The following is a 72,089-nucleotide window of genomic DNA, read 5'->3' on the forward strand; positions in this document are numbered from 1 at the left end:
TTACCCCTAAACTATCCCCAAAATATTAATTAGACTCCTAAGTAAAATAAAATTTGGGGGTGTAATTGATATTTTAGAGATAGTTTGAGGGACAAAATAAAATTTCAAACAAAATTCAGTGCAACGTTAGTAACTTTCATTTGATTATAAACGATAAATAATGATAGAAGTAAAATTAATTCAAAATCAAATAATTTAGGTGTAAAATTGATATTATTAAAAGAACAAAGGTTGAATTGATTTTTGAATAATAGTTTGGGAGGCAAAATGATATTTCTTGCAATAAAGATAAACTATTATTTTCTTGTTTTGAAAAAAATATTAAATAATTTAAATACTTTTAATTACCATTTGAATTTTAAACGTTAATAAAATTCAATGATAAAATAAATACAATCTTTTAACAAGCCTTAGAAAGTAGTATATATATTGTCTTTTATAATTTTTCTACTTTATTTTACGATTAGAATATACTAAGTGGGAACAAAGTCACAGTCCAATCAAATTTTGTGGACTGAATATTTTTTTTAAACTCTAAAAATATCAAATTGGGATGGGTGAGCCATTGGCCACATAGCCTTCCTTCAGTAAAAATCCCAAACACTATCGACATTTGATAAAAATACATAAATATTTTTTCGGCATTTTTAATATATCACAGACAACCTTAGTGTGTAGAAGCTATATTATAAATAAGGCTGTAAATGAATAGAGCCGTTCGTGAATAGATTCGAACTCAGCTCAGTAAGGCCTTATTTGAACTCGATACGTTAAATTTTTATAGCATTCAAATTTGAACTTGTTAAAATCCTAATAAACAAGTCGAAACATAGTAAAGTCTGGCATATTAACTCGGCACGTTTAATATTTATTTAAATAATATAAAAATACCTCTAAAAAAATAGGATAAATATGTTATTTATAAATTTAAATAATATAAATGTAAATAATAACTAAATTTATTTATATGTAAATAATAGCTAACTATAAATAATACATTTATATAATAGTGGTAGTAGATATTATTATTTTAGTAAGATATTGACTTTTCTTTTAATATGTTTAAACATATTGTATATATAATTGTATAATTAAAATTTCAATTATAATTTTAGTCTCATATGTAAATATGAATTTATAATTTCTTTTACTCGTTAAGGTTCGTGAATAGACTCGAGTTCGAGTCAAGTTTAAACCAACTCGGCTCAAGTTCGATTTGTTAAATTTTTAATACTCATTATAATCGTAATAAACAAGTCAAAATATACTAAAGGCTTAACTTGTTTGTAGCTCTAATCACAAACATCCAGCTAAACAAAATAGAAACCTTAATTTATACAAAATAACAATAATAATAATAATAGGCAAATACTAGCAAGTGATATTTCATTTAATCAACGTTATTAGAACATATAGTTCACATTTTTTACTCTACCTACGAATTTATCCATCGAAAGATTTGACATAAAGCTAAAATAGTTGTATTTTAAGGGGAAAAAATTTTGCTTTTAGTATTTTTTTTATTTATTTGTGTAATGTTTTTTCTTACTTTTTTTGGTCCATCTAGTGTAAAAGAATAAAAAATAAAAAATAAAAAAAGGTTTTAAAAAGACAAAAGGCAAAAAAATTTGTCTTCAGTGAACATTTTTTCTTTTTTAAAAAATAAAAATAAAAAAATTGGTGCATCTAATTTAGTAGAGCCTAAAAAAAATAATAATAAAAAAAATTAAAATTAAATAAATTTCATTGAAGAATAAAAAAAATTATTAAAAAAATCAATCCCAAACAACAATATTTGCCATTTTTTAAAAATGTATTTCATAAAATTTAAAAAAGTGTTATATGAAATTCCACCTGACATTTAAGTTTCAGCTAATTTAGTATGATTTTTTGATTAATTTAATCTGGCTAAATTAGCTTCGTTTAGGAAGTACTTTTGATTATTATTTTATTTTATTTTTTTTGGTTTGGATGTCATGCTTGTGAGAAAAAAAAATGAAATGATTATATTTTGGATATGACATTTTATCTTATTAATTTATTCAGCCTATTTTGCTTTTTTATACTTATTTAGATCCCCAAAAAAAAAAAAAATTTGTTGCCAAACAGCAACTTAGTGGCCAAATTGTTGCCAATATAAGCAAGTAAATTTGTGCATAATAGGGCTAAGCATAGTGTCATCCGACTTGCGAAAACCGTCCAATCTTATTCGATCTGCGCATGTACGGCGGTTTCGAACTTGTAGAAGGGTCGGATGCAATTTGAAATATTTTTATGTTTCGAGTTGCAAGTTTCGCTTGCACCTGCACACACCTGCCCGCACTTATACTTTTTTTTTCCCTATAAAATTCAAGACACTTTTTTTTTCCCATAAAATTCAAGACAATCTTAACCTTCCATATTAGTAGATATATATACACACATTATTATACTCACAGTTACTGTGTATACATATATACACATACATAATATATAATATATATTTCTAGTAAATTGAACTTCTCTTATTTATATACGTAAATAGAACTATTTTTTTTTTAAAGTATGATTATCAATTTCTAAATCTCTGAAATTAAAATATTATGAATAAAAAATGATTAAAAAATAATGATTTTATGATAAGAAATATGTGATTTTATGGCCTAAAATAATATTTAGAAAATGAGAAGAAAATGCCCAAAATAAATATTTAGAAAATGGGAAAAAAAAAATTAAAGGAAAAAGTTTAATCTGCAAACCGCCCAATCACCCGAATATTCACAAACTCTATCTACACAACTGGCAATCCGCACTGCGAACGGTTGCGATTTCAATTTTTCCCAAACCGCAGACATGCGGACGGGTCAAAACCGCAAACTGAACCGTTAAAAACTAATTTGCGAGCACTCCTAGTACATATATTTTCCTCTCAATTGCAGTGACCAACTCCAATTGAACCCAGCTTGTCCAACCACTCCATCTCTACTAGCCCAGCCCTAAATTGCCTTTGACAATCCTTTTAGGCTCTGTTTAATAAAGAAATTTGAGAAGGGATTTGAAAAAAAAATAAAAAATGAAAAAGTAAGTGAAATATGAATAAAATATATTTATATTTCATTTTGTTTCACACACCGTTCTTCTTCTTTTTTTTTTTTTTAAAAAAAAAAAAAATCTATTTCCAAATCTTTCAACCAAACACAACTTTAGTGTTATTTTTGAAGTTATTTGCCAAACATTGAAGAGAGTTTATAGGTCAAGGCCCAGATGTCGAATAGGGCTATAAATAAGTAGCAATGAAACACGCCTATTTGAAAGTGGAGTGAGGCTGAATGGACCAGGTTGCTTGCGAATTTAGCCCAACAGATAATTAGCATTGATAAACACCAAGTTGGCCCAATGTCTCACGAACATCTTCTTGGGAGATGAAACTCGACAATATGAAAAGTATTTTTTCATAGCACATGTGACAATGTCACAAATAAATTTAAATAATCCATTTATTCACTTGAGCTCCACATAAATGGACGGCCCTAATTTGTATGTGGCATATATTGGTTGAGGTTTTGTTTTGGTAATAAAATAAAAAAAAATCATTTTACCTCTTTATATAAATAGGTTAGATATTTTATCTTTTATCTTTTAAAAATAATCAATTAATTCTAATGTAAATTTAGACTTAATTGTAACACTAATTCCGTTAATATCAGTGGAAAAATGGTAGTAATACCTTTTATGTTCATCCTTAGTGAAGCAAAAAAATTTAAAATGAATTATTAATTAAGAAATTTTTTCCTAATTTTTTTTTTACCAATTTCTAACTTTTTAATTTCATTTCTAATTTAATCACATTAAATTTATACATATAACCAGGGGTCATGTTGTGCCCTAGAAGGGTATGTACCATATAAAAGTTATGATATTTGTGAGATTGATTATCAAAAATGTCATAACTGAATCCTTTTCAGTCATAACTAAAAAATAAGTTATAATTAAACAGTACATAAGGTATAACTAAAGACCTTTTAGACCATAACTAAAATAATGTCATAAGTAATATCACAATAAGTTATAATTAATGCTGCAATGTGTACAACCATATCATAACTAACACCACAACATATCATAAGTAAAGATTACAAACGTTATAATTGGAACATATGATACACATATCATGGAATTTTCCTTTTGATATATTAATTTGTAAAATGTCATTTTGAATTTGATTAATTTTGAGGGTCCTAACAAATAAACATTTTCATCATTAAAATGAGATTTTAAATCTAAATTGAAAAAAGTCTAACCCATCTAATATGTACAAATCTCTCATCTTATTATTTCACTTTTAATGAGCATTATGAGATATCAAAGTTTGTCCAGGCCCATAGGTTCATCATGGGACTTGTTTTAATGATTTGAATAGTTTATTTTGTTGGACGCTTTATTTATATTATTGGACTTTTAATCCATTCAATTTATCACGTTTGTTAAAAAAAAAAAAATGAATAGTCTATTTTAAAAAATACAATTGTCATTTTTTTTTCATTTTTGTAGCCAATGCAATAAATTGAATAAGTTATAATTATCGTATCGATTTAATTTTTTGCATAGATGATATATATAAAGTGCCTAATAAAATAAATAGGAATTTTTTTAAAGGTTCTTGATATTAAGATTTTATAAGATAAATGACATACAATATTTTCATAGTAGTTAAGGTCCCTCAACATTTTTACAGAAAAAATTCGACTCAGAGAAATTTTGCCCGACTCAGATAAATTTTAATTCACACAGAGAAATTTCAAAATTTCTCTGTAAAAATTGAAATTTCTCTAAGTCGGAGCCAAAATTTTTCTGAGTTGAGCGAAATTTCTTTGAGTCGAGTAAAATTTCTCTAAGTCAAATTTTCTTTGTGAAAATGTTGAGGGACCTTAGCTAATAAGAAAAAATATCTTGAACTTCTCTTACTACACAAAATTAGAGGGGAATATTTTACTATTTTTTTTAAAAATAAATAGGTCAAATAATCAAAATTGACTTGTAAATTCATGAGCTCAGAAGAAAATTTATATGAGTCAATTGGTCCAACCTTTGTCCAGACACACAGCTTTGGACCAGCCCAACTAAAGGCATTTTTATGAAACGTTAGAGTTCAGAGCAATTCACCAATTATTGTCTCTCGCATTGCTGATCTCACATTGCTGATATAAAGCAGATGCTTTTCCTTTGCTAGCATAACATATATATGCATTTAAATAAATAATAAAAAATGAATTTTGAAACTAAACAATGATAAAAAAAATTATTTAAAGTATATAAGAAAAAATAATAATTTAGAATTATTTAAATTTTAGCCATATTCATCAAAGTTACACAAAGGCAAGTTTTTATGTTATTTTGTCATTAATTGTGTGTTTTACATTCTTAATAAAAAATACGTGTCATAGTTTAATTACCATAAATAAAGAAAGATAGGCTAAATTACAAAATCTATATTTGCAACAAAATCTAAATAAATTTTGTCGTATAATAAAAAAAAAAGTTCATAAAATTTGTGCTGGGTCCCACAAAAGTTCATAAAATTTGTGCTGGTCCCACAAATCCAAGCATAACAGTAAGGTTTAGATTCTGAATTTTAGAGAATCCTAATCCTTTGTGATAGATTCTTGTAGTATATAATTTAAATTGGAGGGTGTTGTTCGAGTCAACTAGAGTCATCATGGGCTCATTTTGATCTTTCAAATCATTTATTTCGTCAGCCACTTTGTGTATACCATTCATAAAAAAAATTAGGTCTATCCAATAATCATAATTTATTCAATTTATTATATTTGTTACCAAAAAAAAAAATGGATGATAATTGTTTAAAAAAAAAAAAATAGATATCTGTTTTTTTTAATGACAAACATGATAAATTAAATATATTATGATTATCGGATCAACTTAATTTTGTGTGTGAATGATATATACAAATTTTTTTTATAAAATAAACAATTCAGATTATCAAAATGAGACTCAGTTCTATAGATCGGAACAACACCCTCCACTCCGCACCATATAGATGATCAGAAGGAGCCCAGTCCTCCTTGAATTACGCGTAGTAATCACTTTACTTCAATTATGAAGAGTGGTGGACACGTGATACTGCATAAGGTTTTGATTGGTGGAGAGGCGAAACGGCTTACAATTTATGTTGGGGATGGAGAAATAACATGCCGCTAAGTAATTAATGATTGGCTTGGAGTATGACTACATGGTGCTCTGAGAGTATTGCATAATTTCCCAATTATGAAAGCTATGGTTAGTTGATAGAACCAATAGGACTATTACTATCAGCCGAGAAGGATTATAATTTTTTTTTTTAATATTGACAATGGAGCTAAAAGGATTATATTGATCCTTTTTTCCTTGTAAATTACTAAGACGTTAACGATTATAATATTTTTACTTAACTATCATCTTGAGTAATTTTTAATATTGTTGAACATCAAAGCCTAAGCTTTAGTGGTCGATTTTTAAATGAGAAGTAAATCATATTAGTTTTCTATTTGTTAACTCAAAAACAAATTTTGATTGACTGGAAATGGTATTAACAATTTCACCTGGTCAATGATCATTAGTGATCATCCATGAATCCTCTTTGTTAGACACATATACCTTGATCGTTTAGCTAAACAACTAATGCTATAAAGCCATTTCTTCTAATTTCTTGGTTTAGCTCTAAAGAGAAAATGGATGAGAGATTGATAGGTGTTGCTCAAACTGGTGATGTAGAAACTCTGTACAACTTCTTAATTCAAGGAGACCCTTTTGTTCTTGATAAGATTGATCAAGTTCCCTTTGTGGGCACTCCTTTACATGTTGCTATATCAGCCAACCAAACCCATTTTGCAAAAGAGATTGCAAGCCTCAAACCATCATTTGTAGTCAAGCTAAATTAGTATGGGTATAGCCCGATTCACTTGGCTTCAATGGTTGGACAAGCAGAGATTGTGAAAGAGCTCTCACAATAGATCCCAAACTCCGCCTTCTAAAGGGACAAGAGAAGACTACTCTGCTTCATTGCGCTGCCATGGTTGGCCACACTGATGTCATCAATCTCTTGCTTGATGGTTGTCCACAGTCACTTGTGGAGTTGACAATTTGGAATGAGACTGCACTTCACTTGGCGGTGAAGAGTAACCAATTGGAAGCATTTAAATTGTTGTTTGAGTGGCTGCAAAAGCTTCAAGACATCGAGGTTGGTGCCTCTGCCTTTTTGCTTGCATTGGAAAGTGCCAAATTACAACGGTTAGGAACACAGTTAAAATGGCATGGTTTCTCGATAAGTAGGAGGTGGAGAGGTTGTGGTGTTCCTTTGCTTGCAGTAAGAGGGCAGTGGAAGACTTCAAGATAATAAAGGATGGGCTCGAGAAAATCAGGAGGGAAGAGGTGTTGAATGTTGGGATCTGGGATCCCGCCCAAGACCTTATAGAAATCATTGCAAGCAGAAAAACACACCCACACACAAGGAGACACAATATTTTACGTGGTTCGGCCCAATGCCTACGTCCACGGGAGAGTAACCGGTTATCACTATACCAATGAGGAGATTACAGAAAGATTACAATAGAGGAGGAGCTCACACTCTCCTCACTCAGCCACTCACCCGTCTCCCTCGCTCACACCGAGGGAGACGGTCTCTCCGCCTCACATCTCTCGCACTCTTTGGTTCACGGTTTTCTTCCTCACTTACACCCTCTATTTGGCCTCTCCTCTCACCCTCCCTTTATACACATTGGAGTAGGTGGGAGTGCCTTTGGGTAGCCTCCATTCTTGACCCTTGACATGGTTGGTGGCGACCAAGCTTGACTTGGTTGGTTGCCTTCCATTGTTGACCAACCAACTTGGATGATCACCTCTTTCACACATGGGTGAATTCAACAAATCACCCCCTCAACCCATGTGAGGTGATCCACTGCACATACTGCTGCTAATCTTGTCACGCCTAAATTCAACATAGTCTGCATCTCTTCACTGAGACGCTGCATCCCCTGAAGCTAGAGATAAAACACCAGAGATACAAGAGGAGGAGGGAATCCTACATCCTCAACTCAACTCACACCACTCTCTGATTTGGAGAGAGCCACTGCTCCTATCTCCCACAGATCTCTTCCATGCTTCCTGTCTCGGATGTCTATACCTGCTATGCTTGAACTTGCGCAACCAAGATATCCGACACCCCCTGATTGGATGTCCTGCACCCCCTGCTGGAATGCCCTTGACTGTCATGCATTACCTCGCAGGACTAGTCATTGGAGCAATAGAAAACTCGTTGTTTATCTCATCAACGTCCTCTGTCTTCTTTGCTCGGAGCTTTTCCTCTGAACTTTCAGCCTTTGCCCTCTGCACTTCTACACAACCTCCTGGCGTTTCCACATACGCTTGTTGTCTGTGCCTTTGCAATCCCTGATTTGCTGTCCAGTAGATTGATGGTTGACAGTAGCTCCATCTGTCAAAGCATCGTCAGCTATGCAATTCCTTGCATAGTGCTCGTACCCATGGCTTCTGGTCTCCTTGCGTCGAGCTCGCCTGAGAGATCCGCATCAACTCTATCATCTGCTGCCATGGAACTAAAGAAACCACCATAGAGAAATAAGACTTGCCACTCCTTGGCACGCACTCTTGCGTTTTACCTGTCTCAATTTCTCTGTCTGGAAGTTCCTGTGAACTGTCAACAACCCGCTGCTGCACACTCTTCTCGCGCCTCTGTACGACACTCTAGCGTACCCTTGCACTGTTGCACGTCTGCAATTGTACTTCTGCGCTTAGTATGCTCCTCTGCAACTATTGTTCTACATGTCCACATACCATTAGTACCTTCTCGTATACAGTAGCTCCAACAGCCACAGTATTTCCCTGAGCCTGTACTGGTTGCCAAATCATCTATCCGTCGACGAATGGTCTTCTCTTTTGATTGAACCAGATCCTCCAATCACCTCAACAACCAGGAAAGTTCCCAGGAAAGACTGGTGGGGTCACAACCGGTCCCACTTAAGAACCAGTCTCCTTAGACAGTGTCTTTTTGACAGAACTTTCCTAGACCTTTGATCTTGAGATAATCATATCTGCAATCCTCTGATCGCCCCTGACCAATCCTGATCTCCCTCGATCTGCCATTTGATCAAGCCTGATCTCCTCTGGTCTTCAATGATCTATTTCAATCTGTATCTGGTTGTCCAATCGGGTCAGAATCTGCCCATTCTAACCTCTTCAGTGAATCCGCAGCGTTCCACAATATCCGGCAACCTTCCTTCGAGTATTGAAGATGACAAACACCCATGTTTTGACAATCTTTCCAAACCGTTCAGAATTTCACTATTCTGTCCTCGCGGTTGCGTCCGGAGCGGTCCGTTTAGCTAGGACCAACCTTCGCTGCACTTCCAAGGACCTCACTAAAAACTATCCCCGAAAGCTGGGCCACACCACAATTTTCTGAAAATGTTGGGCCAAATTAAAATTTTCAGAAGTTCAGGGAATATTCCGTGTTCCAACAGAATATTCCGTCCACTGCCCCTGACGCCGTCTGCCACTTTAATCTGCCTTCTTTTTACAGAAACTCCATCTCCAAAATCTGACCGTACAGATGTGTCCGGAATACTCCAAATAGTCGGAAACCACTATTGGATCACCAAAAACGGACTCCAAATGGCTTCGATCTAGCCAAAACATTTTGTACGCCTCAGATCTGCGGCTGTACCTTCGCCGCGAAACACAGGATTCTTCCTCCTGCGGATGACGTGGCAGCTGACGTGGCTACTGACGTGGCACGCGCGTGCCATACACGCGCCTCCCCCCACTCGTCTTCTTCCTTCATCCGCGCGTGGGGCGCGTGTCTGAGACTGGGCCGACGCGCCGGCTGCCTTCACGGCGCGTGGCGGCGCGTGCCGAGACTGGGCCTCACGCGCCTTATTCAGGCGGCGCGTGGGGGCGCGTGCCAACTCCTCTGGGTGTCTGCTTTATATGGTTGGACTCCTCTTCTCGAGCCCTTGCTCCTGGTATGCTCAAAACCTGATTTCGAGCAACTTGATTTCTGGGCAGTTTCAAACAACACGCTGTTTTTGTTCCGAAACGCCACCGACGAGGCTCTGATACCACTTGTTGGGATCTGGGATCCCGCCCAAGACCTTATAGAAATCATTGCAAGCAGAAAAACACACCCACACACAAGGAGACACAATATTTTACGTGGTTCGGCCCAATGCCTACGTCCACGGGAGAGTAACCGGTTATCACTATACCAATGAGGAGATTACAGAAAGATTACAATAGAGAAGGAGCTCACACTCTCCTCACTCAGCCACTCACCCGTCTCCCTCGCTCACACCGAGGGAGACGGTCTCTCCGCCTCACATCTCTCGCACTCTTTGGTTCACGGTTTTCTTCCTCACTTACACCCTCTATTTGGCCTCTCCTCTCACCCTCTCTTTATACACATTGGAGTAGGTGGGAGTGCCTTTGGGTAGCCTCCATTCTTGACCCTTGACATGGTTGGTGGCCACCAAGCTTGACTTGGTTGGTTGCCTTCCATTGTTGACCAACCAACTTGGATGATCACCTCTTTCACACCTGGGTGAATTCAACATTGAACTAGAAGGACAAAGAAGGCAACACTGTTCTGCACCTTGCAACATCCACTAAGCAATATGAGGTAAATCATCATACCCCATCACGCCCGTCCAGTTTTAGATTTTCTTACTGTTCTATACTTTTTTCTTTTGACTTGCTCATTCAAGAATATTTTATAGAGTATTTTTTGTTTCAAACATGACATATATTTGAAGATAATTTGAGAAGTTTCTTCTTTAACATATACAGAACAAGGAGATTATCCAAGAATTGGAAAATTTACATAGCTAAAAGTTCGTTGATGTTTTTTTTTTTTTATAATTAGAACAGGGAAATTGGTTTTGCTTAATTAATTGCCCTGCTTCGTTACAACTTGGAAATGACCTACTAATAGTTTGGTATAGAATTAAAACTGCCAATACATCATCTTGGTGAAGGAAAGCAATCAAACAGTACTTATTGAGCCTCAACTCCCTAAAGTTATAGGGTGGTACATTTAGATTAATTGGGAAAATGTTTTCCATTTTTTTAAATGAAAAACATTTTCTGGCAAAATAAATTTCTTTTTTGTTGATCACAAAAAAATGTTTCCATTAACTTTTGGTTTTTGTTATATGAAATGCCAGAAAATACCAAAAATTCTTTCTAGAAAATATCATGGACTGAAACAAAAAAAGCATAAAGCTACATCCTCCGTTCCACCTTGACTTAAAAGACATTGATGGCTGTTTTGGATTTAGTAATTGACTCCATTTTTGCATGATTTTCTTAACAAAAATGCTTTCCATATTTACAGATAATTAAGATATTACTTAGCAAGAATCCAGCACCCGGAACTCAGTTGGATGTCAATGCTGTCAATGGAAATAATCAGACCACTCTCGACATCTTATTCCAGCTTCAAAGAGAGAAAGAAGACAAAGAAATTGAAACTATCCTTTGTCAAGCAGACGCAGTGACTGCTGGACAGATAATCACCCCACCACCATCCACCGCTGCAACGACACCACCGAAAACCTTCAAACTAAAAGGCCATCCCCCTCCAATCAACTCTAACAACATTATGATTATTGCATCCATTTTGCTTGCAATAACATGCTTTTTAACCGGAGTCTACCCTCCTGGCCGTATCTGGCAATATGATTACAATTACAAGTCAAGTTTCAACACTACTACAACAACAGAATACAAAGCTGGAACCGCAATAATGGCTGCATCGACTATATCTGTATTTTTCATGTTCTTTAATTTGTAAGGGTTTTTTGCTTCTCTGCTTATAATCTGTGTCCTCATTAAGGGCTCTCCTTTGCGCTGGTTGTTCGTTGGAGCGGTAGCAGCATTTTCAACAGCATATTTGCTTGCATTAGCTCTTATAACCCCTGATGAAAAGTTGCCCGCAACTCTAAACATCTTTTTTTCTACATCGGCCATGTTTATCTTCCCTCTTGCCATAGAAGCTTGGATTCATTGCAAGAAGCGTAAAGGGTCACAGGTGACAAATGGTGAAGTTAGAGTGAAAGGGTCTCTCGTTGGAAGCAGTTTTTAGAAACAATATGAACCCTAGCAACATCAATAATTAAGGAACATACTTGTGGCAGGATGTATAAATAACGGAGCTGCTAGGTTTGTTATTGTAAAGTATGGGTATTTCTGTGTATGAAGTTTGAAATATTACCATATGATATAACATCATAATTCGTGGTTTATCGCTACGCGATCTAGTTTCTTCTTTTCCATTCTCCTCCAATTAATTGTGTATCTTATGTTATGTATGAATTCTCATTTTGTATGTTAAATGTAGTTTTGTTTATATAAATTCATTACCATTAGAATTCTGTAACTTCATGGAAAGAAAAGAAAATTATACCAATGGTTCCATACTTTACCTTTAATGTCAATTTATTACATGTAATTTCAATTTCGTTAATTTTTTGCTTGAATTGAATGTCTATAATTAGTTCAACTGTTAAATGAATAAAAATCAGAGTGTGCATAGTGATTCAATGCTTTTGCTTAATTAATTTTAATCTCAAGTAATTAGGAAAGGAGTTGGTGAATGATCATTTTCATTGAGCCAGAGCCAGTTTATTGGTAGACTTTTGTAGAAAGTAAGAAATACTACAGAAGTTCACTTGCCTCGGTAGATCATTCTATTTTAGTTATTACCTATTTGCGCCTTATGAGGTAATAAGATCATTCATTATGAATTTATTGGGACAAATAACAAAGTCCTTGTCATGACCCGAACCCGTCCCTATGGGTTAAGGACATAACCGGCCAGTAATCCTGAGATTACCTACGGCCTCAACTGAAACAAACGTAACTCAACAGAGTAAAGGGGCCAAACGGAAGCACAAATTTAAAACTTTGTCCATAGAGCCGTGCTTATATACACATCAAAACAAACCACTTACTTATACGTTAATAACCCACATCAAAAGTACAATACCATAAAATTCTTTACAGACAGGATCATCCAAACTGAGTCAACCCCTATCAAAAATATATACAGATATACATAAAGTCCTTGCCAACAAGACAAAATGTAAATACATAACAAAATGGCAAGGATGGGTCTCGTGCGTGAGACACAAGGCTGACTCTTCAAAACTCATGTTGTTCCTGGCAGACTTCACTAGGGCTGGGTTTGGACTTCTCTTGGCTCACCTACAAACACATGAATGAGCGTGAGCGATAGCCCAGTGAATAATATCAGGTACAGAGGTTACATATCAATATGTAGAACAACATGCTCCAAACGGCCTTGGGCCCAATTCATACTTCTATTTAACAGATATATATACTTACACAAAATTTAGATCAAGCAACTGTAGTTTCAACATGCTGGCCTTTGTCCCATTCAGATTTCCATTCATGTCAAAACGGCCTTCGGCCCATTCATTTATGTCGAAACGGCCTTCTGCCCATTCATTTCTGTCAAAATGGCCTTTGGCCCATTCATTTACGTCAAAACGGCCTTTGGCCCATACATTCGTGTCATAATGGCCTTCGGCCCACTCATTCATGTCAAAACGACCTTCGGTCCATTCATATAGGTCAAAACGACCTTCGGTCCGTTCATTTCTATCAAAACGACCTTCGGTCCATTCATTTCTATCAAAACGACCTTCGGTCCATTCATTCATTCATGTCAGACTTTTGTCCACAATCCCAATTAGCAACTCATAAAGCTTATAAGGGAATAAACAATTGGACATTGACAAGCTTTCGAATATTGATATTACTCACAGTGATTGGCTTGTTGATTCGCCCTGGAGCTTGACCCTACACATTCCATGAACACAAAAGGGTCATTAACAATTCAATCCGTTCCTTAATTCACATATTCCTCTTTAGGCTTTATTCTTATCTCATTAACTCATTTACAATGCTTAACATATGCCTAAGAGTGCTTACAAGTGAAAGAGAACGGAAAATGAAACACAGAACGCATGAACAAAATTTCAGAAAACAGGGTCCTCGCTCGAGCGTGTACTTCACCGCTCGAGCGGACCCAAGAGGCCTACAAAAGTACTAGTTACCTCAAAATTACGCTCGAGCGTGAATTATGGCGCTCGAGCGGAAGGCCTGTCTACAAAAGCTCCCCGCTCGAGCGTGACATATCCCGCTAGAACGAACATCCAACTCTGCAAAAAGTGCTGGGAGCACGAAATTTACGCTCGAGCAGAGGTTCTACCGCTCGAGCGGACCTGAAAATTCTGGAAAACCCAGAATGTGTTCTTGAGCTCGAATTCAGTTTCCAGCCAACATATCTTGCATGCAATGGCTCAAATCTCAAATATAATTATACTAACATGAGGTAAACCCCAAATCACAACCCAATGGAGCTCAGTTCACAAATAATTCACATGCATTGCCCCAATCTCCCATCAAACTCATTCTAACATAACAAATTCATACATTCAAACTCATATCTTCATAAATTGTACATGCATGTGATGAATTAGCCACATTCTCAGCTTAGTTAACACAAATGGTGATCAAAACATGAGTTTCAACCAAAACTCTACATGAATCATGTATTTTAAGCTTATACATGCCATTACAACACAATTTCTTACATGCTTGCATATGTCAAGCTTTAATTCAACAAAACCAACCCAATTTCATTTCAATCTTACTCTTGATCACCCAATTAGCTTGAACACACAAAATTACAAACTATAATCCAAGAATTACTCACCTAGAAGTTTTGATTCTCACAATCTATAACAATTCTTGGATTATCTTCAAGGTTCCCAAGCTTTAAGCCACAATTTGCACAATTCTCTCCTCTCTCCCTCTCTAACAGCCGGCTCTCTCCCTTTCTCAAGGTTTGATCAGCCAAAATGAATACATAGGAGAGAATGGGAAGTGTAGTGCCCTTACCCAACAATTCCCACTAACTCATAATAATAGTAATAAATAATTGGGCACCAATTTACCAATTTAATCAACTTAATCTGGTTCGAATCAATTTTTCAATTAAATTTCACCGTAGGCTCTAAAAATTATGCTAATCGCAATGGCGTAATCAATTTCGGGTTCTGTGGCCGATAAGGCCCTCAATTTAATTTCCAAAGCAGATTATTCAAACAGATATTCCTACGGTGAACAGATAAAACTTCAAAATCACATATATTCACATAATGGCACATAAAATCATGCTAAACACATAATCATACTCAATTTAAGGACCAATTAGCACACTACGGAACAGGGGTATCACAGTCTTCCCCCCTTTAGGAAGTTTGGTCCTCCAAACTTAATTTACCTTCGTCGGGAAACAAATGTGGATAGCGTAGACGCATTTCCTCCTCTTTTTCCCATGTAGCATCCGTCCCATAGTGTTCTTTCCATTCTACTTTCACCATTGGGATGGACTTGCTTCTCAATTGTTTCACTTGCCGATCAACAATTCATTTCGGCCATTCAGCATATTCTACATTTTCATCAATAGCAAGCCGGTGATAATCAATCACATGTAACAGGTCTCGGAGGTAACCCCTCAACATCGACATATGAAACACATTATGGATTTGCTCGAATCCCGGTGGCAAAGCAACTCTGTAGGCAACTGGGCCAAGCCTCTCCAAAATCTGAAACGACCTAATATAACGGGGCGGCAACTTGCTCTTTTTCCCAAATCTGACTTGGCCTTTCATCGGAGAAACACGGATGAACACATGGTCACCAACCTCATACTCAAGAGGCTTTCTCCGAACGTCTGTATAATTCTTTTGTCGGTCCTAAGCTATTTTGAGCCTTTGACGAATAGTCTTGATTTTCTCAGAAGTGTCTTGCACAATTTCTGGCCCAAGCAAAGCTCTATCCCCGACCTCTGTCCAACAAATAGGTGATCTACACCTCCTACCATATAAAGCCTCGTATGGTGCCATACCGATGCTGGAGTGGAAGCTGTTATTATAGGCAAATTCTGTAAGTGGCAAATAATTTTCCCAACTCCCCTGAAAATCCAAAGCACACATGCGAAGCATATCTTCCAGAGTTTGTATCGTTCGTTCTGACTGCCCATCTGTCTATGGATGGAATGCAGTACTGAACTTTAGTTCTGTTCCCATGGCTTCCTGCAAACTCTTCCACAATCTAGATACAAATTTCAGATCTCTATCCGACACAATAGATACCGGAACTCCGTGTAAACGAACAATTTCATCAACATAAATAGTAGCCAATCTATAAGCAGTAAATGTAGTTTTGACAGGCAGAAAATATGCAGATTTAGTTAGTCTATCAACTACAACCAATGCAAAATCCATACCTCGAGAAGTCCGAGGCAGGCCAACAACGAAATCTACAGTCACATGTTCCCATTTCTATTCAGGAATAGGGAGAGGTTGAAGTAGACCGCCTGGTTTCTGATGTTCAGCCTTGACTTGCTGACACTGAAGGCACTTGGACACATATTCTGCAATCTCTTTCTTCATTTTTGGCCACCAGTAGGTTTGTTTCAAATTCCGATACATTTTATTGTTATCCGGATGCATAGCAAATACGGATCTGTGGGCTTTATCTAAAACCCTCTTCTTTAGTTCCGGGATATTAGGGACACATATTCTGTTCCAGAATTTCAACACTTCATTCTCAATGTTAAATTCTGCTTTTGGACTTGTCTCAAATTCATCAATTACCTTTCTAAAGAACTCATCCTCTTTCTGTTTCTGCTTAATTTCATCAACAATTGCCGGCTCGGCTATAATAGCGGCTATCAATCCGCCCTGTTCACCTACTACCACTTCAATTTCAGACTTTTCAAAGTCTTGCAAAATCTCCCTTTGTTCAGTAAGCAAACAAGCCATACTCCCTGTTGATTTTCTGCTCAAGGCATCAGCCACTGTGTTAGCTTTCCCGGGATGATACTGAATCTCTAGATCGTAGTCTTTTATCAGTTCTAGCCATCTTCTCTGATGCATATTCAACTCTTTCTTCGTGAAGAAGTATTTCAGGCTCTTATGATCTGTGTAGACTTCACACTTTGCCCCATACAAATAATGCCGCCATATTTTCGAAGCAAAAATAATTACGGCCAATTCTAGGTCATGTGTTGGATAATTCTTCTCGTGTGACCTCAACTGTCGGGAGGCGTAAGCAATAACCTTTCCGTTCTGCATTAACACACAACCCAAGCCCTTATAAGATGCGTCACTGAAAATCACAAAATTTTCCGTACCTGAAGGTAGGGTCAAAATTGGTGCAGTGGTCAATCTTGTCTTCAATTCATGAAAGGCTGATTCTCTTTCACTATTCCACTCAAATGGTTGTCCTTTATGTGTCAATTGGGTAAGAGGTACTGCTAATTTTGAAAAGTCCTTCACGAACCTCCTGTAGTACCCAGCTAAGCCCATGAAACTGCGAACTTCGGTCACATTGTAACAAGCCCGCGGGGGACCTCGCTACAGCTCGGACTCGACTTTGTAGTCACGGTTCTTAATATGAACCAAAGAGTCCAAATCCGGCAAATTGTTTTTTTGAGAAAATTGATTTTTTGAAAGAAGTGCCAAACATGGACTGCTTTGCCAGATACAGAGTCGCCACCTAAATATTTTATTTTGGGAAATTTAGGAAACCCTAACTCGGTGCCAAAAGGCCACGTGTCCGTCATCACCAAAGTTGCCTCGGCTCGGGAACTTGGGTACGATTGGGGAAGGTCACTTCGTGAGCACCCCCGCTCGCCCGGTCATAGACCGGCCTCTACTAACCATGATATCAATTTTTGAAAACATTGTGAGTTCTTATTCCGGTTTATTAGCCTAGGTTACTATGTGATGCGCACAGCATACAAGTATAGATCGGGTCGCCTGAATTGGAACGAAACATTTCATGTTTGTTTTTTAAAGAGGTTTTGCTACCCGCAGGTAGGCTTTCAAACATTTGATGATTTATTCCAATTTAAGTAACCCAACCTTCACCCACAGGCATTCAGGCAGTTATATCAAATAAGCACATAGCCTCATGGTAAGCATGCTATTCATGGCAGTCACTCACACGCATGCAAGGATGCTAAAGCATAGAACTTACCGAGTACTCCAAGCCAAAATAGAAACTCATTAGAAATTATGCATGATCCTAAGTATACAAAAATGCCTAATGCAACACATGCAAAATGCAACTATAGCAGGCTCGGCTATTCTAAACATGGCATATGGAATGCTACAGCTAACATGTATTCAATTTGGAATTGAAAGTACAATGCAGTTAGTATGATGCGCCGAGCCCGGTGCATGCAAAACGGATGAATGATGCAAACATGCTGTCATACTGTATGCTAATTGGAATATGCCCTAATCTAACCATCATAAGCGGATAAATAAAAGGGAGAAAGACGCGGGGTTGGAAGACATACATCACACTCACGCACACTTATTACAGTTGTGCCCTCACTCAGAGGGTCCGAATAAATATACAGTCCCAATATTACAGTCCCGAATAAAAGAATATTACAGTCCAAATATTACAGAATCCTAATTAATTAATGAATTAACTAAGAAAGCAAGTAAAACTGGCATGCAAGCCAGGGACTGCCTTGCTTCTGATGGATGACGCATGTCCGGATTGTCTTGCGCGGAAATCCACCAGAATGCCCCAATTAGCCTCTGTTTACACCTGTTCTTGAAATGCGTGCCAAGCTCCAGAAAGTTGCTGATTCTTTATTTTGCTGCAACAGAGAGCAGGAAAGGGGCATAGCAATGTATTTGCACAAATATATGCATGTCTCGATCCTCGTGCCACCAATCGCGCATACCGAGGCATGATGGCCGAGGAATCGAAATGCACAACTCAATATAGGATGAATGCACATGAAACTACAGCTAAAACCTAACTCCATCATGGATAATCCGGAGTGTCGGTGACTGGGGAATTGAGACACATTCCGTCACTCGGAGTACGAAATGTACCTCGTTTCCCGTGCCCGGGCTAACTCCTATCCCGGACACGATGCAATATGCATGATATGCATGAAATGCAACTAGTATACAATCCTAACATACACAATGCTATGGAAGTGAGATGCCTCGAAATGCGTGCACACGGGCACGCAAACCGAGAAAATGACAGTATGCAATGAAAATGAGGCGCCTTGAAATGCGTGCACATGGGCACGCAAACCGAGGCGATGGCATACGCAATACAATGAAAATGAGATGCCTCGAAATGCGTGCACACGGGCACGCAAATCGAGGCAATGGTAAAATGCAATGTAAATGACATGAAAATGTGATATGGACTTATACCAACATGAGTGAGCCTCAGCCACACTCACACAGGATGCCGGCGGATGAAAATGAAGTGCCTCGAAATGCGTGCACACGGGCACGCAAACCGAGGCGATGGCAGAATGTGATGAAATGACATGGAAACATGATATGGACTTATACCAACATGAGTGAGCCTCAGCCACACTCACATAGGATGCCGGCGGATAAAAATGAGGTGCCTCGAAATGCGTGCACACGGGCACGCAAACCGAGGCAGTGGCAAAATGCGATGAAATGTCATGGGAATGACAAATGGGCTTATACCAACATGAGTGAGCCTCAGCTACACTCACACAGGATGCCAGCGGATAAAAATGAGGTGCCTCGAAATGCGTGCACACGGGCACGCAAATCGAGGCAATGACGGAATGCGATGCAATATGGAAAAAATGATATGCAAGCATGCTAATGGAATTTCAGCACTAAAATATGGGGAAAAACAGTCCCGAAATGAGGCGAAATGATACCAAATGCAAGGAATTGTCCCGAAATGCGAATTTAGGCACCCGAAATGGCCTATAGCTATGCCAAACATGCACAATATGGACATGCAATGCAAAGACAGAAGCTAGACAGTCCCAAAAAAGGCACTTTCACAGTTATAAACATGGCCAAACAGCAAGCATAGGTATGGCAAAAATGGCATGCAAGAATAGGGGCCAAAAGAGGGGTAATGAAGCAAGTGATATAAGAAAAACTCAAACTGAAAAATTTCCTTCTACAACATTGAAGAGGGACCAAAAATATGAATATTTACAGTATATGGCAGACCTCAAATCAGTATACAAACATGATAGAAATGTGATGCAAAATTAGGCTCAAAAGTGGCTACAACATGAAGTATACAAAATAATCACCAAACAGCCAAAGACCCTTAATAAAACATGTAGAATGGACCAAAATAAGCACTTTTCCAGAACTGTGAAATGGCCAAAAACAAAAGCATGGTAGGCTAACTAAACATGCAAGAATGGGGAATAAAAGAGAGATATAACATGAAGTGACCTATGGGGGTCCCAAACCATGAAAGGACCTAAATGAAATATGAAGAATGGACCAAAATAAGAACTTTTTCAGAACTGTAAAATGGCCAAAAACAAAAGCATGGTAGGCTGCCATTGCATGCAAGAATGGGGAAGAAAAGAGGAGTATAAAGGTAGGTACAACATGGAAATCCCAAATGGTGTTGAGCCCTTCTTCAATGTTGAAGAGGGGCTCAAAATAAGCCTAATATCAGTTTATCACATGCTCGAAAATAAATTGCTCATGGGCCAAAAATAGCATGCAAGATTGTGACATATAAGAGGATCAATGAAGCAAGTGTGTCATGGAGGGCTCAAACAGGGTTGAGCCCTTAATGAAAAGTGAAGATGAGCTCAAAAGAGGGCCCTTTTCAGTTAGGGCCGGAGCTTGAAACAAAAAGCAAGTGGGGCTTACAAATGAATCAAGAAAAAGGGTCAAAATGAAGAAAAGGTTACTCACCCTTGAAGACTCAAACTTTTGTTGCTTCTTGGATGAATTTGCAGCTTCTTTGGCCTTTGAGAAACCTTCCTTGTTGCTGGAAATGAGGTGGTGGTGGTAGAGCTTGGTGGTGTAGAAGGAATGATGGTTAGGGACTTAGAGATTTTTCAAGAAATGAGAGGTATGGAGATGGAGTTGTGTATGGAGGTTTGAAGAAGAGTTTTTCTAACCCCAAAATACTACAAGGCTTGCTTGCTATATAGGCCAACAAGGGGGTGTAAAGGTGGGGGAAAAGGAGAGTAATATTCCCCCACAAAATATCCCCCGGATAAAGATCTTTTCTAGGGGATAAAGCTCCACAGCTGTAAAGTGCACAGTGCAAAGAATACGGCCGGCCTGGTACTTTTGCTGCAGGTGGCCGGCCGGCCACACCCCCTAGCCGGCCGGCTAGGGGTCAAAAGGTTCAATGAGATTTTCTGGCCGGCCACCAACTGATGGTGTTCTCCTATGTGTGTACAACACAACCATGTGGTTAAAATTCCAAGAAAGTGGGTCCAAGGGGTTCAACATTAGCCCGGAAGGAGGGGGTCAAAAGGGTCAAGTTGAATTAATGGCCGGCCATGAACTTTTAGGGTCCTCTCATGTGTGTACATCACAAATATGTGGTTCAAAGTTCGAGAAAAAGGGTCCAAGGTGTTCAACATTAGCCCGGAAGGAGGGGGTCAAAAGGGTCAAGTTGAATTAATGGCCGGCCATGAACTTTTAGGGTCCTCTCATGTGTGTACATCACAAATATGTGGTTCAAAGTTCGAGAAAATGGGCCCAAGGTATTCAACATTAGCCCGGAAGTGCGAAAAACGGGCGCCAGAGGGCGTCGGAGGATGTATAACTGGCTGCTGCAACAATTGCTGGCCTCCCACCCTTCAGTGACCTCCCTGGTGATAAAACAGAGGTACCTGCCAAAAATGAACGAAAACCGTTGCAAAACGAATGCGCGGGGACCAAAACACGCAGTTCGAGGTCCCGAAAATGGGCTGTTAAGCACCGAAAGTGGCGTTCGGCCACGAAGTGGGCTTCTCAGACCCCAGTGTCCCTCAAAAGGGATGAAATAAGATGCATGCCAAAATTTAGAGCAAACGGAGATGGTTAAGCGGTCCCGAACCGAGGCACACGGCCTGACGGCTCTGAAAACCGGGAACCGGGCTCCGAAATGGGAAAAATGGCCTACGGCCACCAAATGTAGCCTACGGACATTGAGAGATGGTTTACGGGACCTCTCCCTCCCCTCAGGAAAAGAAACAGAGAAAACCGAGTCTGGTTCGCAAACCGAGACAAGGCACAGAAGAGGGTTCGGAAGTCCGGAGGCAGGGCTCACGGCCGCAACTCTGAAACTTCTGAACGAGCACATTATGCAACATCACCGAGCGCTCAATCGGTGACGTCTGAGTCTTAAGGTCGGTCAAAAATGGGGTGTCTACAGTTGCCCCTCTTTGACAGAACTCGGAAGTCATAAGTGACGGGAGTGAATGTCAAAGCCCAGAGACGACCCATTTTTGACAAGGCCGAAGACTTAGACAAACAGATAGGATAAACAGAGATGTGCCCGCAGGCATGCCCGCAGGCAGGGGGCAAAATGCAAATGATATGCAAGAAGCCGAAGGTAACCCAATGATCATGCAAATGCAGCAAGCTGTAATGAAGCAAGTATTCACAAATAGATGCAACAGTTTTAAGCAAGAATGCAAAGCAACAACTACATTTCATGCAGTTAAGAATGCGGAGCATTATTCAATCCCCGCCACGTCTCACACGGAGAAGATACGATACCTGCGCGATTCGTCTGGTCGCACCAGCCTCAATTGAACCGTACATACAATATCGTGCCTGCAAAAAGAGAGAAATTGCAACAAGTACAATATGCTAACAACATATATTTAATGTGATTCCGAAAGTTCGACACACGCAGCGTCGGTGAGTGAACGCATCGCAATGCAAGAATGGAACATGCGTGACAACGTATGCTCAAACATGGAGGTATGCCAATATCAAGAAATGTACATGACAAGGCAAGTATGCTCATGAGAATGCAAGATAATGTGACACGAGCATGAATCAGGGTGTCCGTTTGTCATGAAACAACGAGTACGGAAACACGTGTTTCGACGAAGGCAACTCGATCGCGGCCTCCGATCCACTTCCCTGAAGGGTTACAACTCATTCAAAAAGGATACACTTTGATTTCGATGAGTGATGATGAGACACAAGTCAGAACCTGAAGCCGAAGTTCCGGCGGAGCTATTTCGCGACCGGAAGTGTACTTTTCTTGAACTTTTTCAGGTCCCGGGAACTCCGATCTTCCTCAAAATTTGCAGAGAGCTAGGTGGGCATGTGGGGGACATGGCCGGCTGTTCATCTTCCCAAGGGGAGGTGGCCAACCGGTTTCCCATAAAGTGGATAGCTGGCCGGCCAGTTATCCAAAAAGCAGATAGCTGGCCGGCTAGAAAAATGGGCCGGCCGGCCATTTGCCAGATCCAAGGGTATTTTGGTCTTTTTCACTCCCTTTTTGCATGCTTCTTCAACCAAGACCTTGAGCCTATAAAAGGCAGCCGAGGCCCCCTTCCTTTCTTGCCTTCTACACCACTTTCTTCTCCAGATCTGAGTTTCATACGCGTTTTCCAACGCCCCGTGCAAATTGTTTCCGCAAAAACATTTAGTTTCAAGCACTTTGAAGCGATTAAATTCCGGCTTCGGAGCTTATTTTTGCATTTTCGCCACTCGAGGTAAGTTTATCTCAATATTTGGAATATTTTCTCGGGAGTTGACTTTTGTTGACTTTTTATTTCCCGAGAGTTGACTTTTGTTGACTTTTTTCAATTTTGGCTCATTTTGCTCATTTTTGCTCCTTTTTTTGCAGATTCTCTGGAAATGGCGGGTAATTCTTCCCACGGCGGAGGTTTTCCAGGTGCCGGAGATGATTTCGATCCCATGACTCTACCCCCGAGGACCCGACCTTTTATTCCCGGGAGGTACCGTCCGCCAGCACATGTCCTTCCTCGTGCTGTCTTCCGTCATTTTACTAGCTTCGACGAGCGAGCACCCGTGGATCTGCTTCTCCGAGAGCCGGAGCACCACCTCTCTCATGAGGCCCGAGAGGTATTTACTTCATTTTCTGTATTCTTCCTAGATTTCGCACCTTTGCCATGATTGAACACGCAGTTTAGCTTATGACATAGTACTTTGCTTTCATCTTGAACATGTAATTTCAACATCCGAATTTCTGAACACCCGGCTCATTAATTAATTGCGAACACATAGCCCACATTAGAACACACGGCTCAAACACTGATTTGTCGAACACACAGCCCACACTTTAAATTTTCTGAACACGCAGCCCAGATTAGATAGTGAACACGCAGCCCACAATTTAACTGAAAGTTGAACACGCAGCCCAAACTTCAAATTTTCTGAACACGCAGCCCAGATAGATAGTGAACACGCAGCCCATAATTTAACTGAAAGTTGAACACGCAGCCCAAACTTCAAATTTTCTGAACACGCAGCCTAGATAGATAGTGAACACGCAGCCCACAATTTAACTGAAAGTTGAACACGCAGCCCAAACTTCAAATTTTTTGAACACGCAGCCCAGATAGATAATGAACACGCAGCCCACAATTTAACTGAAAGTTGAACACGCAGCCCACAATTTAACTGAAAGTTGAACACGCAGCCCAAACTTCAAATTTTCTGAACACGCAGCCCAGATAGATAGTGAACACGCAGCCCACAATTTAACTGAAAGTTGAACACGCAGCCCAAACTTCAAATTTTCTGAACACGCAGCCTAGATAGATAGTGAACACGCAGCCCACAATTTAACTGAAAGTTGAACACGCAACCCAAACTTCAAATTTTCTGAACACGCAGCCCAGATAGATAGTGAACACGCAGCCCACAATTTAACTGAAAGTTGAACACGCATCCCAAACTTCAAATTTTCTGAACACGCAGCCCAGATAGATAGTGAACACGCAGCCCACAATTTAACTGAAAGTTGAACACGCAACCCAAACTTCAAATTTTCTGAACACGCAGCCCGGATAGATAGTGAACACGCAGCCCACAATTTAACTGAAAGTTGAACACGCAGCCCAAACTTCAAATTTTCTGAACACGCAGCCCAGATAGATAGTGAACACGCAGCCCACAATTTAACTGAATTTGCATGTAGCTTATTCCACTTATTGGCACACAGCCCAGTTCAATCTCATTGGTACACAGCCCATTCATTTCATTGGCGCACAGCCCATTCATTTCATTATTGACACATGTATTCATTCTGAATGCAGGTTGGTTCCCGCAGTGTGCGGGGGTATGGTTCCACCATCGCGCGGGACTGGTATGCTAAGCTCCCGGAGGGCATCCGAGACTTAGTAGACTTGGCAGGGTTCGGGCCCTTCTGCGTCGGGTTGTCACGTTGCCCTGCCAGGAGGACACTGATGGCAGCCTTGGTAGAGAGATGGTGGGACACCACCAACTCCTTTCATTTCTCTGCTACCGGGGACATGACCATGACCCCTTTTGACTTCGCTGTATTGACCGGCCTTGACATCGGAGGTTGGTCCATCCCCTACGATGAGGATATAGGCGAGTGGGAGGCCGCCTGGACATATCTATTGGGGGCTCGCCCGCCTGTTGACAGGGTCTCTGGGAGAGTCCGATACACTTGGTTCTCTTCCCATTTCCGGCGGGCGGAGATGGTGCCTGAGACTCCCGAGGAGACAGAGCAGTATGCCCGTGGTTTCCTTATGTTCCTCTTCGGGACTACCCTGTTTGCCGACAGAGGGAACACAGTTGGGCTATACCTGCTGAGCGCTCTGGTTGACCTATCACAGGTCCATCGATATGACTGGGGTGGCGCCGGCCTGGCTACCCTTTACTTTTATATGAGCGCAACCTCCCGCGGGCGGGGCGATTTACTTGGCGGCTACTGGAGAGCCTGGGAGGTACTTTTTTGTCCTCTTGATTTACGTTTCTGCTCTTCATTACTTGTACATTGCACACACAGCGCACTTTTACAGTCTGTATTTTGCTCTCAGCATTTCGTACTTACATTCTGCACTGCTTTTCTCAGCTATGGGTCTATGTATACTTCCCATCATTAGCCCCAGAGTTGGAGGTGGCGGGGATTCTCATGACCCCATACTCATTGACACTGTGCGACATTTAGAGGTACCTCAGAACTTTCAGTTCCTTTTATTTTCATCTTTGATTTGCCCTGTAAATTCTCGATTTCTGATTGGTTTATGCATTTATCATCCGCAGATCACATGGCAGCCCTGGGTGTCCCTGGGTGATGGTCTCCGACTTCAGTATACCGGAGCGTCGGACATCTCCCAGTATAGGGTCCTGCTTGAAGGGCCGGTTGGCAGGGCATGGTTCCTGGGGGAACGCTTTCTGCGCCAGGTATGGGGGTATCTTTCTCAGGATCCTCCCGCAGTACCTCCAGCCAGTATGCGGACTGCTGACAGGCTCTCTTACTCGGAGGTAGTCGGCGCCATGCTGGGCAGTGATGCTTTATTATATGTTGAGGAGGGGGACTACGCCACTTACCGTCACATATATTTGATGCCTCCATTGATGGAAGCTCGTATCCCGATGATGAGGCCTGCCGGTATGTCATCCTCGGGCTAGGCTCGGGCTCGGGCTGCAGACGCCCCTTCTACTAGCAGGGCCGGTACATCTAGAGGTGGGAGTAGACCGGTTCCTCCGGTTCCGTCGACTCATCCTCATCCCGGATGGCCAGATATGCCTACTGAGTTGATGGCGTGGCAGTATGGGGCTAGCTTTCCGACTCCGATTCCACTAGAGCCTCCGATGCCCAGTGATCGATACGCCATTGATCCGGACTCACCGCCGGTATGCTCCACTTTTTTCATTCATCATTCAGATGTTTAGACACTCTTCTGTTCACTGATGATTATGAGCTCATTTTTGCAGCCATCGCGAGGGTACATGGAGGAGGTGGTTGGACTGGTGGCCACACTCGAAGGCATGGTCCTGCGTAGGGAGGCACAGTTGTCTGTCGCGGGCATTCAGGTACCCTTCAGTTTTCTGGCATTTATCATACTTCTGATGACATGCTGATTTCTACTGCATCGATAGACTATTTGTGTAGAGCACATCTGACACACACCCCACTTGTACACTGTATTTACATGCACCCACTTCATGTAGCCTTTGCTTGTATCTGCATCTGATGTATATATTTGGACTGATGTATTTGAATTGAACTCTTTGTTTTCAGATGCCTTCATGGTCCGGTCAGCCGCAGGCCAGGCCACCTGGGCCTCCTTGGGGAGTTGGGCCATCTGGGCCTTTTCATGGAGTTGGGTCACCCGGGCCTTTTCAGGGGGCGGGGTCATCTCGGCCTTCCCGAGGAGCCGGGCCATCTAGACCTTTTCGAGGAGCTCGAGGAGGGCCTGTCCGCAGACGCAGGGCTCACGTTGTGGAGGTGGAGCCTGATGAGGAGGAGGAGGATGCTGAGGAGGAGGAGGAGGCTACCGATCGTCAGTCAGAGACATCTGCTGAGGAGGGGGGCTCCGGTTTTGGCTCGGGGAATAGAGGCGAGGCTGAGGGGGATCCTGAGGATGACAGCTCCGACTCAGATGGTGGTGCGGAGATTGTCCCGCAGAAGAGGATGAGGCGTGCTTCTCGTTCCCGCTCCCGAGGACTTTGATGTTGCTATTTCCTGCTTTATTTTTCTTTTTGCCAGTAGTTTGTAGCACTTTGCACATTGTTAGGCAGTTTTATTTTTTGTAAAACTTGTACCTTTGTTTGTTGTAAAGCATGATGGAATGAAATAGCTTTTGAACAGGTGTTTGTATTTTAAACTTTTAGCATCGTATCGCATCATTTATTTCGCACAAAAATGAAATTGAATGGAAATGCGCATTGTGTAATCACCAAGTCAGGTAGTGAACCGACGCAACAAACTAAGCAACTCAACTTACTAAGATATAACAGAATCTTTAGCAAGTTTACAACTCGATAAGCAAAATGCAACAACGCAAATAAACAAGACTTTAACAAAAATTGCTTAAACAGAGAGCAATGACTCAAAAACACAAAACACGTCCGCTCGACAAACAACTCCATAAGCAAAACAACAACTCGATAAACAAAACTCAACAACAACAAAGTGTACTTCTGACGATCTGGGCATCGGAACGCATCCGAAACAGAGGGAGATGAAGGCCTTTGACTTTCCCGTTGCATGGAAACGCTTGGAACTCTCCCTCGAAGAGTAAAACAGGGCCAAGGAGATACACTGGAGCATTGCCGGCCATCCCTGGGAGCCGACCGGCCATTTTTTGTAGAGAGAGACAGCTGGCCGGCCATTTCTGAAAAAGTAGATGGCTGGCCAGCCAGAAAAGGTGGCCGGCCGGCCACTCAGTCCTGCAGCCACCAGATTTTTGACACGTGTCCCCGTGAATAGTGTTTTTCCTTCTATAAAAGCCTCAACTTCGGGAACATTCATTTCATCTTAGTTTTAGACAAAGATGGAGGCGTTTCTCGCAGAAAATATCACATCTTGGATCTCTTCTTTGGATGGCTCGAAAAAGCTGAACTTCCGGGGTTTCGGCTTGAATGCACTATTCACGCTGAGCCGTACTCCGCTACAGCTTCCTTTTCTCCATGCCGCGGCAAGGTTCTGGAATCCAGTGACGCACGTTTTTAGCTTTGGCGGCCAAGAGGTATGTCCCACTTTCGAAGATTTTCAAGTTTTGATGGAGTCTGAATGCTCTGAAGTGATCTTGCCCCAGCTCCGTTTTGGCCACGCTCAGGCTTTAGGGCGGATGTGTGGGCTCACGGCGCATGACGCTCAATCTCTGATCTGCAGTGGGGAGCTAGACATCCTCGGCTTGATCCATCGTTTTTCCGACGCCGGTGACCGCAGCAACCATTATTGGCAGGGTTTCCGGCAACACGCCCTCTGCTTATGTTTGTTGTCTCACTTTCTGCTTTCCTCGGGCTTCGGCGGGGCTAGCATTCGCCTGATTGAAGTCGCCCAAGGTTTGAGAAAAGGAAAGAGCTGTATTGCCATGACCTTGGCCGAGACACTGATGGGCTTAGATTCTGTCTATCGCCGGGAGGTGACTAGGTTTGCTGGGAGTCCACTGCTGCTGCAGGTAATGTTTCCCACCCAACCTTACATATATTTGCTCACATCACTCGGCCCTCAGGCTCGGTTTTTCTCACAAAACCCTTGTCTCACTTTTCTCTCATCGTACATCTCTCTGTTCTTTACTCTCTCATTTTCTATCCCTCCCCTAGGTATGGTTAATGGATAAGTTGCAGGTTGTGGACTCTTGCCCAGCTTATTTAGCTCGAGGCTACTTCTTTCGGCAACGCCTAGTCAATGCTCTTGACGAAAGGTGGTGGTTCGATTGGATGCGCAATTTGTCCGCAGACGGCATTGCTTGGCGTTGTCCTTGGCTCAACCTCCCGGCAATGAGCTATAGTATGTCTCAGCTGATTGGGATCCAATTGATTGGTCTAACCCACTGCGTATTCTATTTTCCGTTTCGGTTCCTGCGTCAGTTTGGTCATGATCAGACTTGCCCACCGGAGGGGATTGAGTACCCAGCCGCTTTCCCGATCCGGGGTGCACAGCTTGCCCGATTTGCCACGGCATGGAGGACTAGAGAGATCCTGGCCCCTGCTTCAACTTTCAGTTGCACTTTGTCCGATGAGTGCCTGGATTGGCTCAATGAGGAGGCACAGGTTGGGCCTAGCTTGGCATCAGATGCTCCGTCCAGCTCTGGGAGGGGACGCAGAGATACTTGATTCAACTATGCCCCAAATTTATTGCTTATTTAGCATTTTCAAGTTTTCTTTATGAATGTACTAAAAAGCAACCACAATTGTAATGCAAGAGCAGGAGAACTCTATTTTGAAATCAATGAAAGTTGTGGTACTGAAAATTTTCCGCCTTTGGTCCAAAAATGGTCTTAGTCGTAAAAAGATTGATTTGAACAAAGTCAACTTTTATTAAAACTTTTCAAAACTATTTTCGATGTGGATCAGAACTGGACACGCCGAAAATCTGTCACTGAGATGCACAACCCCAGATCCCTGCAACTGGAAAGTTGCCCCTAGTCTGAAGAACAATGCGGCACTTCATAGCAACGGAAAGTTGCCCCTTGTCTGAGTAACTTTGCACCGTCGCGGCAACGGAAAGTTGCCCCTAGTCTGAACAGCACTGTACCGGAGATCACGATAAATGCTGATGGATAAAGATGACTGAGATGATCAAAATGGACAGAGTTGATCGGGGAAAAGTTATGGCTGAACTTCGAGGTGAAGTTGCCTACGTATCCCAAAGATGGGAATCAAGCCTTACGTAGTTCAGGCTAAGGTTCACTCGAGTATTTTCACTCTCCTTTTGCGCTCTAACCTTTGCCAAGGCCGCCCTTTGCGGGTTTTCAACCTTGCGAGCTCAGTTTTTATATTTTCTAATTTTTTTGTGCTCTGACTTTTGCCTAGGTCGCCCTTTCGGGTTTTCGGCCTAGCGAGCCTCTCAAGGATAGTATTTCTTCAACTTGTCCATATTGATCGGTTGTGAGAACTCCAAACCATCTAGATCCATCAGAACCACAGCTCCACCTGACCAGATAGCTTTGATGATGTAAGGACCAGTCCAATTAGGTTTGAACTTGCCCCTTGGGTCGTGGATGGGAGCTCGGTTGTCTTTGAGCACCAAATCTCCTTCTTTCAAATTCCTGGACTTAACCTTCTTGTTGAAAGCCCGGGCAATTCTTCGTTGATAGCCTTGGATGTGGTACAGTGCTTTCAGTCTTCTTTCATCAAAGAGCATGAGTTCTTCGAATCTGCTTTGCTGCCAATCTGCTTCGGCTATCTGGCATTCAGCCAACACTCGTAACGACGGAACCTCAATCTCAATGGGTAGAACAGCCTCCATTCCATAGACCAATGAATATGGAGTTGCTCCAGTAGAAGTTCTGATTGAAGTCCTCTAGCCCCACAGAGCAAATGGCAGCTTGTCTGGCCAATCCCGATAGGTTCCCACCATCTTCTGTAGTATATGCTTGATATTCTTGTTGGCGGCCTCAACCGCTCCGTTGGTCTGCGGCCGATATGTAGATGACTTATGAAAAGCCACATTGTATTTCTCCAACAAGTCTATTACTTCTTTCTTGAAATGGGAACCATTATCTGAAATTATCTCGTTTGGCACCCCGTAGCGACAGATGATGTTGTTCCTGATGAACTTTGCGACATGCGACACCTTCAATACCGCGTATGATTGGGCCTCGACCCACTTTGTGAAATAATCTATCGCTACCAGGATAAACTCATGCCCGTTTGACCCCTTCGGGGTAACAGCTCCAATTACATCAATTCCCCAGACTGAAAAAGGCCATGGTGAAGTCATGTTGTACAGCTTTGACGGTGGGATGTTCATGTGGTTTGCATGAATTTGACACTTGTGGCATCGCCGAACAAAACTAATACAATCCTCCTCCATGGTTGACCAGTAGTAGCCCTGTCTGAGGATCTTTCTGGCCAGCATCACTCCATTCATGTGTGCACCGCACTCTCCCCCATGGATGGCTTCCATCAGGCGTTTCGACTCTTCAGCTTCTACACAGAGCTTATGCATTCCCAGATGACCCCTTTTGTACAGCTTTCCCCCGCAGATAATAAACTGAGCAGCCATTCTCCTGACAGCCCTCTTATCTTTGGCATTTGCCCCTAATGGATACGTCTCCTTTTCCAAGAAGTTCCAGATGTCGTAATACCAGGGGTTGCCGTCTTGAACCTCATCTATGGCGGAAATCGACTCGTATGCTGGCGTAAACTTCTGATCAATAATGACTGGACGCATCCGGACTCCGGACGGGATGTCTATCATAGAAGATAGAGTTGCTAATGAATCTGCAAACCTGTTGTTCTCTCTTACGAGGTGGGTGAAATTCAGCTTCTCAAACCGAGGAATTAGCAGATCCAAGGTTTGGTGGTAAATTATCATCCTTTCCTCCTTGACTTTCCAATCTCCTTTCGCTTGAGACACAACAAGGTTCGAGTCCCCAATGACGTCCAACCGCCTTGCCCCCAGTTCCAGGGCTGCTTCCAGGCCAGCAATACATGCCTCATACTCTGCTTCATTGTTGGAAACTTTGAACCGGAGCTTAAATGCTAAAGGGATACGGGAATCATCAGGCGCTATCAGCAACACCCCTATCCCATACCCATACTGGTTTGACGCTCCGTCAAAGTACATCGTCCAAGTTTCGTCTTCGACGTGCAGAATAGCTTCATCTGGGAATAGATACTCAACCGCTTCATCCCCCTCAACCGGGTGGTCGGCAAGGAACTCCGCTACCGCTCTCCCTTTTACTGACTTGCGCGTTATATACTTCAAATCAAATTCGGAGAGCAACAGCAGCCAACGAGCTAGCCTACCCGTAAGTGCTGGTTTCTCGAAAAGATATTTGATGGGATCCAAACGCGAAACCAACATTACAGAGTGGGCTAACAGGTAGTGCCGCAGCTTCCTGGTTGCCCATACCAAGGCCAAACAAGCCTTCTCCAGCGGTGTATAGCGGGTCTCGTAATCCAGCATCTTCTTGCTCAGATAGTAGATGGCTCTTTCTAATTTTTCTTCTGACTCCTGCGCGAGCATGCAGCCCATGGTAGTCTCAGTTACCGAAAGGTACAATATCAACGGTCTCCCCGGCTCTGGTGGCGACAACACAGGTGGGTTCTGTAGATACTCTTTGATCTGCTCAAAAGCTGCTTGACATCGGCCGTCCCATTGGAATTTCTTTCCTTTCTTCAGGAGACCAAAAAGTGGTTCACAAGTCAAGGTTAATTTAGAAATAAACCGTCTTATGAATTGCACTTTACCCAGAAAGCCTCGCACCTCCTTTTCAGTCCTTGGTGGTGGCATTTCTAAGATGGCCTTGATTTTGGAAGGGTCGACCTCGATGCCCCTTTGTGTAATCAGAAACCCTAGCATCTTCCCTGCTGTAACACCAAACGTGCATTTCTGGGGATTCAGTCGCAGCCGAAACTCTTTGATCCTTTGAAAGAATTTTTGTAAAGCGGTGTAGTGGCCCTCTCTATCTTTGGACTTGACAATCATGTCGTCCACATACACCTCGACCTCCTTATGGATCATATCATGCAATATTGTAGTTGCTGCCCGTTGATACGTAGCTCCAGCATTTTTCAACCCGAATGGCATCACTCTATAACAATATGTACCCCACGGGGTAGTGAACGCAGTCTTCTCCCGGTCTTCGGGTGCCATCACTATCTGATTATAGCCTGAGAAACCATCCATAAACGAAAGCAAAGCGTGCCCTGCCGTGAAATCCACCAATTCATCAATGTGTGGCAGGGGGAAGTCGTCCTTTGGACTGGCCTTGTTCAAATCTCTGAAGTCTACACAGACCCGAATTCTGCCGTCCTTCTTTGGCACCGGAACTATGTTGGCCAACCAAGTTGGATATTCAGATACCAGCAGGAACCCTGCGTCAATTTGCTTGGTGACCTCTTCCTTAATTTTGAGGGCCCAGTCTGGGCGAATCCTTCTGAGTTTCTGTTTGACAGGGCGGGCCTCGGGATCAAGAGGGATCCGGTGTTGTACAATCTCAGGATCGATTCCAGGCATGTCTTCGTAGGACCACGCGAAAACATCTTTGAAATCTTTTAATAAAGCGACTAAGCGCTCGCGCTCCTCCGAAGACAACGTGGACCCGATCTGGACCAGCCGCGGGTCCTTCTCAGTACCAACATTCACAGTAGTGATTTCATCCATTAAAGGTTTAACAAATCTTTCCTGCTCTTGATCAATTAATCGTTGCAAAACTGGGGGAATTTCTTCCTCGCTGTTTTCATCAAAATTTTGAAAATCCTGATTTAAGCAATAAATCAAAGGCACAGAAAAATACTCAGAAACCACATCCACATCATTCTCATTAAATATTTCCAAGCCGTCAGATTCCTCCGTTACAATAGACTCAAAAGAAAATGAAAATGACGACCTAGACAGGACTGTGGCATCCGGGTTATCACCCCCAGGAATACCGGACTCAGACTCAGTCGAGCTGGAATCTGATTCCGACGCACAAGATTCGATAGAATCAGATTCCGGCTCACTACCTGACCCGGAACTGCTAGATAAAAAGCCTTCTTCATATTGCCAGATGAGAGAAGGTGCGATAGATGCATCCAAGATCGGCGCTGGAAAGCCCGCAGCTATTTCATCTCCAATCACAGAAACCGAAGAGTTATCCCCCAAGCACTCTTGGCCGATCGGAGGATCTGATAGCAGACTCGCCAGTGCTACCCCCATTTCAAGCTCTGTGCTCTCAGGATCCACTGTTTCACATTGCTCAACCTCAGTTGGTGGGTCTGTCTGCGCTTCGGCAACGTCATCCCCAGATAATTGTATGTCGAAGAAGATTTCAAAACCAGGCACGCGCTTCCCCTCCGCGTTTTGCCATGGCTCCGGGAAGCCGCAGAATGGAAAATCTTCCCCCTCCCGGACGAAACGTCCGTTTAGGGTACCCCAGATGGGCCTATGCATTAACTCAAATGGCTTCCCGGCCTTCTTTGCTCTGGCCCTTCCGGCCATTTCTTTTCCTTTCCTTACCCAGTCCTCTTTGGTGGGCAGATAACCCAGTCCAAAGGCGTGAGGGTTGTGTGGCACTTCGGCCAACACTGAGACGCCCTTCCGGCCGCTTCTCCCTAATCCCATCCCGGGGGTATGTTTTAGCTTGTTCATGAGGTAGATAGATTGTGCGCTAACATACATGCCCTCATTCACAGCCATGACATTCTGAACCACTTGGGCCTCGGCCAAAGTGAACCCCGACAAAAACACATCCTCCGTGCCGTGCTCGATCTCCAAGACAGGTGTGGACACTTCCGGCGGCGGATGGATTGATGAATTCCCAAAAACAATCGCTACCCCTTTCCCGTGGGGGTACTTTAGCATTTGATGTAGAGTGGAAGAGACTGCTTTGACCTGGTGCAACCACGGTCGCCCCAAAAGTAGGTTAAAGGTTGCGGGAACGTCCAAGATATGAAATTCGATGCTGTGTTGTCCTGGACCAACCTTGGTTTGAATTTTAATAGTCCCCATCACTTCTCTGCTGGTATTGTCGTATGCTCTAATCACTTGGGTGGTTGGGACGAAGTCCACGGGCTTCAGCCCGATTGCATATGCCGTTCTGGTCGGGCAGACATTAATCGCAGACCCGGTGTCAACAAGTACCACCGGTATCCACTTATCTCTACATTCCACAGAAATATAGAGAGGTTTGTTATGGTTTGTGCCCTCAGGCGGTAGCTCCTTGTCCGAAAAGGTTAATGCCGGGGAACCTCCTCCCGGAAAAACCAGCCCAACCAGCTGTTCAGGCGTGGTGTCTATGGAGAGTTTGGACTTGTCCATAGCAGATAGGACAGCTTCTCTGTGTACTCATGATGCCATTAGCAGTCCCCAGATGGAGATGTCTGCTTGTATCTTTTTTAACTGTTTCAGCACAGCTTCATCTTCAATCTGCTTTTCCTTCTGTCTCTCCGCTTCTCTATCCTTCCCGGATGCCTCAGGTTGGTCCAGGTGTGGGGGTTTGAAGTACCGCCCACTTCTTGTCATATGGTCAACCTCATCGAGGTACCAAGTATCATCCGGCTGGCCACTTCCCCAGTCTTCATCGGTGTGGGCAAGACACAAGTCGTCATCTTCCCACCACATTCCGCTGGCAGCCAACAGACACCTGTCTGGCTCCGGTTTAGTTGCTCTCTGAATATCCCCTGTCCATATGCTCGCAGCATTCTCCATTTTCGTGCACGCAGCACTTTCGGTCCCCTCAGGGCCTTTAGCTTTTCTAATTCTCTCAGCCTCCTCAAACTTTCCTTGTTCCAGCTGCGTCAGTACAGCTGTTTGTTCAACAGTTCCCACATCCATAATGCCCATGTCCCGAGCGGAATTCTTAACACCGGCGCTCTCCGGCGGTACAACTTGACTTTCGGTCGTTCCGGCCACAACTGATATTTCTGCTCCTGCCGGGCTCTGTTCTGATTGGGCTTCCCCCACTACATCCGGTTGATCTTCGAGCCATCCAGTGGCCTCCTCTGATCCCTCATAATCGTACCAATTGATTGACGCCTCCCCCAGTTCCTGGTCATCAAGAAGTTGCAGGTTGGCAAAGTCCTCCCCTGCGGCTGTCAAATCATCTGCCCATAGCCCAGATCCATCCCCCCGGATCATGCATAGCTCTCCTGCCTCTGGCAATTCTATACTTAGCCCAATTCGGCTCGTTGATAGGATATACTTGCTTGGATCATAAGCTCCCCCAGTAAAATTCTGCCCAGTCTCAGATTCAACAATCTCATTCTCTTCCAAAATCTGCCCTGCCCCGTCTTCGACGGTCACCACTATCGGTTCTGGTTGGGTTTTGGAGATGTCCACCATGCACAAGAAATCAGTGCAATCGGGGAGGAGCACCTCCGGCTTGGGTAGGTGGGTGGGCGTAATATAGATGCTAGGATCGTAAGATGCGACCCCAGTCTGGATAAAGTTAATTCTTTTGGGAGGAGGAGCTTGGTTATGTGGTGGGAGAGGGTTGGTTGTGACATTGGGTTTATCAGGAGGTGCGATCACCTGTTTGTCAATAAGATCTTGGATCTCATGACGCAATCTGTAACAACGGTCGGTGTCATGACCGTGTTGTTGGTGGTATGCGCAGTACTTTGACGGGTCGTAAGAGGGGGGGAGTGGATTCGGTAATGGCTTTGGTTCCAGGGGTTTTAAATGATTCTTTCTGATCAATATTCCCAGAACTTTGGTCAGAGGCATATATAGTGGGGTAAAGGTTCTTTGGCCTCGCGGTTGGAATCTGTTGGCTTGTGTGTTGCTTCCGGACGCGCTGGAGAAGGGTGTGGCAGTCATGGGCCTTGGAGGGGGAGGGGGAATGGTGGTGACCATACCAACTTCCGAGGCTCTCGTATTTGCAGCGCCACTCGGGCCCGCATTGTTGTTACGGTTAAACGTCCTCCTCGGTTGTTCTCTGTCATGGTCAAACAGACCTTGTTTCATTGCGTCTTCGATTTGCACCCCCATCTCATGTAAATCTGCGAAAGTAGGGAAGGGGATTACAATCATTCTCTGCATCAGTTTTGGGTGGAGATTGCGCACAATCATCCGAATTTGATCTTTGTCAGTGGGCCTTAGAGTCATCATTGACGCCTTCGCCCTCCATCGGATCACAAAGTCCGAGAAAGTTTCCTTGGGCTCTTGCCTTGTCGTTTCGAGATCACGAGTTGTGATCTCGATCTGAGTGTTGTATGAATATTGTGCGACAAAGGCCTCAGCCATTTCATCCCAGTTCCTCTTCACTTCGTCTTGTAACTTTGCATACCAATGGGAGGCCACACCCGACAGGGTTCGGCCGAATAATGAGAGCTTCTGTGGTCGTGTTAGGCCCATTGGCCGCAAGACGTCTGCAAACAGTCGGATATGGACCATGGGGTCGCCGGACCCATCAAAACGGTCGATTTGTGGCATTTTGAACCTATCGGGGAGTGTTACGGCCTCCTCGGTATATCCATCTTCGATATCTGGCATAGCCTTGACCCCTTGGGATTTCTTAAAGAGCTTCTCCAGTTTGCTCAATTTTAGAGCTGTATGATCAACCTCAACCTCGAATGGAGAGTCCGGGTGATTGGATGTATGGACCTTGGACAGTTGTGGTGGAAGCGGGGGCGGAGCTGGCCCCGTTGGAAGACTCGTGTCCTCTTGTAAAATTTGGACATACGGCAGGGTATTCTGGGCATTTGGTGGGGCGTTCTGAACAGTAGGCGCCTGCTCAGGTAACGGAGCCCCTGCCGGAGGAAGGATTTGTTGTGAAGCAGATGCTGTATTCTGTTGTTGCAATCTGGTGATTAGTTCAGCCTGTTGGGCCATGATCGCGGCCTGCTGTTTAGAGAACTCCGTTTGGCGGGTGGCATCATCATGCATCTGTCTCATGCTCTCCTGCATCTGGCGCATTAGAGCCTCCATCCCTGATGTATTCTGTTGATCCATCTGTCTAACTGGTATGTCTATTTCTGCAGCAGTAATTGAGACCTCAGTCCTATAGTCCTCTGATGAAGTAACCCACTGCTCTGACAACCTCTGTTCTGACACACTGCGCCTTTTTGGCTTCCTTCTGGCAACAGGGGGTAGAGAATGGAACACTGGCTGTCCGTCGATTAGATCCTCAGATCGATGGAGTCGACGACCTCGTGTCCAAGGTGCTTGGGGAATGCCTGTTGGGTTGGAAGCAATTGTGCTAGAACTGACCTAGCAAAAGATAAATAAAGCGAAAAGGAAATAAATAAACAGATAAACGGGCAGCATAACAGCTTAAAATAAAATGCATGACACACAGTCGGGCATAATCAACACACAGTCAATAAGGTGAACACACACTGTCCTCAAACACTGATTATTATCCCTGTATCACTATCCCCTAAAACAGAATCTGATATCCGCAGATAACTAATTCTCAAATACTGGCTGATGCCCGCAGGCCTGATACCCATAATACTGAACTAATGCCCGCAGGCCTGATGCTGACAATACTGAACTGATGCCCGCAGGCTTGATATTCAAACTCATATACTGATCTGATGCCCGCAGGCTCGATACTGTCAATACTGAACTGAAGCCCGCAGGCTTGATGCCCAAACTCATATACTGATCTGATGCCCGCAGGCTTGATACTGTATTGATGCCCGCAGGCTTGATACCCAAACTCATATACTGATACATGCATTCCTGTAGAGACGCACTCTAAAGCACATAACAGATAAGTGAGAGCCAAAACACCCCTATGTTGGGGTAGGGTTTCCCTGTCCTATTGTGTCAGGAGCTAGGGTTTCATTACGCACACAGCGGTTTCAAACAACCTATAAACGGGTAAGCAACCTGTCCTAATTTGGAATGGTCACTATGGATCCGAGTATGCACTAGGTCGAATGGTCAAAGAGGGTGCCCCGGTAAAACCGAGGTTTGTGTTCCCATACTGGCAGAGCCCACAACCGGTCCGCCTTATGGTCATGCCTTGACAAGACAAGCCTCCGGCAAACCGTTCAGGAATAGCAGATGGCAAACACGGTGTCCTAGGCGCACCAATGCAAATGCAATGCAAAGAAACACACAAGTGTAGTCAAAAACAGATATCACGAGTTCGAGTCAAGTTCTCTAAATCCCCAGCAGAGTCGCCAGAAACGGTAACAAGCCCGCGGGGGACCTCGCTACAGCTCGGACTCGATTTTGTAGTCACGGTTCTTAATCTGAACCAAAGAGTCCAAATCCGGCAAATTATTTTTTTGAGAAAATTGATTTTTTGAAAGAAGTGCCAAACATGGACTGCTTTGCCAGATACAGAGTCGCCACCTAAATATTTTATTTTGGGAAATTTAGGAAACCCTGACTCGGTGCCAAAAGGCCACGTGTCCGTCATCACCAAAGTTGCCTCGGCTCGGGAACTTGGGTACGATTGGGGAAGGTCACTTCGTGAGCACCCCCGCTCGCCCGGTCATAGACCGGCCTCTACTAACCATGATATCAATTTTTGAAAACATTGTGAGTTCTTATTCCGGTTTATTAGCCTAGGTTACTATGTGATGCGCACAGCATACAAGTATAGATCGGGTCGCCTGAATTGGAACGAAACATTTCATGTTTGTTTTTGAAAGAGGTTTTGCTACCCGCAGGTAGGCTTTCAAACATTTGATGATTTATTCCAATTTAAGTAACCCAACCTTCACCCACAAGCATTCAGGCAGTTATATCAAATAAGCACATAGCCTCATGGTAAGCATGCTATTCATGGCAGTCACTCACACGCATGCAAGGATGCTAAAGCATAGAACTTACCGAGTACTCCAAGCCAAAATAGAAACTCATTAGAAATTATGCATGATCCTAAGTATACAAAAATGCCTAATGCAACACATGCAAAATGCAACTATAGCAGGCTCGGCTATTCTAAACATGGCATATGGAATGCTACAGCTAACATGTATTCAATTTGGAATTGAAAGTACAATGCAGTTAGTATGATGCGCCGAGCCCGGTGCATGCAAAACGGATGAATGATGCAAACATGCTGTCATACTGTATGCTAATTGGAATATGCCCTAATCTAACCATCATAAGCGGATAAATAAAAGGGAGAAAGACGCGGGGTTGGAAGACATACATCACACTCACGCACACTTATTACAGTTGTGCCCTCACTCAGAGGGTCCGAATAAATATACAGTCCCAATATTACAGTCCCGAATAAAAGAATATTACAGTCCAAATATTACAGAATCCTAATTAATTAATGAATTAACTAAGAAAGCAAGTAAAACTGGCATACAAGCCAGGGACTGCCTTGCTTCTGATGGATGACGCATGTCCGGATTGTCTTGCGCGGAAATCCACCAGAATGCCCCAATTAGCCTCTGTTTACACATGTTCTTGAAATGCGTGCCAAGCTCCAGAAAGTTGCTGATTCTTTATTTTGCTGCAACAGAGAGCAGGAAAGGGGCATAGCAATGTATTTGCACAAATATATGCATGTCTCGATCCTCGTGCCACCAATCGGGCATACCGAGGCATGATGGCCGAGGAATCGAAATGCACAACTCAATATAGGATGAATGCACATGAAACTACAGCTAAAACCTAACTCCATCATGGATAATCTGGAGTGTCGGTGACTGGGGAAATGAGACACATTCCGTCACTCGGAGTACGAAATGTACCTCGTTTCCCGTGCCCGGGCTAACTCCTATCCCGGACACGATGCAATATGCATGATATGCATGAAATGCAACTAATATACAATCCTAACATACACAATGCTATGGAAGTGAGATGCCTCGAAATGCGTGCACACGGGCACGCAAACCGAGAAAATGACAGTATGCAATGAAAATGAGGCGCCTTGAAATGCGTGCACATGGGCACGCAAACCGAGGCGATGGCATACGCAATACAATGAAAATGAGATGCCTCGAAATGCGTGCACACGGGCACGCAAATCGAGGCAATGGTAAAATGCAATGTAAATGACATGAAAATGTGATATGGACTTATACCAACATGAGTGAGCCTCAGCCACACTCACACAGGATGCCGGCGGATGAAAATGAAGTGCCTCGAAATGCGTGCACACGGGCACGCAAACCGAGGCGATGGCAGAATGTGATGAAATGACATGGAAACATGATATGGACTTATACCAACATGAGTGAGCCTCAGCCACACTCACATAGGATGCCGGCGGATAAAAATGAGGTGCCTCGAAATGCGTGCACACGGGCACGCAAACCGAGGCAGTGGCAAAATGCGATGAAATGTCATGGGAATGACAAATGGGCTTATACCAACATGAGTGAGCCTCAGCTACACTCACACAGGATGCCAGCGGATAAAAATGAGGTGCCTCGAAATGCGTGCACACGGGCACGCAAACCGAGGCAATGACGGAATGCGATGCAATATGGAAAAAATGATATGCAAGCATGCTAATGGAATTTCAGCACTAAAATATGGGAAAAAACAGTCCCGAAATGAGGCGAAATGATACCAAATGCAAGGAATTGTCCCGAAATGCGAATTTAGGCACCCGAAATGGCCTATAGCTATGCCAAACATGCACAATATGGACATGCAATGCAAAGACAGAAGCTAGACAGTCCCAAAAAAGGCACTTTCACAGTTATAAACATGGCCAAACAGCAAGCATAGGTATGGCAAAAATGGCATGCAAGAATAGGGGCCAAAAGAGGGGTAATGAAGCAAGTGATATAAGAAAAACCCAAACTGAAAAATTTCCTTCTACAACATTGAAGAGGGACCAAAAATATGAATATTTACAGTATATGGCAGACCTCAAATCAGTATACAAACATGATAGAAATGTGATGCAAAATTAGGCTCAAAAGTGGCTACAACATGAAGTATACAAAATAATCACCAAACAGCCAAAGACCCTTAATAAAACATGTAGAATGGACCAAAATAAGCACTTTTCCAGAACTGTGAAATGGCCAAAAACAAAAGCATGGTAGGCTAACTAAACATGCAAGAATGGGGAATAAAAGAGAGATATAACATGAAGTGACCTATGGAGGTCCCAAACCATGAAAGGACCTAAATGAAATATGAAGAATGGACCAAAATAAGAACTTTTTCAGAACTGTAAAATGGCCAAAAACAAAAGCATGGTAGGCTGCCATTGCATGCAAGAATGGGGAAGAAAAGAGGAGTATAAAGGTAGGTACAACATGGAAATCCCAAATGGTGTTGAGCCCTTCTTCAATGTTGAAGAGGGGCTCAAAATAAGCCTAATATCAGTTTATCACATGCTCGAAAATAAATTGCTCATGGGCCAAAAATAGCATGCAAGATTGTGACATATAAGAGGATCAATGAAGCAAGTGTGTCATGGAGGGCTCAAACAGGGTTGAGCCCTTAATGAAAAGTGAAGATGAGCTCAAAAGAGGGCCCTTTTCAGTTAGGGCCGGAGCTTGAAACAAAAAGCAAGTGGGGCTTACAAATGAATCAAGAAAAAGGGTCAAAATGAAGAAAAGGTTACTCACCCTTGAAGACTCAAACTTTTGTTGCTTCTTGGATGAATTTGCAGCTTCTTTGGCCTTTGAGAAACCTTCCTTGTTGCTGGAAATGAGGTGGTGGTGGTAGAGCTTGGTGGTGTAGAAGGAATGATGGTTAGGGACTTAGAGATTTTTCAAGAAATGAGAGGTATGGAGATGGAGTTGTGTATGGAGGTTTGAAGAAGAGTTTTTCTAACCCCAAAATACTACAAGGCTTGCTTGCTATATAGGCCAACAAGGGGGTGTAAAGGTGGGGGAAAAGGAGAGTAATATTCCCCTACAAAATATCCCCCGGATAAAGATCTTTTCTGGGAGATAAAGCTCCACAGCTGTAAAGTGCACAGTGCAAGGAATACGGCCGGCCTGGTACTTTTGCTGCAGGTGGCCGGCCGGCCACACCCCCTAGCCGGCCGGCTAGGGGTCAAAAGGTTCAATGAGATTTTCTGGCCGGCCACCAACTGATGGTGTTCTCCTATGTGTGTACAACACAACCATGTGGTTAAAATTCCAAGAAAGTGGGTCCAAGGGGTTCAACATTAGCCCGGAAGGAGGGGGTCAAAAGGGTCAAGTTGAATTAATGGCCGGCCATGAACTTTTAGGGTCCTCTCATGTGTGTACATCACAAATATGTGGTTCAAAGTTCGAGAAAAAGGGCCCAAGGTATTCAACATTAGCCCGGAAGTGCGAAAAACGGGCGCCGGAGGGCGTCGGAGGATGTATAACTGGCTGCTGCAACAATTGCTGGCCTCCCACCCTTCAGTGACCTCCCCGGTGATAAAACAGAGGTACCTGCCAAAAATGAACGAAAACCGTTGCAAAACGAATGCGCGGGGACCAAAACACGCAGTTCGAGGTCCCGAAAATGGGCTGTTAAGCACCGAAAGTGGCGTTCGACCACGAAGTGGGCTTCTCAGACCCCAGTGTCCCTCAAAAGGGATGAAATAAGATGCATGCCAAAATTTAGAGCAAACGGAGATGGTTAAGCGGTCCCGAACCGAGGCACACGGCCTGACGGCTCTGAAAACCGGGAACCGGGCTCCGAAATGGGAAAAATGGCCTACGGCCACCAAATGTAGCCTACGGACATTGAGAGATGGTTTACGGGACCTCTCCCTCCCCTCAGGAAAAGAAACAGAGAAAACCGAGTCTGGTTCGCAAACCGAGACAAGGCACAGAAGAGGGTTCGGAAGTCCGGAGGCAGGGCTCACGGCCGCAACTCTGAAACTTCTGAACGAGCACATTATGCAACATCACCGAGCGCTCAATCGGTGACGTCTGAGTCTTAAGGTCGGTCAAAAATGGGGTGTCTACAGTTGCCCCTCTTTGACAGAACTCGGAAGTCATAAGTGACGGGAGTGAATGTCAAAGCCCAGAGACGACCCATTTTTGACAAGGCCGAAGACTTAGACAAACAGACAGGATAAACAGAGATGTGCCCGCAGGCATGCCCGCAGGCAGGGGGCAAAATGCAAATGATATGCAAGAAGCCGAAGGTAACCCAATGATCATGCAAATGCAGCAAGCTGTAATGAAGCAAGTATTCGCAAATAGATGCAACAGTTTTAAGCAAGAATGCAAAGCAACAACTACATTTCATGCAGTTAAGAATGCGGAGGATTATTCAATCCCCGCCACGTCTCATACGGAGAAGATACGATACCTGCGCGATTCGTCTGGTCGCACCAGCCTCAATTGAACCGTACATACAATATCGTGCCTGCAAAAAGAGAGAAATTGCAACAAGTACAATATGCTAACAACATGTATTTAATGTGATTCCGAAAGTTCGACACACGCAGCGTCGGTGAGTGAACGCATCGCAATGCAAGAATGGAACATGCGTGACAACGTATGCTCAAACATGGAGGTATGCCAATATCAAGAAATGTACATGACAAGGCAAGTATGCTCATGAGAATGCAAGATAATGTGACACGAGCATGAATCAGGGTGTCCGTTTGTCATGAAACAACGAGTACGGAAACGCGTGTTTCGACGAAGGCAACTCGATCGCGGCCTCCGATCCACTTCCCTGAAGGGTTACAACTCATTCAAAAAGGATACACTTTGATTTCGATGAGTGATGATGAGACACAAGTCAGAACCTGAAGCCGAAGTTCCGGCGGAGCTATTTCGCGACCGGAAGTGTACTTTTCTTGAACTTTTTCAGGTCCCGGGAACTCCGATCTTCCTCAAAATTTGCAGAGAGCTAGGTGGGCATGTGGGGGACATGGCCGGCTGTTCATCTTCCCAAGGGGAGGTGGCCAACCGGTTTCCCATAAAGTGGATAGCTGGCCGGCCAGTTATCCAAAAAGCAGATAGCTGGCCGGCTAGAAAAAGGGGCCGGCCGGCCATTTGCCAGATCCAAGGGTATTTTGGTCTTTTTCACCCCCTTTTTGCATGCTTCTTCAACCAAGACCTTGAGCCTATAAAAGGCAGCCAAGGCCCCCTTCCTTTCTTGCCTTCTACACCACTTTCTTCTCCAGATCTGAGTTTCATACGCGTTTTCCAACGCCCCGTGCAAATTGTTTCCGCAAAAACATTTAGTTTCAAGCACTTTGAAGCGATTAAATTCCGGCTTCGGAGCTTATTTTTTCATTTTCGCCACTCGAGGTAAGTTTATCTCAATATTTGGAATATTTTCTCGGGAGTTGACTTTTGTTGACTTTTTATTTCCCGAGAGTTGACTTTTGTTGACTTTTTTCAATTTTGGCTCATTTTGCTCATTTTTGCTCCTTTTTTTGCAGATTCTCTGGAAATGGCGGGTAATTCTTCCCACGGCGGAGGTTTTCCAGGTGCCGGAGATGATTTCAATCCCATGACTCTACCCCCGAGGACCCGACCTTTTATTCCCGGGAGGTACCGTCCGCCAGCACATGTCCTCCCTCGTGCTGTCTTCCGTCATTTTACTAGCTTCGACGAGCGAGCACCCGTGGATCTGCTTCTCCGAGAGCCGGAGCACCACCTCTCTCATGAGGCCCGAGAGGTATTTACTTCATTTTCTGTATTCTTCCTAGATTTCGCACCTTTGCCATGCTTGAACACGCAGTTTAGCTTATGACATAGTACTTTGCTTTCATCTTGAACATGTAATTTCAACATCCGAATTTCTGAACACCCGGCTCATTAATTAATTGCGAACACATAGCCCACATTAGAACACACGGCTCAAACACTGATTTGTCGAACACACAGCCCACACTTTAAATTTTTTGAACACGCAGCCCAGATTAGATAGTGAACACGCAGCCCACAATTTAACTGAAAGTTGAACACGCAGCCCAAACTTCAAATTTTCTGAACACGCAGCCCAGATAGATAGTGAACACGCAGCCCATAATTTAACTGAAAGTTGAACACGCAGCCCAAACTTCAAATTTTCTGAACACGCAGCCTAGATAGATAGTGAACACGCAGCCCACAATTTAACTGAAAGTTGAACACGCAGCCCAAACTTCAAATTTTTTGAACACGCAGCCCAGATAGATAGTGAACACGCAGCCCACAATTTAACTGAAAGTTGAACACGCAGCCCACAATTTAACTGAAAGTTGAACACGCAGCCCAAACTTCAAATTTTCTGAACACGCAGCCCAGATAGATAGTGAACACGCAGCCCACAATTTAACTGAAAGTTGAACACGCAGCCCAGATAGATAGTGAACACGCAGCCCACAATTTAACTGAAAGTTGAACACGCAGCCCAAACTTCAAATTTTCTGAACACGCAGCCCAGATAGATAGTGAACACGCAGCCCACAATTTAACTGAAAGTTGAACACGCATCCCAAACTTCAAATTTTCTGAACACGCAGCCCAGATAGATAGTGAACACGCAGCCCACAATTTAACTGAAAGTTGAACACGCAGCCCAAACTTCAAATTTTCTGAACACGCAGCCCAGATAGATAGTGAACACGCAGCCCACAATTTAACTGAAAGTTGAACACGCAGCCCAAACTTCAAATTTTCTGAACACGCAGCCCAGATATATAGTGAACACGCAGCCCACAATTTAACTGAATTTGCATGTAGCTTATTCCACTTATTGGCACACAGCCCAGTTCAATCTCATTGGTACACAGCCCATTCATTTCATTGGCGCACAGCCCATTCATTTCATTATTGACACATGTATTCATTCTGAATGCAGGTTGGTTCCCGCAGTATGCGGGGGTATGGTTCCACCATCGCGCGGGACTGGTATGCTGAGCTCCCGGAGGGCATCCGAGACTTAGTAGACTTGGCAGGGTTCGGGCCCTTCTGCGTCGGGTTGTCACGTTGCCCTGCCAGGAGGACACTGATGGCAGCCTTGGTAGAGAGATGGTGGGACACCACCAACTCCTTTCATTTCTCTGCTACCGGGGACATGACCATGACCCCTTTTGACTTCGCTGTATTGACCGGCCTTGACATCGGAGGTTGGTCCATCCCCTACGATGAGGATATAGGCGAGTGGGAGGCCGCCTGGACATATCTATTGGGGGCTCGCCCGCCTGTTGACAGGGTCTCTGGGAGAGTCCGATACACTTGGTTCTCTTCCCATTTCCGGCGGGCGGAGATGGTGCCTGAGACTCCCGAGGAGACAGAGCAGTATGCCCGTGGTTTCCTTATGTTCCTCTTCGGGACTACCCTGTTTGTCGACAGAGGGAACACAGTTGGGCTATACCTGCTGAGCGCTCTGGTTGACCTATCACAGGTCCATCGATATGACTGGGGTGGCGCCGGCCTGGCTACCCTTTACTTTTATATGAGCGCAACCTCCCGCGGGCGGGGCGATTTACTTGGCGGCTACTGGAGAGCCTGGGAGGTACTTTTCTGTCCTCTTGATTTACGTTTCTGCTCTTCATTACTTGTACATTGCACACACAGCGCACTTTTACAGTCTGTATTTTGCTCTCAGCATTTCGTACTTACATTCTGCACTGCTTTTCTCAGCTATGGGTCTATGTATACTTCCCATCATTAGCCCCAGAGTTGGAGGTGGCGGGGATTCTCATGACCCCATACTCATTGGTGTTCGAGGGCCCGCACCGGCCGAGACCTCGAGAGACCCTCCTTAACCTGCGACAGTACTTTGACACTGTGCGACATTCAGAGGTACCTCAGAACTTTCAGTTCCTTTTATTTTCATCTTTGATTTGCCCTGTAAATTCTCGATTTCTGATTGGTTTATGCATTTATCATCCGCAGATCACATGGCAGCCCTGGGTGTCCCTGGGTGATGGTCTCCGACTTCAGTATACCGGAGCGTCGGACATCTCCCAGTATAGGGTCCTGCTTGAAGGGCCGGTTGGCAGGGCATGGTTCCTGGGGGAACGCTTTCTGCGCCAGGTATGGGGGTATCTTTCTCAGGATCCTCCCGCAGTACCTCCAGCCAGTATGCGGACTGCTGACAGGCTCTCTTACTCGAAGGTAGTCGGTGCCATGCTGGGCAGTGATGCTTTATTATATGTTGAGGAGGGGGACTACGCCACTTACCGTCACATATATTTGATGCCTCCATTGATGGAAGCTCGTATCCCGATGATGAGGCCTGCCGGTATGTCATCCTCGGGCCAGGCTCGGGCTCGGGCTGCAGACGCCCCTTCTACTAGCAGGGCCGGTACATCTAGAGGTGGGAGTAGACCGGTTCCTCCGGTTCCGTCGACTCATCCTCATCCCGGATGGCCAGATATGCCTACTGAGTTGATGGCATGGCAGTATGGGGCTAGCTTTCCGACTCCGATTCCACTAGAGCCTCCGATGCCCAGTGATCGATACGCCATTGATCCGGACTCACCGCCGGTATGCTCCACTTTTTTCATTCATCATTCAGATGTTTAGACACTCTTCTGTTCACTGATGATTATGAGCTCATTTTTGCAGCCATCGCGAGGGTACATGGAGGAGGTGGTTGGAATGGTGGCCACACTCGAAGGCATGGTCCTGCGTAGGGAGGCACAGTTGTCTGTCGCGGGCATTCAGGTACCCTTCAGTTTTCTGGCATTTATCATACTTCTGATGACATGCTGATTTCTACTGCATCGATAGACTATTTGTGTAGAGCACATCTGACACACACCCCACTTGTACACTGTATTTACATGCACCCACTTCATGTAGCCTTTGCTTGTATCTGCATCTGATGTATATATTTGGACTGATGTATTTGAATTGAACTCTTTGTTTTCAGATGCCTTCATGGTCCGGTCAGCCGCAGGCCAGGCCACCTGGGCCTCCTTGGGGAGTTGGGCCATCTGGGCCTTTTCATGGAGTTGGGTCACCCGGGCCTTTTCAGGGGGCGGGGTCATCTCGGCCTTCCCGAGGAGCCGGGCCATCTAGACCTTTTCGAGGAGCTCGAGGAGGGCCTGTCCGCAGACGCAGGGCTCACGTTGTGGAGGTGGAGCCTGATGAGGAGGAGGAGGATGCTGAGGAGGAGGAGGAGGCTACCGATCGTCAGTCAGAGACATCTGCTGAGGAGGGGGGCTCCGGTTTTGGCTCGGGGAATAGAGGCGAGGCTGAGGGGGATCCTGAGGATGACAGCTCCGACTCAGATGGTGGTGCGGAGATTGTCCCGCAGAAGAGGATGAGGCGTGCTTCTCGTTCCCGCTCCCGAGGACTTTGATGTTGCTATTTCCTGCTTTATTTTTCTTTTTGCCAGTAGTTTGTAGCACTTTGCACATTGTTAGGCAGTTTTATTTTTTGTAAAACTTGTACCTTTGTTTGTTGTAAAGCATGATGGAATGAAATAGCTTTTGAACAGGTGTTTGTATTTTAAACTTTTAGCATCGTATCGCATCATTTATTTCGCACAAAAATGAAATTGAATGGAAATGCGCATTGTGTAATCACCAAGTCAGGTAGTGAACCGACGCAACAAACTAAGCAACTCAACTTACTAAGATATAACAGAATCTTTAGCAAGTTTACAACTCGATAAGCAAAATGCAACAACGCAAATAAACAAGACTTTAACAAAAATTGCTTAAACAGAGAGCAATGACTCAAAAACACAAAACACGTCCGCTCGACAAACAACTCCATAAGCAAAACAACAACTCGATAAACAAAACTCAACAACAACAAAGTGTACTTCTGACGATCTGGGCATCGGAACGCATCCGAAACAGAGGGAGATGAAGGCCTTTGACTTTCCCGTTGCATGGAAACGCTTGGAACTCTCCCTCGAAGAGTAAAACAGGGCCAAGGAGATACACTGGAGCATTGCCGGCCATCCCTGGGAGCCGACCGGCCATTTTTTGTAGAGAGAGACAGCTGGCCGGCCATTTCTGAAAAAGTAGATGGCTGGCCAGCCAGAAAAGGTGGCCGGCCGGCCACTCAGTCCTGCAGCCACCAGATTTTTGACACGTGTCCCCGTGAATAGTGTTTTTCCTTCTATAAAAGCCTCAACTTCGGGAACATTCATTTCATCTTAGTTTTAGACAAAGATGGAGGCGTTTCTCGCAGAAAATATCACATCTTGGATCTCTTCTTTGGATGGCTCGAAAAAGCTGAACTTCCGGGGTTTCGGCTTGAATGCACTATTCACGCTGAGCCGTACTCCGCTACAGCTTCCTTTTCTCCATGCCGCGGCAAGGTTCTGGAATCCAGTGACGCACGTTTTTAGCTTTGGCGGCCAAGAGGTATGTCCCACTTTCGAAGATTTTCAAGTTTTGATGGAGTCTGAATGCTCTGAAGTGATCTTGCCCCAGCTCCGTTTTGGCCACGCTCAGGCTTTAGGGCGGATGTGTGGGCTCACGGCGCATGACGCTCAATCTCTGATCTGCAGTGGGGAGCTAGACATCCTCGGCTTGATCCATCGTTTTTCCGACGCCGGTGACCGCAGCAACCATTATTGGCAGGGTTTCCGGCAACACGCCCTCTGCTTATGTTTGTTGTCTCACTTTCTGCTTTCCTCGGGCTTCGGCGGGGCTAGCATTCGCCTGATTGAAGTCGCCCAAGGTTTGAGAAAAGGAAAGAGCTGTATTGCCATGACCTTGGCCGAGACACTGATGGGCTTAGATTCTGTCTATCGCCGGGAGGTGACTAGGTTTGCTGGGAGTCCACTGCTGCTGCAGGTAATGTTTCCCACCCAACCTTACATATATTTGCTCACATCACTCGGCCCTCAGGCTCGGTTTTTCTCACAAAACCCTTGTCTCACTTTTCTCTCATCGTACATCTCTCTGTTCTTTACTCTCTCATTTTCTATCCCTCCCCTAGGTATGGTTAATGGATAAGTTGCAGGTTGTGGACTCTTGCCCAGCTTATTTAGCTCGAGGCTACTTCTTTCGGCAACGCCTAGTCAATGCTCTTGACGAAAGGTGGTGGTTCGATTGGATGCGCAATTTGTCCGCAGACGGCATTGCTTGGCGTTGTCCTTGGCTCAACCTCCCGGCAATGAGCTATAGTATGTCTCAGCTGATTGGGATCCAATTGATTGGTCTAACCCACTACGTATTCTATTTTCCGTTTCGGTTCCTGCGTCAGTTTGGTCATGATCAGACTTGCCCACCGGAGGGGATTGAGTACCCAGCCGCTTTCCCGATCCGGGGTGCACAGCTTGCCCGATTTGCCACGGCATGGAGGACTAGAGAGATCCTGGCCCCTGCTTCAACTTTCAGTTGCACTTTGTCCGATGAGTGCCTGGATTGGCTCAATGAGGAGGCACAGGTTGGGCCTAGCTTGGCATCAGATGCTCCGTCCAGCTCTGGGAGGGGACGCAGAGATACTTGATTCAACTATGCCCCAAATTTATTGCTTATTTAGCATTTTCAAGTTTTCTTTATGAATGTACTAAAAAGCAACCACAATTGTAATGCAAGAGCAGGAGAACTCTATTTTGAAATCAATGAAAGTTGTGGTACTGAAAATTTTCCGCCTTTGGTCCAAAAATGGTCTTAGTCGTAAAAAGATTGATTTGAACAAAGTCAACTTTTATTAAAACTTTTCAAAACTATTTTCGATGTGGATCAGAACTGGACACGCCGAAAATCTGTCACTGAGATGTACAACCCCAGATCCCTGCAACTGGAAAGTTGCCCCTAGTCTGAAGAACAATGCGGCACTTCATAGCAACGGAAAGTTGCCCCTTGTCTGAGTAACTTTGCACCGTCGCGGCAACGGAAAGTTGCCCCTAGTCTGAACAGCACTGTACCGGAGATCACGATAAATGCTGATGGATAAAGATGACTGAGATGATCAAAATGGACAGAGTTGATCGGGGAAAAGTTATGGCTGAACTTCGAGGTGAAGTTGCCTACGTATCCCAAAGATGGGAATCAAGCCTTACGTAGTTCATGCTAAGGTTCACTCGAGTATTTTCACTCTCCTTTTGCGCTCTAACCTTTGCCAAGGCCGCCCTTTGCGGGTTTTCAACCTTGCGAGCTCAGTTTTTATATTTTCTAATTTTTTTGTGCTCTGACTTTTGCCTAGGTCGCCCTTTCGGGTTTTCGGCCTAGCGAGCCTCTCAAGGATAGTATTTCTTCAACTTGTCCATATTGATCGGTTGTGAGAACTCCAAACCATCTAGATCCATCAGAACCACAGCTCCACCTGACCAGATAGCTTTGATGATGTAAGGACCAGTCCAATTAGGTTTGAACTTGCCCCTTGGGTCGTGGATGGGAGCTCGGTTGTCTTTGAGCACCAAATCTCCTTCTTTCAAATTCCTGGACTTAACCTTCTTGTTGAAAGCCCGGGCAATTCTTCGTTGATAGCCTTGGATGTGGTACAGTGCTTTCAGTCTTCTTTCATCAAAGAGCATGAGTTCTTCGAATCTGCTTTGCTGCCAATCTGCTTCGGCTATCTGGCATTCAGCCAACACTCGTAACGACGGAACCTCAATCTCAATGGGTAGAACAGCCTCCATTCCATAGACCAATGAATATGGAGTTGCTCCAGTAGAAGTTCTGATTGAAGTCCTCTAGCCCCACAGAGCAAATGGCAGCTTGTCTGGCCAATCCCGATAGGTTCCCACCATCTTCTGTAGTATATGCTTGATATTCTTGTTGGCGGCCTCAACCGCTCCGTTGGTCTGCGGCCGATATGTAGATGACTTATGAAAAGCCACATTGTATTTCTCCAACAAGTCTATTACTTCTTTCTTGAAATGGGAACCATTATCTGAAATTATCTCGTTTGGCACCCCGTAGCGACAGATGATGTTGTTCCTGATGAACTTTGCGACATGCGACACCTTCAATACCGCGTATGATTGGGCCTCGACCCACTTTGTGAAATAATCTATCGCTACTAGGATAAACTCATGCCCGTTTGACCCCTTCGGGGTAACAGCTCCAATTACATCAATTCCCCAGACTGAAAAAGGCCATGGTGAAGTCATGTTGTACAGCTTTGACGGTGGGATGTTCATGCGGTTTGCATGAATTTGACACTTGTGGCATCGCCGAACAAAACTAATACAATCCTCCTCCATGGTTGACCAGTAGTAGCCCTGTCTGAGGATCTTTCTGGCCAGCATCACTCCATTCATGTGTGCACCGCACTCTCCCCCATGGATGGCTTCCATCAGGCGTTTCGACTCTTCAGCTTCTACACAGAGCTTATGCATTCCCAGATGACCCCTTTTGTACAGCTTTCCCCCGCAGATAATAAACTGAGCAGCCATTCTCCTGACAGCCCTCTTATCTTTGGCATTTGCCCCTAATGGATACGTCTCCTTTTCCAAGAAGTTCCAGATGTCGTAATACCAGGGGTTGCCGTCTTGAACCTCATCTATGGCGGAAATCGACTCGTATGCTGGCGTAAACTTCTGATCAATAATGACTGGACGCATCCGGACTCCGGACGGGATGTCTATCATAGAAGATAGAGTTGCTAATGAATCTGCAAACCTGTTGTTCTCTCTTACGAGGTGGGTGAAATTCAGCTTCTCAAACCGAGGAATTAGCAGATCCAAGGTTTGGTGGTAAATTATCATCCTTTCCTCCTTGACTTTCCAATCTCCTTTCGCTTGAGACACAACAAGGTTCGAGTCCCCAATGACGTCCAACCGCCTTGCCCCCAGTTCCAGGGCTGCTTCCAGGCCAGCAATACATGCCTCATACTCTGCTTCATTGTTGGAAACTTTGAACCGGAGCTTGAATGCTAAAGGGATACGGGAATCATCAGGCGCTATCAGCAACACCCCTATCCCATACCCATACTGGTTTGACGCTCCGTCAAAGTACATCGTCCAAGTTTCGTCTTCGACGTGCAGAATAGCTTCATCTGGGAATAGATACTCAACCGCTTCATCCCCCTCAACCGGGTGGTCGGCAAGGAACTCCGCTACCGCTCTCCCTTTTACTGACTTGCGCGTTATATACTTCAAATCAAATTCGGAGAGCAACAGCAGCCAACGAGCTAGCCTACCCGTAAGTGCTGGTTTCTCGAAAAGATATTTGATGGGATCCAAACGCGAAACCAACATTACAGAGTGGGCTAACAGGTAGTGCCGCAGCTTCCTGGTTGCCCATACCAAGGCCAAACAAGCCTTCTCCAGCAGTGTATAGCGGGTCTCGTAATCCAGCATCTTCTTGCTCAGATAGTAGATGGCTCTTTCTAATTTTTCTTCTGACTCCTGCGCGAGCATGCAGCCCATGGTAGTCTCAGTTACCGAAAGGTACAATATCAACGGTCTCCCCGGCTCTGGTGGCGACAACACAGGTGGGTTCTGTAGATACTCTTTGATCTGCTCAAAAGCTGCTTGACATCGGCTGTCCCATTGGAATTTCTTTCCTTTCTTCAGGAGACCAAAAAGTGGTTCACAAGTCAAGGTTAATTTAGAAATAAACCGTCTTATGAATTGCACTTTACCCAGAAAGCCTCGCACCTCCTTTTCAGTCCTTGGTGGTGGCATTTCTAAGATGGCCTTGATTTTGGAAGGGTCGACCTCGATGCCCCTTTGTGTAATCAGAAACCCTAGCATCTTCCCTGCTGTAACACCAAATGTGCATTTCTGGGGATTCAGTCGCAGCCGAAACTCTTTGATCCTTTGAAAGAATTTTTGTAAAGCGGTGTAGTGACCCTCTCTATCTTTGGACTTGACAATCATGTCGTCCACATACACCTCGACCTCCTTATGGATCATATCATGCAATATTGTAGTTGCTGCCCGTTGATACGTAGCTCCAGCATTTTTCAACCCGAATGGCATCACTCTATAACAATATGTACCCCACGGGGTAGTGAACGCAGTCTTCTCCCGGTCTTCGGGTGCCATCACTATCTGATTATAGCCTGAGAAACCATCCATAAACGAAAGCAAAGCGTGCCCTGCCGTGAAATCCACCAATTCATCAATGTGTGGCAGGGGGAAGTCGTCCTTTGGACTGGCCTTGTTCAAATCTCTGAAGTCTACACAGACCCGAATTCTGCCGTCCTTCTTTGGCACCGGAACTATGTTGGCCAACCAAGTTGGATATTCAGATACCAGCAGGAACCCTGCGTCAATTTGCTTGGTGACCTCTTCCTTAATTTTGAGGGCCCAGTCTGGGCGAATCCTTCTGAGTTTCTGTTTGACAGGGCGGGCCTCGGGATCAAGAGGGATCCGGTGTTGTACAATCTCAGGATCGATTCCAGGCATGTCTTCGTAGGACCACGCGAAAACATCTTTGAAATCTTTTAATAAAGCGACTAAGCGCTCGCGCTCCTCCGAAGACAACGTGGACCCGATCTGGACCAGCCGCGGGTCCTTCTCAGTACCAACATTCACAGTAGTGATTTCATCCATTAAAGGTTTAACAAATCTTTCCTGCTCTTGATCAATTAATCGTTGCAAAACTGGGGGAATTTCTTCCTCGCTGTTTTCATCAAAATTTTGAAAATCCTGATTTAAGCAATAAATCAAAGGCACAGAAAAATACTCAGAAACCACATCCACATCATTCTCATTAAATATTTCCAAGCCGTCAGATTCCTCCGTTACAATAGACTCAAAAGAAAATGAAAATGACGACCTAGACAGGACTGTGGCATCCGGGTTATCACCCCCAGGAATACCGGACTCAGACTCAGTCGAGCTGGAATCTGATTCCGACGCATAAGATTCGATAGAATCAGATTCCGGCTCACTACCTGACCCGGAACTGCTAGATAAAAAGCCTTCTTCATATTGCCAGATGAGAGAAGGTGCGATAGATGCATCCAAGATCGGCGCTGGAAAGCCCGCAGCTATTTCATCTCCAATCACAGAAACCGAAGAGTTATCCCCCAAGCACTCTTGGCCGATCGGAGGATCTGATAGCAGACTCGCCAGTGCTACCCCCATTTCAAGCTCTGTGCTCTCAGGATCCACTGTTTCACATTGCTCAACCTCAGTTGGTGGGTCTGTCTGCGCTTCGGCAACGTCATCCCCAGATAATTGTATGTCGAAGAAGATTTCAAAACCAGGCACGCGCTTCCCCTCCGCGTTTTGCCATGGCTCCGGGAAGCCGCAGAATGGAAAATCTTCCCCCTCCCGGACGAAACGTCCGTTTAGGGTACCCCAGATGGGCCTATGCATTAACTCAAATGGCTTCCCGGCCTTCTTTGCTCTGGCCCTTCCGGCCATTTCTTTTCCTTTCCTTACCCAGTCCTCTTTGGTGGGCAGATAACCCAGTCCAAAGGCGTGAGGGTTGTGTGGCACTTCGGCCAACACTGAGACGCCCTTCCGGCCGCTTCTCCCTAATCCCATCCCGGGGGTATGTTTTAGCTTGTTCATGAGGTAGATAGATTGTGCGCTAACATACATGCCCTCATTCACAGCCATGACATTCTGAACCACTTGGGCCTCGGCCAAAGTGAACCCCGACAAAAACACATCCTCCGTGCCGTGCTCGATCTCCAAGACAGGTGTGGACACTTCCGGCGGCGGATGGATTGATGAATTCCCAAAAACAATCGCTACCCCTTTCCCGTGGGGGTACTTTAGCATTTGATGTAGAGTGGAAGAGACTGCTTTGACCTGGTGCAACCACGGTCGCCCCAAAAGTAGGTTAAAGGTTGCGGGAACGTCCAAGATATGAAATTCGATGCTGTGTTGTCCTGGACCAACCTTGGTTTGAATTTTAATAGTCCCCATCACTTCTCTGCTGGTATTGTCGTATGCTCTAATCACTTGGGTGGTTGGGACGAAGTCCACGGGCTTCAGCCCGATTGCATATGCCGTTCTGGTCGGGCAGACATTAATCGCAGACCCGGTGTCAACAAGTACCACCGGTATCCACTTATCTCTACATTCCATAGAAATATAGAGAGGTTTGTTATGGTTTGTGCCCTCAGGCGGTAGCTCCTTGTCCAAAAAGGTTAATGCCGGGGAACCTCCTCCCGGAAAAACCAGCCCAACCAGCTGTTCAGGCGTGGTGTCTATGGAGAGTTTGGACTTGTCCATAGCAGATAGGACAGCTTCTCTGTGTACTCATGATGCCATTAGCAGTCCCCAGATGGAGATGTCTGCTTGTATCTTTTTTAACTGTTTCAGCACAGCTTCATCTTCAATCTGCTTTTCCTTCTGTCTCTCCGCTTCTCTATCCTTCCCGGATGCCTCAGGTTGGTCCAGGTGTGGGGGTTTGAAGTACCGCCCACTTCTTGTCATATGGTCAACCTCATCGAGGTACCAAGTATCATCCGGCTGGCCACTTCCCCAGTCTTCATCGGAGTGGGCAAGACACAAGTCGTCATCTTCCCACCACATTCCGCTGGCAGCCAACAGACACCTGTCTGGCTCCAGTTTAGTTGCTCTCTGAATATCCCCTGTCCATATGCTCGCAGCATTCTCCATTTTCGTGCACGCAGCACTTTCGGTCCCCTCAGGGCCTTTAGCTTTTCTAATTCTCTCAGCCTCCTCAAACTTTCCTTGTTCCAGCTGCGTCAGTACAGCTGTTTGTTCAACAGTTCCCACATCCATAATGCCCATGTCCCGAGCGGAATTCTTAACACCGGCGCTCTCCAGCGGTACAACTTGACTTTCGGCCGTTCCGGCCACAACTGATATTTCTGCTCCTGCCGGGCTCTGTTCTGATTGGGCTTCCCCCACTACATCCGGTTGATCTTCGAGCCATCCAGTGGCCTCCTCTGATCTCTCATAATCGTACCAATTGATTGACGCCTCCCCCAGTTCCTGGTCATCAAGAAGTTGCAGGTTGGCAAAGTCCTCCCCTGCGGCTGTCAAATCATCTGCCCATAGCCCAGATCCATCCCCCCGGATCATGCATAGCTCTCCTGCCTCTGGCAATTCTATACTTAGCCCAATTCGGCTCGTTGATAGGATATACTTGCTTGGATCATAAGCTCCCCCAGTAAAATTCTGCCCAGTCTCAGATTCAACAATCTCATTCTCTTCCAAAATCTGCCCTGCCCCGTCTTCGACGGTCACCACTATCGGTTCTGGTTGGGTTTTGGAGATGTCCACCATGCACAAGAAATCAGTGCAATCGGGGAGGAGCACCTCCGGCTTGGGTAGGTGGGTGGGCGTAATATAGATGCTAGGATCGTAAGATGCGACCCCAGTCTGGATAAAGTTAATTCTTTTGGGAGGAGGAGCTTGGTTATGTGGTGGGAGAGGGTTGGTTGTGACATTGGGTTTATCAGGAGGTGCGATCACCTGTTTGTCAATAAGATCTTGGATCTCATGACGCAATCTGTAACAACGGTCGGTGTCATGACCGTGTTGTTGGTGGTATGCGCAGTACTTTGACGGGTCGTAAGAGGGGGGAGTGGATTCGGTAATGGCTTTGGTTCCAGGGGTTTTAAATGATTCTTTCTGATCAATATTCCCAGAACTTTGGTCAGAGGCATATATAGTGGGGTAAAGGTTCTTTGGCCTCGCGGTTGGAATCTGTTGGCTTGTGTGTTGCTTCCGGACGCGCTGGAGAAGGGTGTGGCAGTCATGGGCCTTGGAGGGGGAGGGGGAGTGGTGGTGACCATACCAACTTCCGAGGCTCTCGTATTTGCAGCGCCACTCGGGCCCGCATTGTTGTTACGGTTAAACATCCTCCTCGGTTGTTCTCTGTCATGGTCAAACAGACCTTGTTTCATTGCGTCTTCGATTTGCACCCCCATCTCATGTAAATCTGCGAAAGTAGGGAAGGGGATTACAATCATTCTCTGCATCAGTTTTGGGTGGAGATTGCGCACAATCATCCGAATTTGATCTTTGTCAGTGGGCCTTAGAGTCATCATTGACGCCTTCGCCCTCCATCGGATCACAAAGTCCGAGAAAGTTTCCTTGGGCTCTTGCCTTGTCGTTTCGAGATCACGAGTTGTGATCTCGATCTGAGTGTTGTATGAATATTGTGCGACAAAGGCCTCAGCCATTTCATCCCAGTTCCTCTTCACTTCGTCTTGTAACTTTGCATACCAATGGGAGGCCACACCCGACAGGGTTCGGCCGAATAATGAGAGCTTCTGTGGTCGTGTTAGGCCCATTGGCCGCAAGACGTCTGCAAACAGTCGGAAATGGACCATGGGGTCGCCGGACCCATCAAAACGGTCGATTTGTGGCATTTTGAACCTATCGGGGAGTGTTACGGCCTCCTCGGTATATCCATCTTCGATATCTGGCATAGCCTTGACCCCTTGGGATTTCTTAAAGAGCTTCTCCAGTTTGCTCAATTTTAGAGCTGTATGATCAACCTCAACCTCGAATGGAGAGTCCGGGTGATTGGATGTATGGACCTTGGACAGTTGTGGTGGAAGCGGGGGCGGAGCTGGCCCCGTTGGAAGACTCGTGTCCTCTTGTAAAATTTGGACATGCGGCAGGGTATTCTGGGCATTTGGTGGGGCGTTCTGAACAGTAGGCGCCTGCTCAGGTAACGGAGCCCCTGCCGGAGGAAGGATTTGTTGTGAAGCAGATGCTGTATTCTGTTGTTGCAATCTGGTGATTAGTTCAGCCTGTTGGGCCATGATCGCGGCCTGCTGTTTAGAGAACTCCGTTTGACGGGTGGCATCATCATGCATCTGTCTCATGCTCTCCTACATCTGGCGCATTAGAGCCTCCATCCCTGATGTATTCTGTTGATCCATCTGTCTAACTGGTATGTCTATTTCTGCAGCAGTAATTGAGACCTCAGTCCTATAGTCCTCTGATGAAGTAACCCACTGCTCTGACAACCTCTGTTCTGACACACTGCGCCTTTTTGGCTTCCTTCTGGCAACAGGGGGTAGAGAATGGAACACTGGTTGTCCGTCGATTAGATCCTCAGATCGATGGAGTCGACGACCTCGTGTCCAAGGTGCTTGGGGAATGCCTGTTGGGTTGGAAGCAATTGTGCTAGAACTGACCTAGCAAAAGATAAATAAAGCGAAAAGGAAATAAATAAACAGATAAACGGGCAGCATAACAGCTTAAAATAAAATGCATGACACACAGTCGGGCATAATCAACACACAGTCAATAAGCTGAACACACACTGTCCTCAAACACTGATTATTATCCCTGTATCACTATCCCCTAAAACAGAATCTGATATCCGCAGATAACTAATTCTCAAATACTGGCTGATGCCCGCAGGCCTGATACCCATAATACTGAACTGATGCCCGCAGGCCTGATGCTGACAATACTGAACTGATGCCCGCAGGCTTGATATTCAAACTCATATACTGATTTGATGCCCGCAGGCTCGATACTGTCAATACTGAACTGAAGCCCGCAGGCTTGATGCCCAAACTCATATACTGATCTGATGCCCGCAGGCTTGATACTGTATTGATGCCCGCAGGCTTGATACCCAAACTCATATACTGATACATGCATTCCTGTAGAGACGCACTCTAAAGCACATAACAGATAAGTGAGAGCCAAAACACCCCTATGTTGGGGTAGGGTTTCCCTGTCCTATTGTGTCAGGAGCTAGGGTTTCATTACGCACACAGCGGTTTCAAACAACCTATAAACGGGTAAGCAACCTGTCCTAATTTGGAATGGTCACTATGGATCCGAGTATGCACTAGGTCGAATGGTCAAAGAGGGTGCCCCAGTAAAACCGGGGTTTGTGTTCCCATACTGGCAGAGCCCACAACCGGTCAGCCTTATGGTCATGCCTTGACAAGACAAGCCTCCGGCAAACCGTTCAGGAATAGCAGATGGCAAACACGGTGTCCTAGGCGCACCAATGCAAATGCAATGCAAAGAAACACACAAGTGTAGTCAAAAACAGATATCACGAGTTCGAGTCAAGTTCTCTAAATCCCCAGCAGAGTCGCCAGAAACTGTAACAAGCCCGCGGGGGACCTCGCTACAGCTCGGACTCGATTTTGTAGTCACGGTTCTTAATCTGAACCAAAGAGTCCAAATCCGGCAAATTATTTTTTTGAGAAAATTGATTTTTTGAAAGAAGTGCCAAACATGGACTGCTTTGCCAGATACAGAGTCGCCACCTAAATATTTTATTTTGGGAAATTTAGGAAACCCTGACTCGGTGCCAAAAGGCCACGTGTCCGTCATCACCAAAGTTGCCTCGGCTCGGGAACTTGGGTACGATTGGGGAAAGTCACTTCGTGAGCACCCCCGCTCGCCAGGTCATAGACCAGCCTCTACTAACCATGATATCAATTTTTGAAAACATTGTGAGTTCTTATTCCGGTTTATTAGCCTAGGTTACTATGTGATGCGCACAGCATACAAGTATAGATCGGGTCGCCTGAATTGGAACGAAACATTTCATGTTTGTTTTTGAAAGAGGTTTTGCTACGCGCAGGTAGGCTTTCAAACATTTGATGATTTATTCCAATTTAAGTAACCCAACCTTCACCCACAGGCATTCAGGCAGTTATATCAAATAAGCACATAGCCTCATGGTAAGCATGCTATTCATGGCAGTCACTCACACGCATGCAAGGATGCTAAAGCATAGAACTTACCGAGTACTCCAAGCCAAAATAGAAACTCATTAGAAATTATGCATGATCCTAAGTATACAAAAATGCCTAATGCAACACATGCAAAATGCAACTATAGCAGGCTCGTCTATTCTAAACATGGCATATGGAATGCTACAGCTAACATGTATTCAATTTGGAATTGAAAGTACAATGCAGTTAGTATGATGCGCCGAGCCCGGTGCATGCAAAACGGATGAATGATGCAAACATGCTGTCATACTGTATGCTAATTGGAATATGCCCTAATCTAACCATCATAAGCGGATAAATAAAAGGGAGAAAGACGCGGGGTTGGAAGACATACATCACACTCACGCACACTTATTACAGTTGTGCCCTCACTCAGAGGGTCCGAATAAATATACAGTCCCAATATTACAGTCCCGAATAAAAGAATATTACAGTCCAAATATTACAGAATCCTAATTAATTAATGAATTAACTAAGAAAGCAAGTAAAACTGGCATGCAAGCCAGGGACTGCCTTGCTTCTGATGGATGACGCATGTCCGGATTGTCTTGCGCGGAAATCCACCAGAATGCCCCAATTAGCCTCTGTTTACACCTGTTCTTGAAATGCGTGCCAAGCTCCAGAAAGTTGCTGATTCTTTATTTTGCTGCAACAGAGAGCAGGAAAGGGGCATAGCAATGTATTTGCACAAATATATGCATGTCTCGATCCTCGTGCCACCAATCGCGCATACCGAGGCATGATGGCCGAGGAATCGAAATGCACAACTCAATATAGGATGAATGCACATGAAACTACAGCTAAAACCTAACTCCATCATGGATAATCCGGAGTGTCGGTGACTGGGGAATTGAGACACATTCCGTCACTCGGAGTACGAAATGTACCTCGTTTCCCGTGCCCGGGCTAACTCCTATCCCGGACACGATGCAATATGCATGATATGTATGAAATGCAACTAATATACAATCCTAACATACACAATGCTATGGAAGTGAGATGCCTCGAAATGCGTGCACACAGGCACGCAAACCGAGAAAATGACAGTATGCAATGAAAATGAGGCGCCTTGAAATGCGTGCACATAGGCACGCAAACCGAGGCGATGGCATACGCAATACAATGAAAATGAGATGCCTCGAAATGCGTGCACACGGGCACGCAAATCGAGGCAATGGTAAAATGCAATGTAAATGACATGAAAATGTGATATGGACTTATACCAACATGAGTGAGCCTCAGCCACACTCACACAGGATGCCGGCGGATGAAAATGAAGTGCCTCGAAATGCGTGCACACGGGCACGCAAACCGAGGCGATGGCAGAATGTGATGAAATGACATGGAAACATGATATGGACTTATACCAACATGAGTGAGCCTCAGCCACACTCACATAGGATGCCGGCGGATAAAAATGAGGTGCCTCGAAATGCGTGCACACGGGCACGCAAACCGAGGCAGTGGCAAAATGCGATGAAATGTCATGGGAATGACAAATGGGCTTATACCAACATGAGTGAGCCTCAGCTACACTCACACAGGATGCCAGCGGATAAAAATGAGGTGCCTCGAAATGCGTGCACACGGGCACGCAAACCGAGGCAATGACGGAATGCGATGCAATATGGAAAAAATGATATGCAAGCATGCTAATGGAATTTCAGCACTAAAATATGGGGAAAAACAGTCCCGAAATGAGGCGAAATGATACCAAATGCAAGGAATTGTCCCGAAATGCGAATTTAGGCACCCGAAATGGCCTATAGCTATGCCAAACATGCACAATATGGACATGCAATGCAAAGACAGAAGCTAGACAGTCCCAAAAAAGGCACTTTCACAGTTATAAACATGGCCAAACAGCAAGCATAGGTATGGAAAAAATGGCATGCAAGAATAGGGGCCAAAAGAGGGGTAATGAAGCAAGTGATATAAGAAAAACCCAAACTGAAAAATTTCCTTCTACAACATTGAAGAGGGACCAAAAATATGAATATTTACAGTATATGGCAGACCTCAAATCAGTATACAAACATGATAGAAATGTGATGCAAAATTAGGCTCAAAAGTGGCTACAACATGAAGTATACAAAATAATCACCAAACAGCCAAAGACCCTTAATAAAACATGTAGAATGGACCAAAATAAGCACTTTTCCAGAACTGTGAAATGGCCAAAAACAAAAGCATGGTAGGCTAACTAAACATGCAAGAATGGGGAATAAAAGAGAGATATAACATGAAGTGACCTATGGAGGTCCCAAACCATGAAAGGACCTAAATGAAATATGAAGAATGGACCAAAATAAGAACTTTTTCAGAACTGTAAAATGGCCAAAAACAAAAGCATGGTAGGCTGCCATTGCATGCAAGAATGGGGAAGAAAAGAGGAGTATAAAGGTAGGTACAACATGGAAATCCCAAATGGTGTTGAGCCCTTCTTCAATGTTGAAGAGGGGCTCAAAATAAGCCTAATATCAGTTTATCACATGCTCGAAAATAAATTGCTCATGGGCCAAAAATAGCATGCAAGATTGTGACATATAAGAGGATCAATGAAGCAAGTGTGTCATGGAGGGCTCAAACAGGGTTGAGCCCTTAATGAAAAGTGAAGATGAGCTCAAAAGAGGGCCCTTTTCAGTTAGGGCCGGAGCTTGAAACAAAAATCAAGTGGGGCTTACAAATGAATCAAGAAAAAGGGTCAAAATGAAGAAAAGGTTACTCACCCTTGAAGACTCAAACTTTTGTTGCTTCTTGGATGAATTTGCAGCTTCTTTGGCCTTTGAGAAACCTTCCTTGTTGCTGGAAATGAGGTGGTGGTGGTAGAGCTTGGTGGTGTAGAAGGAATGATGGTTAGGGACTTAGAGATTTTTCAAGAAATGAGAGGTATGGAGATGGAGTTGTGTATGGAGGTTTGAAGAAGAGTTTTTCTAACCCCAAAATACTACAAGGCTTGCTTGCTATATAGGCCAACAAGGGGGTGTAAAGGTGGGGGAAAAGGAGAGTAATATTCCCCCACAAAATATCCCCCGGATAAAGATCTTTTCTGGGGGATAAAGCTCCACAGCTGTAAAGTGCACAGTGCAAGGAATACGGCCGGCCTGGTACTTTTGCTGCAGGTGGCCGGCCGGCCACACCCCCTAGCCGGCCGGCTAGGGGTCAAAAGGTTCAATGAGATTTTCTGGCCGGCCACCAACTGATGGTGTTCTCCTATGTGTGTACAACACAACCATGTGGTTAAAATTCTAAGAAAGTGGGTCCAAGGGGTTCAACATTAGCCCGGAAGGAGGGGGTCAAAAGGGTCAAGTTGAATTAATGGCCGGCCATGAACTTTTAGGGTCCTCTCATGTGTGTACATCACAAATATGTGGTTCAAAGTTCGAGAAAAAGGGTCCAAGGTGTTCAACATTAGCCCGGAAGGAGGGGGTCAAAAGGGTCAAGTTGAATTAATGGCCGGCCATGAACTTTTAGGGTCCTCTCATGTGTGTACATCACAAATATGTGGTTCAAAGTTTGAGAAAATGGGCCCAAGGTATTCAACATTAGCCCGGAAGTGCGAAAAACGGGCGCCGGAGGGCGTCGGAGGATGTATAACTGGCTGCTGCAATAATTGCTGGCCTCCCACCCTTCAGTGACCTCCCCGGTGATAAAACAGAGGTACCTGCCAAAAATGAACAAAAACCGTTGCAAAACGAATGCGCGGGGACCAAAACACGCAGTTCGAGGTCCCGAAAATGGGCTGTTAAGCACCGAAAGTGGCGTTCGGCCACGAAGTGGGCTTCTCAGACCCCAGTGTCCCTCAAAAGGGATGAAATAAGATGCATGCCAAAATTTAGAGCAAACGGAGATGGTTAAGCGGTCCCGAACCGAGGCACACGGCTTGACGGCTCCGAAAACCGGGAACCGGGCTCCGAAATGGGAAAAATGGCCTACGGCCACCAAATGTAGCCTACGGACATTGAGAGATGGTTTACGGGACCTCTCCCTCCCCTCAGGAAAAGAAACAGAGAAAACCGAGTCTGGTTCGCAAACCGAGACAAGGCACAGAAGAGGGTTCGGAAGTCCTGAGGCAGGGCTCACGGCCGCAACTCTGAAACTTCTGAATGAGCACATTATGCAACATCACCGAGCGCTCAATCGGTGACGTCTGAGTCTTAAGGTCGTTCAAAAATGGGGTGTCTACACACATTAGTCGGTGTAGGCCAATTCACAATTGCCTCTATCTTCTGCGGGTCCACTGAATTTCCTTCCTTGTTGATCACATGCCCTAAGAAAACAACCTCATCCAACCAAAACTCACATTTCTTTAATTTAGCAAATAGTTTTCTTTCCCAAAGTATTTGTAAAACAGTCCTCAAATGATGTTCATGTTCAAGTCTATCTTTAGAGTATATCAAAATATCATCGATGAAAACTACAACAAACTCATCAAGGTAGGTTTTAAAAATTCTATTCATTAAGTCCATAAATGCTGCCGGAGCATTAGTCACTCCAAATGGCATAACAAGAAACTCAAAATGACCATACCTCGTTCTGAATGCGGTTTTCTCAACATCCTTTGCCTTAACCTTCAGCTGATGATACTTGGATCTCAAATCAATCTTAGAAAACACCTGTGATCCCAGTAACTAGTCAAATAAGTCATCAATACGGGGTAGGGGATATTTGTTCTTTATCGTTACCTTGTTCAATTCCCGGTAATCAATGCACAGGCGCAAAGTACCATCCTTCTTCTTTACAAATAACACTGGTGCACCCCAAGGCGAAGTACTAGGCCGGATAAACCCTTTATCAAGAAGGTCTTGCAACTGTTCCTTTAATTCTTTCATTTCGGCAGTAGCCATTCTGTAGGGAGTTTTAGAAATAGGCTAGGTGCCTGGCACAGTCTCAATAGTAAACTCTACCTCCCTGTTTACCAATTCCCCTGGTAATTCATTCGGAAACACATCCAAAAATTCTCTAACAATAGGAATATTATTCAATTCAACATTCTCAGATTGTTCAGACAACACATAGCACAAATAACCCTGGCACCCTTTCCTGATCAATTTACATGCTTTCATTGCAGATATCAAATAAGGTGGAGGCACTACCTCATTACCCACAAACACAATTTCCTTCTGTTCTGGTGGTTTAAATACAACCCTTTTTGTCACACAATCTATGGTAGCATAATATTTGGTCAACCAATCCATGCCCAAAATCACATCAAAATGCCTAAAGTTTAAGGGCAACAAATCTACATATAGGGTAGCGTCCTCAATATGCATGTCACAAAACCGATATATGGATTCACATAACACAGATTCCCCCAATGGAGCAAATACACATAACAAATATGGCAATAATTCTAGGGGTTTATTTAGTCTAGATGCAAATGTACATGTCATAAATGAGTGTGTTGATCCAGAGTCAATTAATACAAAGGCATCCTGATTACATATTGAAATAGTACCTAAGACAACTGCGTTGGCATTCCGTGTATCGCCTGGAACAAGCACAAAAACTCTCCCCTGTCTCACTGTATCCCCAGTAGTAGCAGATCTCAAAGTATTTCCCAGCTTCGGAATCGATGCAGTGGAACTAGTAGCTGTCTTTTCACCATTCTGATTACAATCTCGGGCTATATGCCCTTGTTTCCCACACTTAAAACAGGCTCCCGATGCACGATAACAGACTCCACGGTGCCTTTTGCTACAAATGTTGCACATGGGAGCTGTGTCTCGGGAAGAACTCGAAGTATTTGAGGAGCCCGTGTTTTGCTTTTTACGAAATTTCTTCTTCGAAAAGAAGCCTTGTGTTTTGTTGCCTTTCCATTCTATTGTTGGCTTAGCTTGCCTAGCTATGTTAGCCTCTGATATGATGGCCCTGTCAAGCACCCCAATGTAGGTCTCCAACTTCAGGACATTCACTCTCTCTAGGATGTCACTTCGGAGCCCACCTTCAAAATGTCTTGCCTTCTTATAATCAGTGTCAATTACGTGTGGTGCAAACCTGGCCAACTCAGTAAATTTGGCCTCATACTCAGCTACAGTCATGCTGTCTTGCTTGAGTTCCATGAACTCTGCCACTTTCCTATCCCGGACACACAGCGGGAAGTACTTGTCATAGAATATTTCTAGAAACTTTACCCAGTCAACATCCTTATGATTTTCTCGCATCAACATCCACCATCTTCTTGCTTCGTCTTCTAGCATAATAGTGGCTAGAAGCACTTTCTGAGTCTCTGAACAGGGGAACACTTCAAATAATTTGTCAATGCCGAGGACCCACGCTTCGGCTTTCAACGGATCTAATCCCCCGTGAAACTGTGGTGGTCTCATTTTCTTGAATTCCTTGGTGAGAGCCATAATCCGGTCATCATTCTGATTATCTGGCACGGGTGGTGCCGGAGGTGGAGGTGGAGGATGTGGTTACTGCCACTGTTGTTGCCACTTCTGTTGTTGTCTCAGAGCTTCTGCCATTTCCTGTATCAGTCTTTCCATTCTGTCCATTCTGGCAGTTGAGGATTCTTCTATTTCATCTCCTCTTGTTCTCACTATCTGATTAAACTTGCATTATATTTTATACAGGATATACGCAAGTATGCATGTAACAAGGAGCATACATACATTAAGATAACTTACAATGCAATTAGTTCACAACTTATAACATATAATTGTTCATATCAAAACATTTAAGCATATAATCAATGCTTCCAAATTCATATTTATCACATGAATGCATCCTAGATCTTATCTAGATGCTTATTGCTCTTTTTCGACAAGTGTGTGAGTTATTAACTCGTGCTCTGATACCACTCTGTCATGACCCGAACTCGCCCCTATGGGTTAAGGACATAACCGGCCAGTAATCTTGAGATTACCTACGGCCTCAACTGAAACAAATGTAACTCAACAGAGTAAAGGGGCCAAACGGAAGCACAAATTTAAAACTTTGTCCATAGAGCCATGCTTATATGCACATCAAAACAAACCACTTACTTATACGTTAATAACCCACATCAAAAGTACAATACCATAAAATTCTTTACAAACAGGATTATCCAAACTGAGTCAACCCCTATCAAAAATATATACAGATATACGTAAAGTCCTTGCCAACAAGACAAAATGTAAATACATAACAAAATGGCAAGGATGGGTCTCGTGCGCGAGACACAAGGCTGACTCTTCAAAACTCATGTTGTTCCTGGCAGACTTCACTGGGGTTGGGTTTGGACTTCACTTGGCTTACCTACAAACACATGAATAAGCGTAAGCAATAGCTCAGTGAATAATATCAGATACAGAGGTTACATATCAATATGTAGAACAACATGCTCCAAACGGTCTTGGGCCCAATTCATACTTCTATTTAACAGATATATATACTTACACAAAATTTAGATCAAGTGACTGCAGTTTCAACATACTGGCCTTTGGCCCATTCAGATTTCCATTCATGTCAAAACGGCCTTCGGCCCATTCATTTATGTCAAAACGGCCTTCGGCCCATTCATTTCTGTTAAAATGGCCTTTGGCCCATTCATTTACGTCAAAACGGTCTTTGGCCCATACATTCGTGTCATAATGGCCTTCGGCCCACTCATTCATGTCAAAACGACCTTCGGTCCATTCATATAGGTCAAAATGACTTTCGGTCCGTTCATTTATATCAAAACGACCTTCGGTCCGTTCATTTCTATCAAAACGACCTTCGGTCCATTCAATCATTCATGTCAGACTTTTGTCCACAATCCCAATTAGCAACTCATAAAGCTTATAAGTGAATAAACAATTGGACATTGACAAGCTTTCGAATATTGATATTACTCACAGTGATTGGCTTGTGGATTCGCCCTGGAGCTTGACCCTACACATTCCATGAACACATTCCTGGAGCTCGAGCGGACCTCAAAATTCTGGAAAACCCAGAATGTGTTCTTGAGCTCGAATTCGGTTTCCAGCCAACATATCTTGCATGCAATGGCTCAAATCTCAAATATAATTATACTAACATGAGGTAAACCCCAAATCACAACCCAATGGAGCTCAATTCACAAATAATTCACATGCATTGCCCCAATCTCCCATCAAACTCATTCTAACATAACAAATTCATACATTCAAACTCATATCTTCATAAATTGTACATGCATGTAATGAATTAGCCACATTCTCAGCTTAGTTAACACAAATGGTGATCAAAACATGAGTTTCAACCAAAACTCTACATGAATCATGTATTTCAAGCTTATACATGCCATTACAACACAATTTCTTACATGCTTGCATATGTCAAGCTTTAATTCAACAAAACCAACCCAATTTCATTTCAATCTTACTCTTGATCACCCAATTAGCTTGAACACACAAAATTACAAACTATAATCCAAGAATTACTCACCTAGAAGTTTTGATTCTCACAATCTATAACAATTCTTGGATTATCTTCAAGGTTCCCAAGCTTTAAGCCACAATTTGCACAATTCTCTCATCTCCCCCTCTCTAACAGCCGGCTCTCTCCCTTTCTCAAGGTTTGATCAGCCAAAATGAATACATAGGAGAGAATGGGAAGTGTAGTGCCCTTACCCAACAATTCCCACAAACTCATAATAATAGTAATAAATAATTGGGCACCAATTTACCAATTTAATCAACTTAATCTGGTTTGAATAATTTTTCAATTAAATTTCACCGTAGGCTCTAAAAATTATGCTAATCGCAATGGCGTAATCAATTTCAGGTTCTGTGGCCGATAAGGCCCTCAATTTAATTTCCAAAGCAAATTATTCAAACAGATATTCCTACGGTGAACAGATAAAACTTCAAAATCACATATATTCACATAATGGCACATAAAATCATGCTAAACACATAATCATACTCAATTTAAGGACCAATTAGCACACTACGGGACAGGGGTATCACAGTCCTCTAATGAAAACTTCAATTCCAAGAAACACTGAAATGAAATTTACACTTAACTTGCTTCCTTCATCCCCCAGTTACATACTGCTTTCCTTTTGAGCAAGAATTTGGAAGTTTATTCACAGGTTGAAAAGTAAAGTTGGATCTACAAGCTAAAAGGAGAAAGATTTCCTGCTGTATAGGTAGTAGGAAAGCCTATTGCCCCATGTAGGTGGCAACTTGTCGTTGGGCCATATGTATAAAAAAATAAAAATCTACTAATTCTTTCATAAAAAATGTTTGAGATAGTTAATTTATCACCCCTCAAAAACAATCTTTAATGATGTGTATGATAAGTGTCAAATTTTGATTTGTCAAACATTTCATTATGTGGAGTCTAACTTCAATGCCACATTATTAGGGGTCATTTAATGGTGATAAATTAGGGTATGTAGCATTGATGACAAGCTCAATCATCTACTAGCACCACACCGACATGTCGGTGAGCAACCAACCAAAGGAAAAAAACAAAACCATAGCAAACAATATAAAAACAGAGGAAAAAAACAAGGGAAAAAGAACACAGCCAGACGCATGAACTTCTCCAAGATTATGCCTTGCCTCTAAACCAGGCAGACACACAGCAAACGGTATAAAAATAGAGGGAAAAAAACAGGGGAAAAAGAACACAGCCAGACACATGAACTTCCCCAAGATCATGCCTTGCCTCTGAACCAGGCAGACACCACAAAATAGCTGCAGCAAAACAACCATCCACTGAAGCACTCATCTTCCTTAATCATTGCAGTTCATCCTCATCAAGCCATCACCCCAATCACACCTTCATCCAATGCAGAATCTAATATGCTGAAACTTATAATTAAATCATCCACCAAGAAGAAAATCTCTGGACAATGAAATTTAATCCAATGAGCAATTCTAACATTAATAAGTGTTGGGATATATCTCCTTATTGGAGTTTGAGACCCAATTGGTTTGTTAAAGAATTTTAATTTGGTTTGGTTTGGTTTAGGTATAATATATTTTAATATATTATATCTAATTTTTTAGAGACCTAATTCAGTTTGGTAACATTTAGGATTTTGATAATATAACTCAAGAATCAATAATATATATATATATATATATATATTATCTTTGACCCCCGTGATAGAGTGCTACGGTAAATATATTACTCGTTCTCTTCGGTGGGTGCTCAAACACACTGGTGCTTGTAAGAAGGTTCTCTTGGTTTTTTGAATCATTAGTGCTTTGAAACTTTTCAGTGCATCTTCAGTTGGGTGTTTTGGTGAAGTTGTTTTGGGTTATTATTTTGGGTCTTCTTCAACTCTGGTTTCAAAGACTTTTGTTCATCTATTTGGTGAGATCTTTTCTTTTGTTTATTTGTGATTATTTGGAATTCACCTAAGGGTGATTTTGTGAGACCATTCGTGTCTTGTTTGTAATCATTTGGAAATTTTTGGTTGATAGTGGAATCGAATAGTTGGTTGATAGTGGAATCGAATAGTGGTATCGAATTTCAATCCTGTGGACATACCTCACATTGAGGGAACCACGTAAAAACTCTTGTCTTACTTTTGATTTAATTTTTCCGCATTAGTTTTTATTCTCATTGATTGATTTACTGGTGGGGAATCATATCTTTTCCCTAACAATAAGTTGGCACAAAACACTCAAATCCACCTGGTATCTGTTGAAAATTCAATTGTTTCTCAATTTCCACACAAACCAAAGGAAAAATTTGGTAGCCAAAAGTTTCACTTTTTGAGAATTGGCGACTAAAAATTTAGTAGCCAAAAGGTTCACTTTTTTACAATTGGCGACTAAAATTATAGTTACC

The 72,089-nt window shown here is 43.9% G+C and overlaps 2 protein-coding genes across 3 annotated transcripts; both read left to right on the forward strand.

Moving 5' to 3' along the window:
* The first annotated feature begins 25,861 nt into the window (after nt 1–25,861).
* LOC145805814 (uncharacterized) lies at nt 25,862–49,257 on the forward strand. Of its 2 annotated transcripts, none has more exons than XM_082901028.1 (5): nt 25,862–26,001; nt 47,491–47,615; nt 47,709–48,302; nt 48,384–48,482; nt 48,691–49,248. In XM_082901028.1, the coding sequence occupies exons 1-5, from the start codon at nt 25,959–25,961 to the stop codon at nt 49,120–49,122; spliced, it is 1,293 nt and encodes a 430-aa protein (XP_082757154.1). In that variant the 5' UTR covers nt 25,862–25,958; the 3' UTR covers nt 49,123–49,248. The 2 variants fall into 2 exon arrangements, with proteins under 2 accessions (XP_082757154.1, XP_082757153.1); XM_082901027.1 differs by lacking the exon at nt 25,862–26,001 and adding an exon at nt 46,814–47,325 and having other exon boundaries at nt 47,454–47,615; nt 48,691–49,257.
* LOC145805813 (uncharacterized) lies at nt 26,146–27,696 on the forward strand. The gene is made up of 3 exons (XM_082901026.1): nt 26,146–26,741; nt 26,823–26,921; nt 27,130–27,696. Exons 1-3 carry the CDS (start codon nt 26,631–26,633, stop codon nt 27,559–27,561), a joined length of 642 nt encoding a protein of 213 aa, XP_082757152.1. The 5' UTR covers nt 26,146–26,630; the 3' UTR covers nt 27,562–27,696.
* Nucleotides 49,258–72,089: the final 22,832 nt, after the last annotated feature.

The sequence above is a fragment of the Camellia sinensis genome, chromosome 13 (genome assembly GCF_055761805.1).
Source record: "Camellia sinensis isolate YWXY chromosome 13, ASM5576180v1, whole genome shotgun sequence".
Taxonomy (NCBI): Eukaryota; Viridiplantae; Streptophyta; class Magnoliopsida; order Ericales; family Theaceae; genus Camellia; species Camellia sinensis.

Coding starts and splice junctions, on each gene's coding strand:
- LOC145805813 (XM_082901026.1), top strand. CDS start 26,631: ATGCCTACTGAGTTGATGGCGTGGCAGTATGGGGCTAGCTTTCCGACT. Junction 26,742..26,822: donor TTGATCCGGACTCACCGCCG/GTATGCTCCACT, acceptor TCATTTTTGCAG/CCATCGCGAGGGTACATGGA. Junction 26,922..27,129: donor TGTCTGTCGCGGGCATTCAG/GTACCCTTCAGT, acceptor CTTTGTTTTCAG/ATGCCTTCATGGTCCGGTCA.
- LOC145805814 (XM_082901027.1), top strand. CDS start 46,819: ATGGCAGCCTTGGTAGAGAGATGGTGGGACACCACCAACTCCTTTCAT. Junction 47,326..47,453: donor GCTACTGGAGAGCCTGGGAG/GTACTTTTCTGT, acceptor TGCTTTTCTCAG/CTATGGGTCTATGTATACTT. Junction 47,616..47,708: donor ACACTGTGCGACATTCAGAG/GTACCTCAGAAC, acceptor TATCATCCGCAG/ATCACATGGCAGCCCTGGGT.